Raw genomic sequence first — 72,089 nt, 5'->3', positions numbered from 1 at the left:
GGTGGCAACCGATGTGATGAAAGGGCTTGATGGGAACATTGACAGTATCGTCGGTTGTCCTTGAAGTTCCATGCAACTGGGGGGGTGGGACATGCTGAGGAAGTGGCCCTGCTGAATAGGGTGGAAGAGGTTCCAGAGGGTAGAGTCGTAATTAATCCCGATATTTTTAATGAATGGAGTAACAGTTTTTTGAATTAAAAAATAGTAACGGCAAGGGATACTGATTTCGCTCCCAGGGAGGGATGGGATGATCTTGCAGAAGCTACGTCAGAATGGACTCAATCCTGGGATTATGATAGAGATCGGGTGGTTGCTGTGGGAGAGATCACAAGTAACGTTCGGTTGGACTATGATAGCTCCATGGCCCAAGTTGTATTTTCTAAGACACATGAAGAGAGGTTGGGCCCAAACACCCGAGGCCCACGTACTGTGCCTCCATCTGGATTGGTGAAGGGTCTCCTTCTTGGACCTGGTATGGATCGGGTTGGAGGTAACGCAGAGGGGGGATATCTGTCGGGTAGGCCTAGGGATCGTGCTGCTCATGCACTGTGCGGCGTCGGTGGAGTAGGGGACCATGGCGGCGCGAACTTGCTCATTGCGGAGAGAAGATGGGTGGCTGGTGGAGTCTTTGACTTGGAGAACGCGACGCAACCATTTGTCGCGGGTGGTTACCCCTCGACGCCCCCTACGGCATTGGGTAGTGATGGAGCGATGGCGGCTACTGGCGACGGAAGCCCGGCTCGATCGGCGAACCATGCTGGGGGCAGTGGTGCGAGCCTGGGGGCGCATGGGTTATCACCTTGTGCATCGGGTAGGACGCATGCGAGGATGGTGAAGGGACGAGATCTAACGGGGACAGAGGAGCGGGAAACCGGGTCTGGGGGGTTTGTTACGGGGATGACACTGTCGGAGGATGGTGGGTTGGCAGCGCACATCTCTGGTGGGGGTCCAGGTTCTACAGAGGCTTGTGATGGAAGCGTTTAGGACAGCTAGAAAGGAATGTCATGCTATCAGTTAGAAGGGGATGGATTACGATCGGGAGCCCTATATGTGAAGCTGACGCGGAGGGGGGGGTGGGTCAGGAGAGCAGTGCAACGATCCGGATTGTGAGGGTTTTGTAGAAGGCAGGGCCATAAATGGCTCTCAGGGGATTGTAGATATCGCAGCAGAGCTAGGGACCGGTGGTACGAGGGGAGCTTCAGAGGGTTTGCAAGCTGCCCCTTCTGATGTAGGAAGTGAAGCTGAGACAGAAATGTCTGAAACCAGATGGGCAGCTGAAATGCAAGAAAACCGGGAAGCATGGAAGCTCGCAGTGAAATCTGGAGCTATACAGTATAACGAGGAGGATGACATTATAGCGATACTACAGGCACAGAATGAGGCAATTGCGCAGAAGAAAAAAAAGGCTAAGCAGAAGGAGAAAGCACGGCGAAGTCGCTCAAAAAATCAGAAAAAGGTGTGTATAAGTGCTTTACAATGATCTTTAGTTCCCGGAATATTAGGGGGTTGGCGGGAGTTGGTAAAATGAGTATGGTAAGAAGTTTCGGAGAAAGTTTAAAGTGCATATGCTAGGCTTGATAGAGACAAAGAAAGAGGTCGTGACTAATCTTGATATAGTACAACTGTGGGGTAATGGTGCAGTTAAATGGGAGTTTGTTGGATTGGTTGGTGCTGTAGGTGGTCTGTTATTAATGTGGGATGAAACAGTGATTCGGATGAACAACTGCTATAAAGGAGCTCGTTGGTTGTGCGTGGAGGGTGTCCTACTAAAAACTAATTTTTCCTGTGCTTTCTGCCTAGTTTATGGGCCGCATAATCGAGCGGAAAAGCTTGTTATGTGGGAAGAGCTGAGCTTCTTATCTGGGTTATGTCAAGTCCCATTCTGTTACATGGGAATTTTAACGAGATAACGCATGTGGAAGAGAGGAAGGGAGCTACCTCTTTGACGGTGACTGCAGTAGCGTTTAAATCATGGATCCAGGATATGGAGTTAGTAGACTTAGTAATCACTGATTGTTTGTTCACCTGGTTCAGAGGGTAATCATGTAGCTGCATTGATAGGGGTCTGGTTAGTTTGGAGTGGTTAGAAGAGTTTCCTGACACAAGGCTGCAAGGGGGACCTAGAGGGTTATCAGACCATTGTCCAATGATTATGGAGGTCACATGGATTAGAGGGGGGGGGGGCGAGACCTTTTCGGATTTCTTGAAGATGGTGATGGATGAGTGGAGGAGCTTGGGGGAGGAATAGTTCATGGACAAGTTAAAGGCTCTGACGACTCCGCTGAGCAGATGGAATAGAAAGAACTTTGGGGACATGGACCGAGATTACACAGTTTGAGAATGAAATAAAGAAAGTAGATGACATGGTAAGTACTGGAGCGGCTGATGGGACTGTTGAAGCGAGGAGGAGGGCATTGGTAAGCTTCTGTAGGAAATGGTATATCAGGAAGGAGCTACATTAGAAGCAGATGTCCAGATCTCGGCATGCAAAGGAGATGGATATAAACACCCGCTACTTTCACAATTTAGCCTCGGCGCGACAAAGGTCTAATCGGATTGATGCCTGAATGGTTAATGGGAGGTTGGTAAGGAACCAAGCAAGGATCAAGATTGCTATCCGGGACTTCTATAAGGGGCTGTACTACCAGGAGACTTTGCCAGTTATTGGCTTCAAGGATGGGCTTGTAAAGCAGATCAATAAGAAAGAGGCAACAGAGCTAGAGTTGATGCCAACTACTGAAGAAATAAAGGAGGCTGTTTGGGATTGGGAGCCAACAAAGGCACCAGGCAGTGATGGGTATAACATGAATTTCATAAAGAAGTGCTCGGAAGAATTAGAAAAGGAGTTCACTAGTGCGGTGTTAGGATTTTTCCAGTCAGCTAAACTACCAAGCGATTCGAATGTCACTTGGGTGGCGCTGGTGCCGAAGTTTACTGGAGCCAGAGAAATGAAGGATCTCCGGCCGATTAGTATGGTGGGTTGTGTCTGTAAGGTCATTTCTAAGGTGTTAGTTCCGAGGATGCAAAAGGTAATGCCGGGTTTGGTAGGAAAGACTCAGAGCGTTTTCATAAAGGGCAGGAAAATACATGATGGGGCTTTGATCGCCTGTGAAACGGTGCACTGGCTGAAATCACGGAAAAAGAGCTTCGCGATAATAAAGCTGGATTTCCAAAAGGCTTATGATAGAGTCAAATGGGGCTTTGTGGATATTTTATTGCAAAAGATGGGATTTGGCCAGAGATGGAGAGGGTGGATTAAGGAGTGTGTCTGCTCTGCATCTATGTTGGTGCTTGTCAACGGATCACCTTCGAAGCCTTTCAAAATGGAAAGGGGTCTGCGGCAAGGAGACCCACTGTCTCCATTTCTGTTTGTTTTAGTTGTGGATGTTCTTCATAGGATAATTGGAGAGGCGGTCCGGAACGGCCGTATATCTCCGCTACTGCTTGGTAGGGATAACATTGAGTTGTCTCACTTGCAGTTTGCATATGATACTATTCTTTTTTGCCCGCCTGAAGAGGAGACCATCAGGAATTATTAGCGACTACTCCGATGCTTTGAACTGATGTCTATATTGAGCATTAATTTTCAGAAGTCCAATTTTATTCCGGTCAATTGTAATAGGATGTGGGTTCGGAGGATGTTTCTGTTATTGGGTTGTAAGGAGGCATCATTACTAGTCAGATATCTGGGCATTTCCCTGGGAGCGAATCCGAGGCTGGTTAAGACATGGAAATCGGTGATTGACAAGGTGGAAGAAAAGCTGAGTTTGTGGAAAGCAAATACTCTTAACAAAGCGAGCAAGCTGGTCCTCATTAAGTCGGTTCTTAGTAGCTTGCCTATTTACTACCTCATCTTATATAAGATACCAAACACAGTGGCAGAGAAGTTGATTTCCCTTCAAAGACGGTTCTTGTGGAGTATTGAGGATGGGAGACACGGGTTACCGCTTGCGAAGTGGAAAGTAGTCATGGCTCCAAAGAAGGCAGGTGGGTTGGGAGTTGGTGGTGTAGTGATTCGAAATACAACATTGCTATTTAAGTGGTGGTGGAGGTTCTCAAAACAAGACTGTCCCTTATGGAAGAAAGTGGTCTGCTCTTGTAACAACCTGAATCCTGTTATGATGCTGCGAGGCCAGCCTATTCCCACAAGAGGGGGTCCTTGGCAGGATATCTGCCAGCTACAAATTAGCGAGCCACAGATGAGAGAAAAGATGATCAGCGGGTTGTCTATGAAACTCGGGAATGGCAGAACAATCCGGTTCTGGGAGGATAGCTGGCTGCCGACTAGGGTGTTGAAAGATATGTTTCCTAGGCTCTTCTCGGTTTCAAACATTTACAAATCTGTTATAGGAAATTGTGGGTTTTGGGATGGGTTAGAATGGATTCCGAGTTTCCAGTGGAGGAGGGAGTTGTTCCAATGGGAGCTGGATTTAGTGAACCAGCTTCATGAGATATTACAGTCAGTCACGCTCACAACTGAGAGAGAGGATATAGTGGTGTGAAAATTTGATAAAATAGGTGTTTATTCAACAAAGTCCTTTGTGCAGGTGTTGCAGGCGGAAGTCTTACCGGAGGAAATCACAGGCTATAGCTTCGCTAGTGCTGTCTGGAAAGGGTACATCCCTCCTAGGATTGAGCTTTTTTCTTGGTTTGTGTTGGTCGGAAGGGTGAATACAAATGATCGACTATGTAGATTACGGGTTATTGACCAGCATGACAATAGGTGTGTCCTATGTTGTAAGGCTGTGGAAACTGCGTTTCATTTGTTTCTTGGTTGCGAGATCACATGGCAGGTGTGGTGTGCTTGGCTGTTGGCCTTTGGACAGAGGTGGAGCTTTCCAGGTACACTCAAAGAACACTTTGAAAGCTGGACGAACTTGTCAGTAAGGAAGGTTGACAGAAAGAGGTGGTTCATTGGGTTCTTTGCTGTTATCTGGACAATCTGGCTAGAAAGGAATGGCAGGCTCTTCCGAAATCATACCTCAAGGGTGGTGGACATTATAAACAGGTCGGTTACGTACTCTGAGGAATGGAGTGGTGGTGAGCCCTTTGGTTGTTGATGGCCATGCCGAAGATGACTAGGGATTGTATGTTATCTTGAATATTGTTAATGTTTGTAGCTCTTTTCATTGCTCCACTCTGTTGTGTTGAGCTCCCTTTGATTAAAAAAAAAACCTATAAACACAGTGCATAAAAGAAAAAAAAATATAATTCATATGAACAAGAAATAATAAGAATACCATAAAAAATTAATAACATACCTGAGAGATTAGAACACTGAAAAAAAACAATATAAAAAAATCAATGATAAAAATAAGTAAAAAATAAAAAAGAACAAAGTCAAATAAAAATTAAAATGACACTTTACATATTAAACATAAAGAACAGTAAATAATAAAAAAAATTCATATGAACTAAAAAACAATAAGAAATAAAAATATAAAAGAGAGTACTATACATTTTATAATATTACACAAAAAGAAAATATTTTATAATTTATTTTAGTGCCATTAGTACTCTTTAATTTAGTATCATTTTGGACTATACATTTTTATTATTTATGACTCTTTTGTTACTTATAATTAGTATATAATAAAAACAAAAATAAAGTACAATAAGAAGTACAATAAAAATAAAAAACAAAAACAAAAAAATTCATACAAATACAGTATATAATAATTACAATCAACAACATATATCATATGAACAAAAAAATTATAATAAAAAGTAAATAAAATTCATATGAATAAAATCAAATAAAAAAAATTTATACACAACATAAATATAGTACAATAAAGAATAGAAAAAAATAATTTATATAAACAAAAAAATATCATAAAAATTAATAAAAATAAAAATTTATATCAACAATAGTTGTCATATAAATAAAAAAATACAATAAAAATATAACAATAGAAAATTAAAAAAATAACATCAGAACACTAAAAAATAATATGAAAAATATTTATCATATAAATATAAAATACAATAAAAAACATAAAAATCAAAATATGAAAGAAAGAACTAAAAATAATAAAAAAATTAAAATCTTTACCTTGGCAATGATGAAAACAAATCTGAAAAAAAAAATCTGTAACGAAAAACATACAGAGAACTACGGTGAAATTATGTGGTTATGTGCATCCTTTTCATAGAAGAAATGAAGGGTACAGTTGGTAGATATGGAATAAATTTCTTACCTAATTCCTCCAACGGTAATTATCCTTCCCAACGTGAACGCAAAAGTTAGAATTTTTAACTTCACGTGAACGTACGTTCGGAGGTGAAAGCACTTATGGGTTAGGGGTTCCAAAAAGTTGTCAAACGTAACAATGGGATGTTCAAGACGCTCAAACGGGCTTTTCTATTGCCTAACGTGAACCCCAAACACCCTCTTACTAGTTATTGTTTCCTCTTGAAAAAGACTCTAGTTTCCTGGAAACTAAGAAACAAACAACTATTATTCGATCATCTACTAAAATAGAATATCGTGTTCCTGCTAATACGACATGTGAACTTCAATGGATGTTGAATATGTTGATTTTTCTTCAAATTTCATCTAATCGCCTTGCAATTTTATATTTGATGATCAAAGCGCCTTACACAATATGGAAAATCATGTTTTTCATGAGCACACCAAAGGTCGATTGTCATGTAGAAAATTCACCATGTTATTGTGCTTTTTTGGGCGCCATTAAGTTGATAGAAAAGATCTTTTTTTCAATGAAAAAAATATTTTTTTTTATTTTTTAACGTGTTTGGTAAATTTCTAGTAGTAAAAGTAAAAACACTTGAAAGATAAAAAATATCTTTATTGAGAAGCTACAATTTACATCATTTTTTAAAAGATCTTTTTTCTTTAAAAAAAGATGTTATTTACGTAATAAATAAACAAAAAGTATTTTTATATATTTATACCAAACATAATTGATAAATAAAAAAAATTTGCAAGAGTTATTCAAACATAAAATTACTTTTCTACAAGATCTTTTGAAAAAAGATAACTTGTGTTCGGCAAGCCGAGTACCAAACGGGTCGAGTAAACGAAATGGGTAAGAGAGATGAGGGGAGTCTGGACCTGGTTGTTGGCGTACGGGCGGATCTCCCAGGTTGTGGTATAGGAGAGTGGAAGACTGGGATCCCGCGACCTCCCGAGCAGTAGTGGTGTAAAGGGGGGAGCCACCTGCAAAAAGGACTCCGATACTCAAGTTAGAAATCCATACAGATGGCAGTAAAAGTGAGGAGATAGTAACGTACCTCGGAGAGGGTTAAGGCCCTTCCCTTATATACCCTGTATCTAGGGTGGGTCCCACAAGGGCAAACCCACCTTTCAGGAAGTTTCCTTTTCCCCCAGCTGTCAGATGCTGTGCTGGAGGGGTGGAAGTGTCGGGTCAGTTTCCCGGTTCGGGTTTGACGACCTTGTTTGGCCGGCCACCCGGGTCGGGGCATTATGCCAACTGGGCCGGTCCGGAACAGTGCCCCCAACGTATCAGCTATGGCCGTGAGCGCCGTTGTTGGCGCGTTCTAATCAGTTGTCTCGTAGTCAGGTCGACCACTCGTGATTAGAGCGTGCCCCCTACGTGCGAGCCAGCTTCGCCGTTTTAGGGAAGCGCTGTTTGTCGCCTCGTTCTTTGCGCCTGCAATTAAGTGCATTTATGGCTGATTTGAAGGTAGGGAGAAAAGTCCATTTTACCCCTGACCTTCGTGCTTCTCTGTGGCAGTTAATCTTTGCTTTGGTTTCCTTTTTCTTCCCTTGCGCTTCCATTCCTTATTTCCTTATTTCCTTACAAACTTCTCATTTTTCCTTCTACATTCTCTGAAGCTCTCCGTTTGAAATCGATTCAGCAGGGTATCTTCAAAATTTTGCAACCCCTTTCGATCATCATCATTTTCCTGGTAAGTGGTTCCTTCCTTTCATGTTTCTTAGCTTTACTGCATGTTTATACTGCCTGCGTGCCTTTCACTGTTCATGCCTATTTGGATTAGGTGTTGGATTTGCATGTTTAACAACACTAGATAGATATTAGGGAGGTTGCCATTTAGGTTCCTGATTTGTGATCTTCACTTCGTTGTAAATTTAGCCTTGGCTTCACTGTAGATAGGTTCACTGTAGCGTTTAGTATTAGCTCTAGTTTTTCTGACTTCCCGACCTTGTAGCCTGACTTTGTGGTACCCCCACTATAGGTATGGTGCAACTTTCTCTCCCGGGGTCCCGTGTTGACAGATACGCCCGGGTCACCTCAGATATCAAGAATACACCTTCACAAATGACCTTAGAGGAGCTCATGGAGTTTCGTGTCCGCAACCAACTTTGTGGGGGAGGTGACGAGGAGGGGCGCTATGAGGTGTTTGTTCCCGCCGCCCATGAGCGCATATGTCAACTTAATCTTAACACTCCCCGGGTTGTTGACTGGATCTGGATGTATAAGGCTATGTTTATTGTCTTGGGGGTTCACATTCCCTTCTCCCCCTTTCAAATGGCTCTCCTCAATCGGTGCGACGTGGCCCCGTCGCAACTGCACCCAAACAGTTGGGCCGCGATCCGGTGTTTTGAAATGGTTTGTGAGTACTTAGACTTGCTTGCCTCTGTGGAGGTTTTTCTTTGGTTATTCGTCTTGACAAATTCTTTTAAGGAGGGGAGGCATAAGACGGGGTTCATGTCCTTTCGGTCTGCTCAGGACAGGCAAATTTTTGGGGGTATTCGAGGATTCATTTCATGGTTTCAAGGACAAGTATTTTAAGGTCCGACCTGCCGAGGGAGTACATCCTTTCTGGTTAACCTTGGAGGGTGAGCGGTGGATCCCGACCTACTGGAGCTTCGGGGCCGGGTCCAACGCTTTTACTAAAGTAACTTACAAGGGCTTGACTCAGCGGGTCAAGAACATCGCTGATGTGTTGCTGGCCATTTTTAATAAAAATAATATCAACCTTCATCTTCTAATGGGTGCTCAGGAGATGGGTAGGGATTATATAGGTGAGTGGTTGGATGGTTGTGTTGTCCTTTCTCCCCTATCCCCCCCCTTTTTTATATATGTGCCTGTCTAACGACTTGTTATGTGCTGCAGTGAGTATGGCTGCCGAACATACTAGACTTGAAGATTTGATGTCTCAGTTCCTTCCTGGTCATAGTGAGGACAGTTCTGCCACCCCATCTGCCCAGCAACCATCTTCTCCCACTGTCGAGGCGCAGTCAGCTCCCCCCACCAATGAAATCTGTTGGCCCAACCATTACAACTGGTCCAAGCAGCAGTGGAGTGGTGCCTCCTGAGGTCAAGTCGGCTAACGAGGGTCCCAATGTCGCGATAGTTGACAACCCTCGTAAGCGGAAGCCGACCTCTAGTCTTGAGGGGTCCCTCACCATGATGGAGAAGAATTTTGACGTTGGGAGTTTCATTGATTCACAGCTCATGCCTGGCACTGATGAATTCTTTCATGATGGGGACTTGGGCGCTTAGGCCAGGTGGATCTACCGATGCATGTTAAGGGCTGCAACTATTGCTAGGAGGGTAGAGCCTATCTTGACTCAGGCCGGGGCCTTGGATGGGAAGTATCGTCAGTCGCTCCGAGAAGTTGAGAAGCTGAAGTCGGAGGTCGGCATGTTAAAGGAGAAGTTAGCTGACTCGGAGGGGAAGCTGAAAACTTCCAACGAAGCGGTCTCCCGGTTTACTGAAAGAGAAATAACGTTGGAGTCTGAGCTCAACTCTGCTCGTGGCGAGACCTCTGCAGCCCAGGCCAAGATTACTACTTTGGAGGCCAAGCTTGAGGAGGCCGCAAAGTCGGTTAAGAGTGCCAAGGATGAGGTAGTTGGGCTGAAAGGAGAGGTCGTCGGCCTGAAGAAGAAAAACAAGGACACAGTGAAGAAGGCTAGGGAGGTGATTAATGGAACCGAGGAGGCGATTAAAGCCCAGGTCAAACTGCTTTCTCCCGACTTTGACACTTCTGCGATTGGAGCCTTCAAGACCATCCGGGATGGTCAAATTATCGATATCCCGAAGAAATGATGTACTTTTGCTTTGTGTTATTCTGTAATAGTTTGCGTAGACCTTTGAACTCAGGTAGTTTTAATGAACTTGTTTACCACTTTGTCGGTAGTAAATGAATTGTTTTGTTACCGTTTTGCTAGTAATTGGTGACTTCCTTGCACTTGTTTACCATTTTGCTGGTTATTAAGAAAATGAATTGTTTTTCTTACCGTTTGGCTGGTAATTAGCGGCTTGCTTGCACTCGTTTACCATTTTTTTGGTAATTAACGAAGCTGAGTCATGGCTTTTTTGTTTAAGCGGCTGCAATTTGGCCTTATTTAATAGTTGTCTGTTGTAGCGTTCATGACTTCAGTGGATCCCGGGGTGATCAATCCCGAGATGCCGTGCTGTTATCGAATTGGGTATTTTACCAAGCAAAGTAATTTGAACAATTTGAACAGTGTATTAAGATATGAAACGAGAAAGAAAAAATTGGTGTATTCTAAACAGTTATATGATGACAAATTGCAATTCACGTAAACAACTAATGGGAGATAATGTGAACAAAAATAAAACGGGCCTTACTAAACCGGGACATCGCCTGATGCCTGCCCGTCGGGTGTGCTTCAGTTTCTAGGAGTAGAACCTTCTTATGTTCCTTGCATTCCACGTTCTCGGGACCTCTCTGCCGTCCAGTCGTTCTAGCTTATAGGCTCCATTGCCGACTACTTTCTTTATCCTGTATGGACCTTCCCAATTTGCTGCCAACTTTCCTTCCCCTGGTGTCGGGGGCCCCACGTCGTTGCGTCGTAAGACTAGATCGTCTGGCTCGAAATCTCTCTTTAGCACTTTGGCGTTGTAACGCAGAGCCATTCTTTGTTTCAACGCCGTTTCTGACAAGTGGGCCATCTCTCTAGTCTCATTTACCAAGTCCTTCTCTATGGCTTCCTCGACTCCTCCCAAAAGTAGTCTTGGGCTCGGTTCCCCGATCTCCACGGGTATTATCGCTTCAACCCCATAGGTAAGTCGGAAGGGCGTCTCCCCAGTGGAGGATTGCTATGTTGTGCGATAGGACCACAGGACTGATGCTAGCTCGTCTGCCCAGGCTCCCTTCTTCTAGTCAAGTCGCTTTTAAGACCTTGTAGGATGACCTTGTTCGCTACTTCAACTTGGCCGTTAGTTTGGGGGTGCTCGACAGACGAGAACTTCTGCTTTATCCCTAACCCAGCGAGGAATTCCCCGAAATTTTTATCAACGAACTGTGTTCCATTGTCCGAGATGACGACCTCTGGGATTCCGAATCTGGCTATTACTTGCCTCCACATGAACTTTCGGCAGTTTACCAAAGATATGCTGGCCAACGGCTCGGCCTCCACCCACTTGGTGTAATAATCGATGGCAACTATTAAATACTTGACTTGCCCAGGCCCAACCGGGAAAGTTCCTAACAGGTTGACGCCCCATTGGGAGAATGGTCGGGAGGCCACTAGCAGGCTTAGTTCAGCCGCCGACGCTTTGTGAAAGTTGGCATTTTCCTGGCATCTCCTGCATTTCCTCACGAACTCTTGGGAATCCGACATCATTGAGGGCCAATAGTAGCCGGCCCTGACGAGCTTGCGAGATAAGGCCTTTCCTCCGATGTGGTGACCGCAACACCCCTCGTGGACTTCGCTTAACACATAGTCCATTTGGTCGGGGCGTAGGCACTTCAATAGAGGTTGGTTCAGCCCTTTCTTAAATAGTTGGCCTTGTATTATTGTATATTTGGCCGCTTCTCTCCTTAGTGCTCTTGTTGTCTTGTCGTCATCAGGGAGCTTACCGTTTTCCAAGAAATCAGTTATTGGGTCCATCTATGAGGGGAAGTCGGCCGCCCGAGTTATATGCAAGGTCACTGTTGATTCCTTCACTAAACCCTGAATCAGAGATCGGTTCCCTGTTCCTGGCTTCGTGCTCGCTAGCTTTGATAGGATATTGGCTCGGGTGTTCCTTTCCCTCGGAACGTGCTGCACCATGACCTCGTCGAACTCCTCACTCAGCTTTTTGACCTTCTCCAAGTACTTTTGCAGCAGTGAGTCCCTCGCTTGATACGTTCCATTAATATGCAATGTGATGACTTGAGAGTCGCTGCATACTTCCACTCTAGTGGCCTCGACTTCCCTTGCCAAGAGTAGGCCGCCAAGAAAAGCCTCATATTCTGCTTGGTTATTGGACACTGGAAACTCAAATTTGACTGATTGCTCATACACAACTCTGATTGGACTCTCTAGGATGATCCCCGCTCCCCCGAACATTTGGTTGGAGGCTCCGTCTACATGGAGCTTCCACCGTGTGCTCGGTGTCTCGGGAGGGTTAGTACTGTAGGTCATACTGAGATAGTTCGATTGCCCAGGTCATCATCCTACCCGCCAAGTCGGATTTTTGTAGCACTTAGCGGATCGCTTGGTCCGTCTTGACGATTATCTAGTGTCCTTGGAAGTATTGTCGCAACCTACGGGAGGAGGTCAGGAGCGCATAAGCCAGCTTTTCCAGCTTACTGTACCTCAACTATTCCCCTTGCAACGCCTTGCTCACAAAGTAGACCGGTTGCTGAACCTTTTCTTTTTCCCGTACCAGGACGGTCGCCAAAGCTTCGTCGGTTACGGCCAGGTACAGATACAGCATTTCAGAGTCTTTGGATTTTCCGAGGACTAGGGATGCCGACAATATTCTTTTGAAATGGTGGAATGCTTCCTCGCATGCTGGGGTCCATTCGAACGTGATCCCTTTTTTCTTCAAGTTGAAGAATGGGAGTACTTTTGCTGCCGATGCACCGAGAAAACATGATAGGGCAGTAAGCCTTCCGGCTAACCGTTGCACGTCCTTGACGCATCCCGGGCTCTTCTTTTGTAGGATTGCTTCAAACTTTTCGGGATTGGCCTCGACTCCTCTCTGAGTTATCATGAACCCCAAAAACTTCTCAGCCTCCACGGCAAAGGCACACTTAAGAGGGTTCAGTCTCATGTTGTGTCTCTGGAGGGACACAAACACAGTCTCCAGATCACTGATGAGGTCTTCTGGTTGGGCGGTCTTCACCAGAATATCGTCTACGTATACTTCCACTATCCTGCGGATAAGGTTTCTGAAAACCTTGTTCATTAGTCTCTGATAAGTAGCTCCTACGTTTTTTAGTCCAAACGACATCACCTTATAGTAGTATGTACCCCCTGGCATTATGAATGCTGTTTTTTCCTCATCTGGCCGGTGCATCGAAATTTGATTATAGCCAGAGTATGCGTCTATGAAACTCAAAAACTGATACCCTGCAGCCGCATCCACTAGAGCATCGATGTTGGGGTGGGGGAAGGAATCCTTGGGGCATGCCTTGTTGAGATCGGAATAGTCTACACACATCCTCCCCTTTCTATTGGCTTTCTTGACCAGGATTACGTTCGACAGCCAGGTCGAGTATTCCAGCTCTCAGATGAACCCCGCTTCTAGCAAGCTGGCCGTTTGCCTGGCCACCTCGTCAGCTCTCTCCTGGGACATTTTCCTTCTTCTTTGTGCCACCAGTTTAGCCTTTGTCTTCACAGCCAAGTGGTGTGACATGAACAGGGGATCAATCCCTAGCATGCTAGCTGGGGTCCAGGCCAACAGATCGTTGTTTGCTCGGATCATCTCCACCAGCGGCTCCTTCACACTGGTTCACAAAGGTGAACTTGTCATCCGAATCGCTGACCCTGAACTTCTCGAGGTCTCCTTCAGGTTCTGGTCTTGGCTTGTCCTCGACCCTGGCCTCTAGATCAGCTAGGAAGACCCCGAAGGCCTCTTTTGACTTCTTTCTTAGGGAGAGGTTGGCATTGTTGCAAGTGACCGCCAATTCCAGATCTCCCCTGATGGATCCAAATGACCCATCATCAGCCACAAATTTCATCATCAGTAGCTTGGTACATATTAATGCTCCAAGCTCATTGATTGTTTTCCTTCCCAGGATGAGGTTGTAGACCGTGGAGTCTCTTAGAACAACGAACTCTGCCATTACCGACCTCTTCCCTCGACCTCCTCCTATGGAAATTGGTAGAGAGACTATTCCATCAGGTTTGATAAAGTTATCTTCTAAGCCGACCATACTGTGTTGGTGGGTTTTCAGGTCGGTGTCTCGGAGACCCAGAGCATCGAACACGTTTCGGAACATGATATTCGAATCGGCTCTGGTGTCCACGAGGATTCGCCTGACCAAACCAGTTCCCACTCTCGCTGTGATGACCATTAGAGGGTTCTCCGGCAAGTCGTCGAACCACTGATCCTCTGGTCCGAATGATATTGACGGGACTCTCCTGGAGGAAGGCACAGGGCTTGACGATGACACAGCCAAGCTTTTGGCATCTTTGCTGCATGCTGACTTCGACCTAGGGGCAATGTCTCTCCTGACTACAACGTTTACAATGGTGAGGCCGCATCATTATCTTCCTTGGGCTCTTGCCATGGTATCACGACGTGGCTCCTGTCGTCACCAGATCGCTCACGATCTCGCCGCCTGGGTTCTCTTATGAGGTGAGAGAACTCTGCCTGCTTACCTTCCTGGATCGCCTGCTCCAGAGCATCCTTCAGGTCGAAACAATCTTGGGGCTTATGGCCGAAGCCATTGTGGTAGTCGCAGTAGAGGTTTTTGTTCCTCCAGTTCTATCCTTGAGTTGTCGGGGCTTCGACAGGATGCCTTTGTCGGCTATCTGCTGGTACACTTCGACGATCGGGGCTGTTAGGGGAGTGTAGTTAGTAAACTTCCCCACCCGGGGGAACGACTTGAAGGCTTTAGCTGGCACTCCATCCTTGGAGTGCTCCTTAGGCCTTTCCCCGTTTTCGGGCTGACGAGCAGAGTGATAGGTGGGCTGCCGCTTGTTGGCTACCACAACTTGGCTAACCTCCTCGTCGTTGATATACTACCTAGCTACATTTTGGATTTCTTGCATCGTCCACACGGACTTGGTGATAAGGTGCTTTCTGAAATCCTCGTTTAACAACCCGTTTGTCAGGCACAAACAGGCCACCGAGTCAGTCAGGCCGTCAATTTCCAGGCATTCATCATTGAATCTATCCAGGTACTTACTGGTCGGTTCCCCACTTTTCTGCGTCACCCCTAGAAAGTTGATCGGGTGCTTCGCTTTCACAATACGCGTGGCAAACTGACCTAGAAAGGCGCGGGTTATGTCCGCAAAGGTTGTCACAGAGCCTTGGGCGAGAGCGTTGAACCAGCAGATTGCCAGTCCTGCTAAGGTCACGGAAAAGGCGCGACACCTCACTTCATCACCCATACCTTCCAGATTCATCTTGGCCTCGAAGGCCGTTAGATGTTCCTGAGGGTCCTGGGTCCCTTCATATCTCATGTCCGTTGGCTTATCGAAGTGCTTCGGAAGCTGGACCTCGAGAATGGAGTGGTGAAAAGGAGTTGCCCGCATGATCACAGGGTGTTGCCATCTTCTTGGTCTTTCTCTGCTATTTTCTCGGTTTTCTTCCTCGGTATGTCTCGCTGAAGGTCGGGTGTAGATTATAGGGTCTTGTCGTCTCCTCGGCACTTCTCGACTTTCCCGTTGGCTTTCTTGCTCTGACTGGGGGTCGGTGTGCTTCTCGAGCGGTCTCTTCGGAGGCTTCTCCCTCTGGTTTCCCCCTCCTTTGAAGAGAACGGGAACGATATTGCCTCGGGGCTGGTTGGTAGCGCTCTCTGCTTGCTAGCTCCCACTCTAGGTTCTGTACCCTGTGGTGCAGCTCCTACATTATTCTGGCGTTGTCGCTCCCCATCCCTCTGAAGGGACGTCTTTCCTGAGAACGGGAGGGGAAGTCATCTCGCCGAGGAGAGGATCTTGTGCATTTGCGGGAGGAAGCCAAGGAAGCTACCCTACTGGTTTGATGAACCACTTCCTCCCCACGCGGCTTGCCTCTATCGTCTCCTTACACAGGACCCAATAAAAAATCCATTCAGGCCAGTCCCCACAGACAGCGCCAATGTTCGGCAAGCCGGGTACCAAACAGGTCGAGTAAACGAAATGGGTAAGAGAGACAAGGGAAGTCTGGACCTAGTTGTTGGCGTACGGGCAGATCTCCCGGGTTGTGGTATAAAAGAGTGGAAGGCTGGGATCCCGCGACTTCTCGAGCAGTAGTGGTGTAAGGGGGAGCCACCTGCAAAAAGGACTCCGACGCTCAAGTCAGAAATTCGTACAGACAGTAGTAAAAGTGAGGATATAGTGACGTACCTTAGGGAGGGGTAGGGCCCTCCCCCTATATACCCTGTATCTAGGGTAGGTCCCACAAGGGCAGACCCACCTTCCAAGAAATTCCTTTTCCCCCAGCTGTCAGATGCTGTGTTGGAGGGGTGGAAGTGCCGGGTCGGTTTCCCGGTTCGGGTTCGACGACCTTGTTTGGCCGGCCGCCCGGGTCGGGGCATTATGCCAACTGGGCCGGGCCGGAACAACTTAAAAAAAATTTTAAAGCTCACCCAAATAAATCTATTGTCTCCTCATCCTTTTCATCTTAATCTTTTTAAATATAATATTTTTGACATTTTTCATCTTTTAATTTGTGGAAACATATTAAATTAGCTTAGTCCATCATAGCAACAAATAACTTTTCATACAGCCCACACGAATTGGAAAAAACATAAAAAGACAATTAGCAGCTATATCACATTTTCTTTCTTTTTGACACATTTATTCCTTTCTCTTCTAGAATTAGTTAATTATGGTGATTCATTATTCACACTCACCGTCATGCCAGCATGAAGAATTTTCTCAGATTTTATATAAATTTTATAGATTTTGTGATCTATACAAAAATACATCTATATATATATTTGTAAATATTATCTTTTGGAACATACACAAAATAGGATAAATTACATAAATAAGTAATATACCTCTAATATTACTCATTGTTTTTAAATGAAATTTAATTATATTTTTGTTCCTTTTTAATTTATGTAAATCGTATTAAGTAACAAAGATTTACAAAAAAAAAAGTCTTCAGAAATAAATCGTGCTAGGCAGCAACGGTTTACAAGAAGCAATAATAAAGACATAAATCATCAAGATAGTTTATAAATTATTGGAGATAGCCATGATTAGGAGTGTTCATGGGTACAGGTATTTTATTATCCGATCAAAATTTCTGATCCAGTTATATTAGTTCTGTATTCGATGAAAAATCGTCAGCAATCGGGTCAAACTCGATTAAACCCAACTTTAATTGGTTCGGGTATTGATTTTAGGGTCGGAGAACTTAAACCAACTCCATCACCCACTTAAGTTTATATTAATTTGAAAAAAAATATATAATAGTATATATACAACTTATCTTTTTCTAATTCAAATTATGATATTTATTTAAATATAATTTGATAATGTATTACTTTTTACTTTTTTTTCTACTATAACGGTTGAGCTAAGTTTGATTTTGGGCCAATATATGATGACAAATATTATTTGGGTTAAAAGTCCAATTATGGTTTAATGTGTGTTTTAATGATGCAGGCTCATTACTCATCTCACAGCCAAACAATGTAGCTTGTTTATTCTTTTAATGTTTCAAGTGAATGCACAAGCCCAATACACTTCAACATAGCACCGTTCAGCAAATAGAAGACTATGTACTCGGAGGATAGCTAAAACAAAAAGGAAGCAACAACACAACAAGGACATGTGTGGCTCTAGCAAAGCAATAAGGACACAAGGACATCTCCACTAACCCAAGGACATCAGTAAAGCAAATTTCAGAATATGGGAGAGCGAAACACAAACTTGCAAAGGAGCAGAGGTAGTGGTGCAGCTCCTCAGATAGGAGGAGTAATGGAGCAAAGGGAAAAAGAAATGCATGCCAAGGAGAAAAGCATATCCAAGGACAGCAGAGGTGGTAGACGAGTTCCTCAACCAGCAGAGTTATTGGTGCAAGGTGAAGAAATACTACATCTCCAACGGGCAGCTGGGACAAGAAAATAGAAGAGGCAAACTGAAAAGTAAGTTGAAGATATATAGAGGCCTCACTTCTACATTTGAAGACAAGAAAAAGAGAGCAAATTCAGAGCATCATCTATTCACACTTAAGCTTAATTCTTTTTCTTCTACTAGTGCTTAATTTCTGATTTTCTTTGTTATGGATATCTTGAGTCATTTTTGTATTGAGAAAAAGGCTGAAAATGTGAGTGAAAAAGCCATGAGAGAAAAGGCTAAAAGATGCATGAAAGAGCCATTGATTTTCTATGTTTTGAGTTGTTGAACTAGGACTAGTTTCCCTTGCCAAGTTGGGTTAGCACTTGGTGAGTTTGAATTTGTTTAGATTCCCCTTCCAAGTTGAGATAGCACTGTGGGTTGCTGAGCTTTGGTGAAGCAAGCTTAGTGGTAGATGCTAGTTGAATTAGGTTGTAATTCGATAGTATTGGTGATTGTAATCGGTGGATTATAGTGAAAATTTCACCATGGTTTGTGGTAGAGACTGGACGTAGGATTCGTTGCACTTAGAATCCGAATCAGGATACATGCTGGCCTGTTTCTCTTATTCCCTTCTCAGTTTCTGTTTTGCACATGAGACAAAATAAAAAAATCTCCTGCATTTTCTGCTTCTGCAAAAACAGAGCTTGAAAAGTTAATTTTGAGCAAACTTGATTCAACCCCCTTCTCAAGTTCAATCAGCACCATCAATTGGTATCAGAGCAAGGTCTCAAGGAGTCAAGCTTCACAGCTTGTAGTAAAGATCCATGGCCAATAATATGGGTCCTAACATCATGGCATTCACACTCACTGAAGGGCAGTCGAATAATAGACCTCTTTACTTCAATGGCAGCAACTATTCCTACTGGAAAGAGAGAATGAGAATCTTCGTGCAGTCAATAGACTACAAATATTTAGAAGAATATTCTCAATGGACCACACGTTTCAACTAAGCAAAATGCTTATGGGGAAGTTGTGGAAAAAGAGGACAATGAGTGGACAGAGGAAGAAAAGAAGAAGGTTGAACTCAATACAAAGGCAATCAACCTGATGCACTGCGCAATAAGTTTTGAAGAATACAGAAAAGTATCAAGGTGCAAGATGGCTAAAGAAATATGGGACAAGCTCAAACTCACCCATGAAGGCACTAAACAAGTGAAGGAGACCAGAATTGATATGCTGATGAAGGAGTATGAAATGTTCAACATGAAAAAGGAAGAGAGCATCGATCAAATGTTCGAAAGGTTCTCAATAATCATCAATAATCTGGATGCCATGGGGAAGAGCTATTCCGAAGAAACCTTGGTAAGGATGATCTTGAGGAGTCATACTAACAAGTGGGAAGTAAAAACTACATCCATCTCTGAAAGGAATGATTTGATCAAAATCACCTATGATGAGCTAAGAGGCAAGCTGCTGACCTATAAAACTATTCACAAGTTTCAATACAAAGATGACAAAAAAAATTTTAGCACTAAAATCAAGAATGACAGCCAAAAAAGAGGAATCTGATGATAGTTTCTCAAATGAAGAAACGGTGCTCTTTGCAAGAAAAATGAGGAGATTACTGAGATTCAAAAATAAAGACGAGATTCAAAAACAAAGACAAAGGAAGTTCTTCATCCAAAGATTTCAAGAAAGATCAGGCCAAGTTCACATGTCACCACTACAAAGAACCATGTCACTTCAAGTCAGATTGCCCTAAACTAAAGAAAAGTGAGAAATCAAAGAAAGACAAAAAAAGTGATGATGGCAACATGGGAAGACTTGGAGAATGACACCTGCTCTGAAGATTCAAATCAAAAGGCTCAACTATGCTTGATGGCTGATCACGATGATGAAAATGAGGTAGATCTCTCTGATCTAACTATTGATGAATTGCACTACATTATCAAAGACATTACTGTGAACTCTAAGAAACTCTTAGATAAATATGTTAAATGCAAGAAAGATAATGAAGCATTGAGAGCTGAAAATGATTTTTTATTGGAAAAAGTTAAGGCAACCGAAACTTGGGATGAAAATTCTTTAAAAGAAGAAAATAGTGTTTTAAGAGCTGAATTAAACAAATTCAAACTCAAGTATACAGTCACTGTCTTCACTGATTTGATTGCTGAAAATAAAAAGCTGAATGAACAAATTAAAAACCTGAATGAAGACTTAGCAAAATTTGTTCAAGGTTCCCAAAATCTTGATAAATTACTTGCTTATCAAAGATTTAGTGGTGAAAAATCTGGACTTGGATTTAAAGTGGAAAGTAAGACTGTTTTCAAACAAAATGTAAAAAAATCTGAAGCTTTATCTTCCAAGATTTTCAAACCAAAAACTTTCAACAAACCTCAAAAATCAGTGAGCAAGAACCATTGCTACAAGTGTAATAGAAAAGGTCATGATCCTCAACAATGCTTCATCTTTCTAAGGTCTTTTGGTAATGATAGTAAATTATATAAATTTGTTTATGATTTTAATGCTCTTGGGTAACCAAGAAGATTTCACATCAAAGGATCCAAATGGATTTGGATACTTAAGTTTAGTTGAAAAATATTCAGGTTTGCCTTACATCCAAGAAGAAATCGGACATGTGGTATCTTGATAGTGGATGTTCAAGGCATATGACCGGAAAGGATACCTTCTTCATTAAACTCAACAAGTATGATCGAGGATTTGTCACTTTCGAAGATAATGGTAAAGGTAAAATAATTGCCATTGGTAAGGTTGGCAAAGATTTTTCTATTTGCATTGATAGTGTCTTCTTGGTAGATGGGTTAAAGCATAATCTTTTGAGCATAAGTCAATTGTGTGACCTTGGATATGCTGTAACCTTTAGGAAATTAGATTGTAGGGTCATTAATGAGAAAACAAGGGCTATTTTATTTGTTGCAAAAAGAAGTGACAATATTTATGGTCTCACACTAGATGATCTTAAAGTTCAAAATGTGACTTGTTTCTCTTCAATGGAATCTAAAAAATGGATGTGGCATAAGAGATTAGAACATGCTAGCATGTTCCAAATCTCTAAGCTTGTTAAAAAGGCCTTAGTAAGAGGTCTTCCTAATATTAAATTTGATAAAGACATCACTTGTGATGCTTGTCAAATGGGTAAACAAACAAAAATATCTTTTAAACCCAAAGAAGATGTCTCAACTAAGAAACCATTGGAGTTGTTGCATCTTGATCTGTTTGGACCAACTAGGACTCAAAGTCTTAGAGAAAAAAGTTATGGCAGGATCATTGTGGATGACTACACTAGGTTTGGTTTGGTGTTCTTTCTAGCTAATAAACCTGAAGCATTTTCTATTTTTGAAAAATTCAGCAAGAAGATTCAAAATGAAAAGAGTTTAAAAATTATTTCAATTAGAAGTGATCATGGCAAAGAATTTGAAAATCAATACTTTGAATCCTTTTTTGATGAACTAGGTATATCACACAACTTTTCTTGCCCTAGAATACCAAAACAAAATGGTGTTGTGGAAAGAAGAAATAGAAGTTTACAAGAAATGGCTAGAGCTATGTTGTGTGAATATGAAGTTCCCAAATTCTTATGGGCTAAAGCTGTGAATACAGCTTGTTATATTTTAAATCGAACCCTCATAAGAAAGTTTTTGAAGAAAACTCCATATGAACTTTGGAAAGGACATCCACCTAATCTTAATTACTTTTGTGTGTTTGGTTGCAAGTGTTTTATACTGAATATCAAAAAAAATTTGGGAAAATTTGATCCTAAAACACATGAAGGCATCTTTCTTGGTTATTCCTCTAATAGCAAGGCTTATAGAGTATATAACAAGAGCTCCAAAACTGTTGAGGAGACCATGCATGTCACATTTTGTGAGTCTAATTCTGCTCCTAGTGTTTGTATTGATGATAGTCCAGGTTTTGAAGCTGAATTTTCCAAGATCACTGAGTCAGTTCCTCAAAATACAAGTTCTCAAAAAACTGCACCTGCTAACAACAAAAATACCAATTCCGCAAGAGACAATTTGGAATTATCTCCTGTTGCTACATAAAATTCTGATGCAAAAAACATTGTGGATCAAGAGGAACCTAAATCCTCAACCCAGGCCAGAAGGCCTAGGGAATGGAAATTTCTGAGAAATTATCCTGAGGAATTCATTATAGGTGATCCCTCCAACGGAATATCTACAAGATTATCTTTGAAAAGAGTCGAATCCAACAACTTAGCTCTTATATCAAAGATTGAACTTCAAAATATCCAAGAAGCTCTTGCTGATCCATCTTAGGTATTAGTTATGGAGGAGGACTTGCAGCAATTTGAGAAGAACCAAGTCTGGACCCTCGTACCTCACTCAAATGGAAAGAAAGTCACAGGCACAAAGTGGTTTTTAGAAATAAGTTGGGTGAAGATGGAACTATTGTCCAAAACAAAACAAGATTGGTTGCTTAAGGCTATGATCAAGAAGAAGGGATTAATTTCGATGAATCATTTTCACCTGTAGCTCAAATGGAAGCCATCATATTGCTCCTAGCTTATGCAACTCATTCCAGCTTCAAACTATACCAAATGGACGTAAAGTGTGCATTTATCAATGGTATAATAGATAGAGAGGTTTATGTGGCTGATGAGCGGATAATTTATACACTTTTTGGCATTGTTTTTAGTATGTTTTTAGTAGGTTTTAATTAGTTTTTGTTATATTTTTAGTAGTTTTTATTTAAAATTCACTTTTTTGGACTTCACTATGAGTTTGTGTGTTTTTCTGTGATTTCAGGTAATTTTTGGCTGAAATTGAGGGACCTGAGCAAAAATCTGATTCAGAGGCTGAAAAAGGACTGCAGATGCTGTTGGATTCTGACCTCCCTGCACTCGAAGTAGATTTTCTGGAGCTACAAATACTCAATTGGCGCGCTCTCAATTGAGTTGGAAAGTAGACATCCAGGGCTTTTCAGCAATATATAATAGTCCATACTTTGCTCAAGATTTGATGGCCCAAACCGGCATTCAAAGTCAGCATCAGAATTCCCGGTGTTAAACGCCGGAACTGGCACAAAAGTGGGAGTTAAACGCCCAAACTGGCACAAAAGCTGGCGTTTAACACCAAGAGAAGTCTCTACACGAAAATGCTTCAATGCTCAGCCCAAGCACACATCAAGTGGGCCCGAAAGTGGATATTTACGTCATTTACTCATTTCTGTAAACCCTAGGCTACTAGTTCTCTATAAATAAGACCTTTTTGCTATTGTATCTGGACCTCATGACACATTACACGTTTCATTTTGTATCTTCTACGGCATGAGTCTCTAAACCCCATGGTTGGGGGTGAGGAGCTCTGCTGTGTCTTGATGGATTAATGCAATTACTACTGTTTTTCCCATTCAATCATGCTTGTTCTATTCCAAGATACCACTTGTTCTTCAACCTGATGAATGTGATGATCCATGACACTCATCACCATTCTCACCTATGAACATGTGCCTGACAACCACCTCTGTTCTACCTTCGATTGAGTGTGTATCTCTTGGATTCCTTAATCAGAATCCTCGTGGTATAAGCTAGAATCCATTGGCGGCCATTCTTGAGAATCCGGAAGGTCTAAACCTTGTCTGTGGTATTCTGAGTAGGATTCAAGGATTGAATGACTGTGACGAGCTTCAAACTCGTGATTGTGGGGCGTTAGTGACAGACGCAAAAGAATCACTGGATTCTATTCCGACATGATCGAGAACCAACAGATGATTAGCCGTGCTGTGACAGAGCTCGTTGAACATTTTCACTGAGAGGACGGGAGGTAGCCATTGACAACGGTGAAACCCAACATACAGCTTGCCATGGAAGGAGCCTTGCGTGCTTGAAGAAGAAGACAGTAGGAAAGCAGAGATTCAGAAGATGGAGCATCTCCAAAACCTCAACCTGTTCTCCATTACTGCAAAACAAGTATTTATTTCATGTTCTTTTACTTTTTACAATTAAATCTCAGAGTTATTGATATCCTGACTAAGAGTTACGAGATAACCATAGCTTGCTTCAAGCCGACAATCTCCGTGGGATCGACCCTTACTCACGTAAGGTATTACTTGGACGACCCAGTGCACTTGCTGGTTAGTTGTGCGGAATTACAAAAAGTGTGATTGTGATTTCGTGCACCATGTTTTTGGCGCCGTTGCTGGGGATTGTTCAAGTTTGGACAACTGACGGCTTATCTTGTTGCTTAGATTAGGAATATTTTATTTTTGTTGGTTTAGAGTCTTTTATTTGAGTCTAGTTTCATATTTTAAGTTTGGTGTCAATTGCATGCTTTTACTTTCTCTTAGTTTTTCGAATTTGCATAATCTTAGTTGTTTCTTTATCTTCTTTGTGTTTTCCTTTAATTTTTCAAAAATTTGTGTTTGATTTTCTAAAAATTTCAAGTTTGGTGTCTTTTGTGCTTTTATTTACTTAAAAATTTTTTGAAAATTTGTTCTTGGAGTTCATCTTGACATTCAAAGTTTTCTTGTTTGTTTTCTCTATATTGATTCAAAATTTCTAAGTTTGGTGTCATTTTGTTGTTTTTCTCTTTCCTCATTAAAATTCAAAAATTAAAAAAATATCCTTTCCTTTTTTACTCATAATTTTTGAAATTTTGCATTAATTTAGTCAAAGATTTTCAAAATCATATTTTTTAGTCAAGTCAAAATTCTAATTTCAAAAAAATTGATTTTTTTTCAAATCTTTTTCAAAAAAATCAAATCTTTTTAATTTCTTCAATCATATCTTTTCAATCAAATCTTTTTCAAAATAATTTTCAAACATATCTTTTTATTGCTCTTTTCAAAATCTTTTTAATCAATTAATTAATTTAGTTTTCAATTTGCTTTGATTTTATTTTCTTTTAGTTTTCAAAATTTTATTTTATTTTCCATTTATTTTATTTTATTAATTTCGGTTACTTTTAATTAAAATAAAATAAAAACAAAAAAATAATATCAACATCATCTCCCTTTCTCCATCATGGACCTAAGTGGGAATGAGCAGTCCAGAAGTACTCTGGGGTCATATGCCAACCCCATTACAGCTGCATATGGGAGTAGCATCTGTATACCCCCCATTAAAGCAAGCAGCTTTGAGCTAAATCCTCAACTCATTATCATGGTGCAGCAAAATTGCCAGTATTCCGGTCTTCCACAGGAAGAACCTATTGAGTTTCTGGCACAGTTCTTACAAATTGCTGACACAGTACGTGATAAAGAAATGGATCAGGATGTCTACAGATTATTACTATTTCCATTTGCTGTAAAAGATCAAGCTAAGAGGTGGTTGAATAACCAACCCACAGCAAGCATAAAAACATGGAGACAGTTATCAGACAAATTCCTGAATCAATTTTACCATCCAAAAAGGATGACACAGCTAAGGCTGGACATCCAAGGCTTTAAACAAGAGGATCATGAATCCCTTTATAATGCCTGGGAGAGGTATAGAGGTATGCTAAGGAAATGCCCCTCTGAAATGTTTTCAGAGTGGGTACAGTTAGACATCTTCTACTATGGGCTTACAGAAAAAGCTCGGATGTCTCTAGACCACTCAGCAGGTGGATCTATACACATGAGGAAAATGATTGAAGAGGCTCAAGAGCTCATAGATACGGTTGCTAGAAATCAACATCTATACTCAAGCAGTGAGTCCTCTATAAAAGAAGAAGCCATGGCAGTAACTACTGATCCTAATCCTCAAGAACAGATTGTTGAACTTAATCAACAATTACTCCTGATGACAAAACAGTTAGCCAAATTCAAAGAGATGCTCCAAGAAACTAAAATGGCTAAAAAAAATATAGAATCACAGTTGAATCAGACAAAACTGCAGCTATCTAAACAGATAACAGAAAAGTGCCAAGCAGTTCAACTAAGGAGTGGGAAGACATTGAACAATTTAGCTCAAAATGGCAAAAAGCCAATAAAGGAACAACTGACAGAGGATGACCAAACCACTGCCCAAAATCCCTCTGAGGACAGTAAGAGCCCAGAGAGGAATACTTCTGGCGTTCAAACACCAGAAAAGGGGGAAAAGCTGGCGTTAAACCCCCATTCTGTACCCAATCCTGGCGTTCAAACGCCAATGAGGAATCAAACACCTGAGAGTGCTGATATTAACCCCTCTAAGAAGGCTTCTCCAACCACCTCTGTAGGGAATAAACCTGCAGCAACTAAGGTTGAAGAATATAAAGCCAAGATGCCTTATCCTCAGAAACTCCGCCAAGCGAAACAGGATAAACAATTTGCTCGCTTTGCAGACTATCTCAGGACTCTTGAAATAAAGATTCCGTTTGCAGAGGCACTTGAGCAAATACCTTCTTATGCTAAGTTCATGAAAGAGATCTTAAGTCATAAGAAGGATTGGAGAGAAACTGAAAAGGTGTTTCTCACTGAAGAATGCAGTGCAGTCATTCTGAAAAGCTTACCAGAGAAGCTTCAAGATCCAGGAAGCTTTATGATACCATGCACATTAGTGGGCGCTTGTACCAAGACAGCCCTATGTGACCTTGGAGCAAGTATCAACCTAATACCTGCATCCACTATCAGAAAGCTTGGGTTGACTAAAGAAGTCAAACCAACCCGGATATGTCTCCAACTTGCTGATGGCTCCATTAAATATCCATCAGGCATGATTGAGGACATAATCGTCAAGGTTGGGCCATTTGCCTTTCCCACTGACTTTGTAGTGCTGGAGATGGAGGAGCACAAGAGTGCAACTCTCATCCTAGAAAGACCTTTCCTAGCAACTGGACGAACTCTTATTGATGTACAAAAAGGGGGAAGTAACCCTGAGAGTCAATAAGGATGAGTTCAAGTTGAATGCTGTCAAAGCTATGCAGCATCCAGACACATCAAATGACTGCATGAGCACTGATATTATTGACTCTTTGGTGGAAGAGATCAACATGACTGAGAGTCTCGAATCAGAGCTAGAGGATATCTTTAAAGATGTTCAGCCTGACCTGGAGGGACCAGAGGAAATAAAAGAACCTCTGAAAATTCCTCAGGAAGAGGATAAGCCTCCTAAACCCGAGCTCAAGCCACTACCACCATCCCTGAAGTATGCATTTCTGGGAGAAGGTGACACTTTTCCAGTGATCATAAGCTCTGCTTTAAATTCACAATAAGAGGAAGCACTGATTCAAGTGCTGAGGACACACAAGACAGCTCTTGGGTGGTCCATAAGTGATCTTAAGGGCATTAGCCCAGCAAGATGCATGCACAAAATCCTATTGGAAGATAATGCCAAGCCAGTGGTTCAACCACAGAGGCGGCTAAATCCAGCCAGGAAGGAGGTGGTGCAGAAAGAGGTCACTAAGTTACTAGAGGCTGGGATTATTTATCCCATTTCTGATAGCCCCTAAGTGAGCCCTGTCCAAGTTGTCCCCAAGAAGGGAGGCATGACAGTGGTTCATAATGAAAAGAATGAACTGGTTCCTACAAGAACAGTTACAGGATGGCATATGTGTATTGACTACAGAAGGCTCAATACAGCCACCAGGAAGGATCATTTTCCTCTACCATTCATAGACCAAATGCTAGAAAGACTAGTGGGTCATGATTATTACTGCTTTTTAGATGGCTATTCAGGCTATAATCAAATTACAGTGGACCCTAAAGATCAAGAGAAAACAGCATTCACCTGTCCTTCTGGCGTATTTGCCTACAGAAGAATGCCTTTTGGTCTATGCAATGCACCTGCAACTTTTCAGAGGTGCATGCTCTCCATCTTCTCTGATATGGTAGAGAAGTTCCTGAAAGTCTTCATGGATGACTTTTCAGTATTTGGAGATTCATTCAGCTCCTGTCTTGATCATCTAGCACTTGTCCTGAAAAGGTGCCAAGAGACTAACCTAGTCTTAAACTGGGAGAAATGTCACTTTATGGTGACTGAAGGAATCGTCCTTGGGCACAAAATTTCAAGCAAGGGAATAGAGGTGGATCAAGCAAAGGTAGGGGTAATTGAAAAATTACCACCACCTGCCAATGTTAAGGCAATCAGAAGCTTCCTGGGGCATGCAGGATTCTACAGAAGGTTTATAAAGGATTTTTCAAAAATTGCAAAACCTCTGAGTAACCTGCTAGCTGCTAACACACCATTTGTGTTTGACACAGAGTGTCTGCAGGCGTTTGAGGCCCTGAAAGCCAAACTGGTCACAGCACCAGTCATCTCTGCACCAGACTGGACATTACCATTCGAACTAATGTGTGATGCCAGTGACCATGCCATTGGTGCAGTGTTGGGACAGAGGCACAACAAGCTTCTGCACGTCATTTATTATGCTAGCCGTGTTCTAAATGACGCACAGAAGAATTACACTACCACAGAAAAAGAGTTACTTGCAGTGGTTTATGCCATTGACAAGTTTAGATCCTATTTAGTAGGATCAAAAGTGATTGTGTACACTGATCATGCTGCTCTTAAATACTTACTCACAAAGCAGGATTCAAAACCCAGGCTCATAAGATGGGTGTTACTTCTGCAAGAGTTTGATATAGAAATAAGAGACAGAAAAGGGACAGAGAACCAGGTAGCTGATCACTTATCCCGGATAGAACCAGTAGCTGGGGCGTCCCTCCCCTCTACTGAGATCTCTGAGACCTTTCCAGATGAGCAACTCTTTGCCATTCAGGAAACACCATGATTTGCAGACATTGCAAACTATAAAACTGTGAGGTTCATACCCCAGGACTACAGTAGGGTGCAAAGAAAAAAATTAAATTCAGATGCCAAGTACTACCTATGGGATGAGCCATATCTCTTTAAGAGATGTGCAGACGGAATGATTTGAAGATGTGTACCTAGAGAGGAAGCACAAAAGATCCTATGGCATTGCCATGGATCACAGTATGGGGGACATTTCGGAAGTGAGCGAACAGCCACTAAGGTCCTCCAATGTGGTTTCTACTGGCCTACTCTCTATAGGGATGCCCGAGAGTTTGTGCGTAACTGTGACAGTTGCCAAAGAGCTGGTAACTTGCCTCATAGTTACGCCATGCCTCAACAAGGGATCTTAGAGATTGAGTTGTTTGATGTATGGGGTATTGACTTCATGGGTCCTTTCCCACCATCATACTCAAACACTTATATTCTGGTAGCAGTAGACTATGCATCTAAATGGGTAGAAGCAATTGCCACACCCAATAATGATACTAAGACCGTGCTGAAATTCCTCCAGAAACACATTTTCAGCAGGTTCGGTGTTCCCAGAGTACTAATCAGTGATGGGGGCACTCATTTCTGCAATAAACAGTTGTCTTCTGCTATGGTCCGATATGGGATTAACCACAAGGTGGCAACTCCGTATCATCCACAGACAAATGAGCAAGTTGAAGTCTCTAATAGAGAGCTAAAACGAATCCTGGAACAGACTGTAATTACCCGCAGAAAGGATCGGGCAAGGAGCTTGGATGATGCTCTATGGGCATATAGAACAGCATTCAAGACCCCTATAGGAACCTCTCCATACCAACTTGTGTATGGCAAGACCTGTCATCTGCCCGTGGAACTGGAGCATAAAGCCTACTGGACAACCAGATTCCTAAACCTGGATGCTAAGTTAGCTGGTGAAAAAAGATTACTCCAGCTAAATGAGCTAGAGGAATTCAGACTCAGTGCCTTTGAAAATGCCAAAATCTATAAGGAAAAGGCAAAGCAGTGGCATGACAAGAAGTTGTCATCCAGAGTCTTTGAGCCAGGACAAAAAGTTCTGCTCTTCAACTCTAGGCTCAGACTATTCCCAGGAAAACTGAAATCCCGATGGAGGGGTCCGTATGTGATTACAGGAGTGTCACCATATGGATATATTGAGCTTCAAGATATTGATTCTGACAAAAAGTTCATTATTAATGGACAGAGGATCAAACATTATCTTGAAAGCAATTTTGAGCAGGAATGCTCAAAGCTGAGGCTTGAATGAGTCTCAGCAGAAGTCCAGCTAAAGACAATAAAGAAGCGCTTGCTGGGAGGCAACCCAGTCATTGGAAGGTTATTTGATTTACTTAATAGAAGTTTAATATATATTCTTTAAGGTTGATCATCAAAATTGAAGGAATTCACAAGTTACAGAAGGATTCAGTGAAAAAAGCAGAGAAAAGAAGCTTGCTGGCAAGAAAACGCCAGTAAGGGGCACTCTGGGCGTTTAACGCCAGTAAAGGCACCATTTTGGGTGTTAAACGCCAGAATGGGCACCATTCTGGGCGTTTAACGCCAGAATTGCAGCATCCTGGGCGTTCAGCAAAACGCCCAGTGATAAAGGGGTTTCTGGCATTTAACGCCAGCCAGGGCACCTGGCTGGGCGTTAAACGCCCATAATGGCCACCAAATGGGCGTTAAACGCCAGAATGGATACCATTCTGGGCGTTTAACGCCAGAAAGGCAGGGGAAGGAGATTTTGCTTTCCACTTCAAATTTTTTTCACACTTTCATGTTTTGACCCATAATTTCCTACATAAACATGTTACAAATTTTCATCATTCACCCTCACATTTCAAAAATTCAACAATTTCCTCAATTATTTTTCAAATCTCTTTCAAATCCTTTCCAAATCTTCTTCAAAAACTCAAGTATTTTCTCAAATTCTTTCCATATCTTCTCAAATCTCTTCCAAAACTTGTGAAATCTCTCCCCCTCCCTTATAAATACACATTCGGCCATCCCCCTCTCTTCACCATTCGAATTTGCTTCTCCTCCTCTCTCTCCCCTTTCCTTTCTTTTGCTTGAGGGCAAGCAAACCTCTAAGTTTGGTGTGCTTTTCCGTGATCACTAAGCTAAGGCTCATCAAGATCATGGCTCCTAAGGGAAAACAATCCAATTCAAGAGGCAAGAAAGAGAATACTCCAAAGAATTTTTAGAGTCAAGAGAGGTTCTTAACCAAAGAACATGCGGACCATTACCTCAAAATAATGGTTCTAAGGTCAGTGATCCCGAAAGTTAAATTCGATCTGAAACAAGACGAATATCCGGAGATCCAAGAGCAAATTCGAAACAGAGGATGGGAAATTCTAGCCAATCCTGAGACAAGGGTTGGAAGAAACATGGTTCAGGAATTCTACTCAAATCTGTGGCTGACAGATAAGCAGAGAATGACTGGAACTGCTTTCCATACCTACAGGACCATGGTCAGAGGGAGAACTATTTACTTCCATCTGGACAAAATAAGAGAGGTCTTCAAACTACCTTAACTACAAGATGATCCTGACTCCTTTAACAGGAGAATGGTGAGAGCAGATAAGGGGTTGGACCAAGTTCTAGAGGACATATGCCTCCCTGGAACTAAGTGGATAACCAATTCAAAAGGTGTCCCAAACCAACTCAAGAGGGAAGATCTCAAACCAGTTGCAAGAGGTTGGCTAGACTTCATTGGGCGTTCTATATTGTCCACTAGCAACCGTTCTGAGGTCACTGTCAAGAGGGCAGTGATGATTCACTGCATTATGCTGGAAAAAGAAGTGGAGGTTCATCATCTGATTTCTTGTGAGATTTACATAATTGCAAACAAGAACTCTACTGAAGCCAAACTGGCTTACCCAGGCTTAATCTCTCTTCTATGTAAAGATGCTGGAGTGAGGATGGGAGTAGATGAATTCATCCTAATTGATCATCCAATCACCAAGAAGTCAATGGAAGGACAAATGCAAGACAACTCTATCAAGAGGAGGGCGCAGGAATTCCTCCCTGAACTTCCTGAAATTGACTACTGGGCCCACCTAGAAGCATCTGTTGCCAAGCTGCAAGAAGCCATGGAACAAATCAAGGAAGAACAGGATAATCAAAACTGCATGCTCTGCAAATTGCTGAAGGAACAAGAGAAGCAGGGGCGTGAGCTACAGGAGCTAAAGCGCCAGAAGCTCTCCTTTGAAGGGTCAAACACCCCACAAATTGAGGGAGCATCTACTTCTCAAAATCAAGGTTGTTGAGTCCTAACTCTATGATAACCTTTATTAGTAGGAACCTATTTTAGAGTCATTTAAATTTCTATTTTTATTTTTCTGTCTTCTATTATTATTGGTCTTTTCTTATATTTATTTTTGAGTCTTGTCTTTATTCCATGATTAATAAAATTTAAAGTTTATGTCTTAAAGCTATGAATGTCCTATGAATCCATCACCTCTCTTAAATGAAAAATGCTTTAATCACAAAAGAACAAGAAGTACAGGGTTTCGAATTCATCTTTGAAACTAGTTGAATTAGTTTGATGTGGTGACAATACTTTTTGCTTTCTGAATGAATGCTTGAATAGTGCATATGTCTTTTGAATTTGTTGTTTAAAGAATGTTAAATTTGTTGGCTCTTGAAAGAATGATGGAAAAGGAGAAATGTTATTGAGGATCTGAAAAATCATCAATTTGATTCTTGAAGCAAGAAAAAGCAGTGAATACAAAAAAAAAAAGAGAGAGAAAAAAAGAAGAAGAAAAAGCAAGCAGAAAAAGCCAATAGCCCTTTAAACCAAAAGGCAAGGGTAAAAATAAAAAGGATCCAAGGCTTTGAGCATCAGTGGATAGGAGGGCCTACAGGAATAATATCCTGGCCTAAGCGGCTAAACCAAGCTGTCCCTAACCATGTGCTTGTGGCGTGAGGGTGTCAAGTGAAAACTTGAGACTGAGCGGTTAAAGTCATGATCCAAAGCAAAAAGAGTGTGCTTAAGAACCCTGGACACCTCTAATTGGGGACTCTAGCAAAGCTGAGTCACAATCTGAAAAGGTTCACCCAGTTATGTGTCTGTGGCATGGATGTATCCGGTGGTAATACTGGAAAACAGAGTGCTTTGGGCCACGGCCAAGACTCATAAAGTAGCTGTGTTTAAGAATCAACATACTTAAACTAGGAGAATCAATAACACTATCTGAATTCTGAGTTCCTATAGATGCCAATCATTCTGAACCTCAAAGGATAAAGTGAGATGCCAAAACTATTCAGAGGCAAAAAGCTACTAGTCCCGCTCATCTAATTGGAGCTAAGTTTCATTGATATTTTGGAGTCTATAGTATATTCTCTTCTTTTTATCCTATTTGATTTTCAGTTGCTTGGGGACAAGCAACAATTTAAGTTTGGTGTTGTGATGAGCGGATAATTTATACGCTTTTTGGCATTGTTTTCAGTATGTTTTTAGTAAGTTTTAATTAGTTTTTGTTATATTTTTAGTAGTTTTTATTTAAAATTTACTTTTCTGGACTTCACTATAAGTTTGTGTATTTTTCTGTGATTTCAGATAATTTCTGGCTGAAATTGAGGGACCTGAGCAAAAATCTGATTCAGAGGCTGAAAAAGGACTGCAGATGCTGTTGGATTCTGACCTCTTTGCACTCGAAGTGGATTTTCTGGAGCTACAGAAGCCCAATTGGCGCGTTCTCAATTGCGTTAGAAAGTAGACATCTAGGGCTTTCCAGCAATATATAATAGTCCATACTTTGCCCAAGATTTAATGGCCCAAACTGGCATTCAAAGTCAGCATCAGAATTCCCAGCGTTAAACGCCGGAACTGGCACAAAAGTGGGAGTTAAATGCCCAAACTGGCACAAAAGCTGGCGTTTAACTCCAAGAGAAGTCTCTACACGAAAATGCTTCAATGCTCAGCCCAAGCACACATCAAGTGGGACCGGAAGTGGATATTTACGTCATTTACTCATTTCTGTAAACCCTAGGCTACTAGTTCTCTATAAATAAGACCTTTTTGCTATTGTATCTGGACCTCATGACACATTACACGTTTCATTTTGTATCTTCTACGGCATGAGTCTATAAACCCCATGGTTGGGGGTGAGGAGCTCTACTGTGTCTTGATGGATTAATGCAATTACTACTATTTTTCCCATTCAATCATGCTTGTTCTATTCCAAGATACTACTTGTTCTTCAACCTGATGAATGTGATGATCCGTGACACTCATCACCATTCTCACCTATGAACGTGTGCCTGACAACCACCTCCGTTCTACCTTCGATTGAGTGTGTATCTCTTGAATTTCTTAATCAGAATCCTCGTGGTATAAGCTAGAATCCATTGGCGGCCATTCTTGAGAATCCGGAAGGTCTAAACCTTGTCTGTGGTATTCTGAGTAGGATTCAAGGATTGAATGACTGTGACGAGCTTCAAACTCGTGATTGTGGGGCGTTAGTGACAGACGCAAAAGAATCACTGGATTCTATTCCGACATGATCGAGAACCAACAGATGATTAGCCGTGCTGTGACAGAGCTCGTTGAACATTTTCACTGAGAGGACGGGAGGTAGCCATTGACAACGGTGAAACCCAACATACAGCTTGCCATGGAAGGAGCCTTGCGTGCTTGAAGAAGAAGACAGTAGGAAAGCAGAGATTCAGAAGATGGAGCATCTCCAAAATCTCAACCTGTTCTCCATTACTGCAAAACAAATATTTATTTCATGTTCTTTTAATTTTTACAATTAAATCTCAGAGTTATTGATATCCTAACTAAGAGTTATGAGATAACCATAGCTTGCTTCAAGCCGACAATCTCCGTGGGATCGACCCTTACTCACGTAAGGTATTACTTGGACGACCCAGTGCACTTGCTGGTTAGTTGTGCGGAATTACAAAAAGTGTGATTGTGATTTCGTGCACCAGTGGCTCAACCTCCTGGGTTTGAAAACAAAACTTTTTCCTCACCATGTTTTCAAACTAGCTAAAGCCTTATATGGTTTAAGGCAAGCTCCTAGAGCTTGGTATGAGAGGCTTAGCTCCTTTTTATTGAAAAGCAATTTTCAAAGAGGAGCCACGGACACCACTCTATTTATTAAGAATTACAATGACAATTTTATTCTTGTGCAAGTCTTTGTTGATGATATCATTTTTTGTTTAGCTAATGAGGCTTTGTGTACAGATTTTGCTAAGCTAATGACAAGTGAATTTGATATGAGCATGATGGGAGAATTAACCTTCTTCCTAGGCTTACAAATCAAGCAAACTGCAGAAGGCAATTTTGTGCATCAAGAAAAATATGCAAAATAACTTGTCAAGAAATTTGGGCTGGAATGTGCCAAGCCAATGGGAACCCCATGCATCCAAATATCAAGCTTGACAAAGATGAATATGCTAGAGATGTTGATGAGATACGTTATAGAGGGATGATTGGCTCTTTGATGTATCTAACCTCCTCAAGGCCTGATATCATCCAAAGTGTTGGAGTGTGCTCAAGGTTCCAATCAAAGCCTAAGGAATCTCATATCTCAGCTGTCAAGAGGATCATCCAATATATACTTGGTACCACTAATTATGGTTTATGGTATCCCAAAATTGATTCATTTCAATTAGTGGGTTATTGTGATGCAGATTTTGCTGGGGACAGAATTGATAGAAGAAGCACAAGTGGCATGTGTTGCTTTCTTGGTAAATCACTTAATGCATGGTCAAGCAAGAAGCAAGCAACAGTGGCACTACCCACTGTCGAAGCTGAGTATATTATAGCCTCTTCTTGTTGCTCTCAATTACTATGGTTAAAAACTCAGTTAGATGATTATAAGCTGAAAGTATCTAATATTCCATTATTCTGTGATAACATGAGTGCTATAAATATTTTAAAAAACCTGTTTGCACTCAAGAACAAAACACATTGAAGTTAGATTTCATTCTATAAGAGAACATGTGCAAAATGGAAATTTAGATATTCAATTTGTTAAATTTGAAGATCAACTAGCTGATATTTTCACTAAACCATTGATAGAAGAGAGATTCTGCAGATTACGAACTGCTTTGGACATTCTTGATTCATCTAATTTTTCTGATGTTCTGGATTAAGCATTTTGTCTCATCAATCGAGATGAGATTTTTCTAGGCAGATGATGAGTAGGCTTCATTAACTCCTTATGATGCTTCCTGCACTCGTTGAACGCTGGTGTGATTTACCGGACCTGAAGTGCTGGCTTGCGGACTTTCATATGGGCTTCCTTTATTGAAACAATTGGGCCCATTCCACTCTTGCCGTCTCTAAAATTTCTTGGTCCCATTATCTAACATTTGCATTTCATTTTTTTTAAATTGGGCCTGATTTAAAATTACATTTCATTTTAATTAAATTTTCAAAATTGAAGTTATGAAGATTACAGTTTTAACATTCGAAGGTTTTCAAAGTTTTTATTTTTATCCTTTTTCAAGATGAAAAATTTCCACTACCCAAGGCCTATATTTACTCTCCACTACTCGCACCCATTCACACTCAACTCTTCCACTCCTTCACTTCTCTCTTCATATTCTGCAGCAAACCTGTGTCCTATAAGTATGGCTCGCAAGAAAAGAGCAGTCCGCCGAGGCTCTCATAGTGGTGCTCACTCTTCCCGTACTCAACCCTCATCTCCTATATCACTACATTCTCATTCATCACCTTCTCCTTCTCCCATTAACTCTCCTCCTTCATCTCCTCACAACACTGTTCCTGAAATGGCTCGCACCAAGACCACGGCTCGCTGATCTAGCGTTACTCCTCGCCCTACTCCCACTCCTCCTAATGTCTCTCAGTCCAGCTCATCTCAACCTAGTTCTTCCCGGGGTAAGAGACTCCTTCATGAAGAAAATAAAGAGCTTCCCTCCTCCCAAGCTCGCCATACCCGCCGTACAATCATCAACTTTCATCTTCATTCTATTTCTGAACCAAAACTTTCCAATCCTATTGCCTACAAATCTTTCTGTGCTGACTTCCCCAAAGAGTCATTTGATCGCCGTTTTAATTCCCTCATGAACTATCTGTTCTTCTACAAAGACGTTTACAAGCGTACTCTCTGTCCCTCTAAGCTTGTCAATTTAGATAAACTTCATAGGAAAGGTCTCAACTTAACTCCTCTATTTGCATATCAAGGATGGATTTCCATCCTGACCATTCGTGAGAAAATTTATCTTGACCTGGTCAAACAGTTCTACAGCAACTTGTCCTACAAAGAAGGGAGAATCGCCTTTTTTGTTAAAGGTAAAGTGATCATTCTTGACAAGTATCACATAAGCAAAGCCCTGGATTATCAGGACAGGGGATTTGATGTTTACATGTCGGGTAAGTGGGACGAAACTCTCAATGTGTCTTATTTTGAAGCCCTAAGTACTGTGTGCGTCAATATTCTTCTCCTAGAAGGTACCACTCCTACTCATAAGTCTCTTGGTCCAATCCGTGCCCAGTTGCACAGGATTGTAAACCATATAATTCTACCTCAGAGTGGCTCTTTTCAGCGAGTATCTTTTTGTGACACACTGGTTTTGTTTGCTCTTCTCTCTAAAATCCCAATTTCTTTTGCTTACTTGTTAGTGCGGCACATGCATGCTTGTATCAGTACTAAAAATGCTTTACCTTATGCAATGCTTCTCACAAAAATTTTTCAATACTATAATGTTGATTTTGGGGCTAAGATTTCTAAGGATTGTAACTCATACATCAAAGGGGGTGGTACAGTAAAGAAAACAGCACCCAGGTGCCGCAACACTGATGAAGGCACTGATGTTCCATCCCATGAGGATGATCCACTGATTCCCCCATCAAACTCCACCAAGATCAGAGTTCTGACCGGCATAATGAAAAATGTGCTCCAAAAGTTCATCAATCTCACATACCTTCTCATCACCCATGGAGCCGAGCGCAAGAGGAATTAAGTCATGGAAGAAAATCCACTCAAGAAAACTAAAGGGAGGATTCGGATTCTGAGGGATTTTGTCGAGGACATAGAAGCTGGCCTTACTGACAATGAGGAGGATGATGTTGATGAAGCCTCCGATGATTCCAACTCTGATGGCTAGCACATTTCATCTTGTCTATGCTTTTGACAGTTTTTCTTTGAACTCTTTCTGTTTTATTTGGATGACTGTAACTCATAACTACCTTACTGCTTGATAACTTTTAGGTTAGCCACTAACAAATTTTTTGCAGGGTCTTTTGCCTCCTTGATGACAAATGGGGGAAAAAAGAAAAGAAAAGTTATATGTTAGCATTGGCTTAGGATACAGACAAGATTATGAACAATGATGCTTAATATCTATTACTGTACTTAACTACTCTGAGTTTTGTGTTAGTGTTACATTGCTCTGTATTATTGCTACTGTGATATATTGTATATTGTTTGGAAATTTGTTCTTGGCTGTTTTAAGCTTTATTCACTTGAAGATGTAAACAATGATTAAGGAGGAGAAATGCTAACATTGAAGGGAGCAACAAACACTCCGAATGTCATCAAAGAGAAGTGCTCTTAACTCATTTAAATTAACATGTTTGTCATCAAGAGGGAGATTGTTGAGCTAAGTTTGATTTTGGGCCAATATATGATGACAAACATTATTTGGGTTAAAATCCCAATTATGGTTTAATGTGTGTTTTAATGATGCAAGCCCATTACTCATCTCATAGCCAAACAATGCAGCTTGTTTATTCCTTTAATGTTTCAAGTAAATGCACAAGCCCAATAAAATTTAACATAGCACTGTTCAGCAAATAGAAGGCTATGTACTCGAAGGACAGCTGGAACAAAAAGGAAGCAACAACAAAGCAAGGACAGGTGTGGTTCTAGTAAAACAATAAGGACACAAGGACATCTCCACTAATCCAAGGACATCAGTAAAGCAAATTTCAGAATATGGGAGAGCAAAACACAAACTTGCAAAGGACCAGAGGTAGTGGTGCAGCTTCTCAGACAGCATGGGTAATGGAGCAGAGGAAAAAAGAAATGCACGCCAAGGAGAAAAGCATATCCAAGGACAGCAGAGGTGGTGGACGAGTTCCTCAACCAGCAGAGACGGGCAGCTGGGACAAGGAAATGGAAGAGGCTAATTGGAAAGAAAGCTGAAGATATATAAGAGGCCTCACTTCTACATTTGAAGACAAAAAAAGAGAGCAAATTCAGAGCATCATCTATTCACACTTGAGTTGAATTCTTTTTCTTCTACTAGTGCTTAATTTCTGATTTTCTTTGTTATGGCTATCTTGAGTCATCTTTTGTATTGAGAAAAAGGCTGAAAATGTGAGTGAAAAAGCCATGAGAGAAAAGGCTAAAAGATGCATGAAAGAGCCATTGATTTTCTGTGTTTTGAGTTGTTGAACTAAGACTAGTTTTCCTTGCCAAGTTGGGTTAGCACTTGGTGAGTTTGAATCTGTTTAGATTCTCCTTCCAAGTTGGGATAGCACTGTGGGTTGCTGAGCTTTGGTGAAGAAAGCTTAGTGGTTGATGCTAGTTGAATTAGGTTGTAATTCAATAGTATTGGTGATTGTAATCAGTGGATTATAGTGAAAATTTCACCATGGTTTGTGGTGGAGACTGGACGTAGGATTCATTGCACTTAGAATCCGAACCAGGATACATGCTGGCCTCTTTCTCTTCTTCCCTTCTCAGTTTCTGTTCTGACAAAATGAAAAAATCTCCTACATTTTCTGCTTCTGCAAAAATAGAGCTTGAAAAGTTAATTTTGAGCAAACTTGATTCAACTTCTCTTCTCAAGTTCAATCTGCACCATTAATAACATATTATTTACATAAAGTTTTCTCTTTTTTTTTTTAATTTTTCTAAATCTCATTTTCAATCGGATATTTGATTGTTCGAACCGATCCAATTTATATTTAATTGATTTGAATTGATTTGTGTCTATTAAAAAAAATCCTTATATCCGAACAAATCTAGATCCGTTAAAATTTAATTGGTTCAATTCTCATTTTTTTTTTCTCAAATTCAAGCTAACTCAGATCCATGAAACACCTATAGTCACAATTTAGGGTTAATAGTCAAATTCATCCCTAAAAGCACCCATTCTTCAAATTAGTTCTCAAATGATTTTTTTAGTTATATTAGTCATTGAAAGATAAAACGTAAGTCAAATTGGTCCTTCCATTAGTTAGATGATGACATGTCACGTTAAGTGTCACGTGGCATGATGATGTATCACGTTAAATGCCACATGTCACCAGATGATTAGTTGACGTATCAGGTCAATGACACCTAGCACGCTACGTGTCACTTAATATGTAAAAAAGTTATTTATAACCAAAATAGTCCTTGAAAGTTCAGACGTAAGTCATTTTCATCCCTAAAATTTTAAAAATTAATCAAATTATTCTTTATATAATTTTTTTTATTTTTTCTTCATAATATTTTGTCATTTGTATTTTAAAATTTTATCTTTTCAAATTATAATTTTTTTTATAGTAAAATTTTTTTATTTAAACGAATTTATCAAATTATTGTTGATTATATATTTAAAAATTTAATATTTTAAATCTCACTAAATAATATAGTAGTTATTTTAAAATTTAAATCTTCTAAATTTTTAAAATTATAATTTTTATTATTGTTTAATTTATATGGTAGAACTCAATAATTAAAAAACTGATTTGTCAAATCACTTGTTGAATCTTAATATTTTAATATAAAATATTTATATGATAGAACTCAAATTATTGTTGAATCTTAACAACTAGTATATAACTAGTATACACTAAAAGTTTTAATATTTTGGATTTTACTAAATAAATATAGTAGTTGTTTTAAATATTTTAATCTTTTATTCAACAAGTGATCCCATAAATCGATTTTTAAATTATTGAGTTCTATCATATAAATTAAACAATAATATAAATTATAATTTTAAAAAATTTAAAAGATTTAAATTTTAAAATAACTACTATATTATTTAGTGAGATTTGAAATATTAAATTTTTAAATATATAATCAACAATAATTTGATAAAGTCATTAAAATAAAAGAATTCACTATAAAAAAAGCTTACAATTTAAAATGTAAAACTCTAAAATGTAAATAACAAAATAATTTTATAATAATTTAATTATTTTTATTATTTTATGTAAAGAGAATTTTGTTTATTAAGGTCTAAAAATAATATTAAAATTAGTACTATCAAAAAATATTTTAAATTTAATATTATGAAAAAAATAAATAAATAAATATATATGGACTAATTTGATTAATTTTAAAATTTTAGGAATGAAAATGACTTACGTTTGGATTTTCAGGGAATATATATTTTGATTATAAATAACTTTTTTACAGACATGTGGTATTCTAGGTGTCATTGACCTGACACGTCAACCAATTTCATCTGATGACACGTAGCACTTAACGTGATACGTCATCATCTAACTAACAGAAGGATCAATTTGACTTACGTTTTATCTTCCAAGGACTAATATGACTAAAAGAATCATTTGAAAACTGATTTAAAAAATGAGTGATCTTTCAAAGACGAATTTGACTATTAACTCCTACAATTCAGTTTGAACACTAAAATTTGGTTGATGGTCCAATAATTTAGCAAGAAATAAGTTACATTTATGAAAGGCATATAAATCGTTACATTTTAAAACCAACAGAACTAAAATAAGTAAATAACGAAAATAAGTAAATAACGAGCGCAATAGTCACCAAAAAAAATATATAACTAGTACAATTAAAATAATAAGTACCATAAAAAATTTTAATTTTATAAAAATACTTACTACAAAATAGTACTAAAATAATCGTTGCGAGATGTAATGTGTTCAATAACAATTTTCAAACTTTATACAAGGTTTATAATAGTTTTAAAAAAATGCTTATGATGAAAAATTTTAAATTTTATAAAAATGATTTCATGTGGTATTGACAACTAAATAGGTATATACATATACCGTTTACATAAAAAAATAATTTATAAAATGACAATATTTATTAATTAAGTTAACTTAATTAAAATATTTAGATTATACTATATGTATATTAAAATTAGTCATTAAAATTAACTACTAATATAAAATATATATTAGAATATAAATACACATTAAAAGTAAATTAAACCATACATATTTTATACACAAATACATTAGTGATTGATTTTAGTGTATGAATAACATTTTTTATTTTAAATTTATATAATTCGTTGTACCATAAACCAAACTCAATTTCACTTGTAAAACAATTTAATAAGAAACTGAGTCAAAAGATAACAGTGAAGAGTAGGGGTGTTCAAATCTAAACCGATCCAAAAAAATTACAAAATTACACCGATCTAAACCAAAAATCGAAACAAACCACTCAATTTTGGATATTTTTTGGATTTTAGATCGATTTTATTGTGATTTGATTCAGTTTGCGATTCTACTCTACACAATCGAACCAATAATAATAATAATAATAATAATAATAATAATAATAATAATAATAATAATAATCTTACTCAGTTACTCTACTCCCTTACCTTTCCCTACAGTGCTGCACACACTTCATTCTCTTTCCCCCCAAACATACACAAACCCTAATCTAAAGAACCCTTCTCTTCGTCTTCACTCTCACTCATTCTCACCGTATTGTTATTTCATGAGTGTTTTGTAGTCAAAACTTCATATTCCGGACAGGATATCAGTTGTTAGGGATTGTTGGAACTTGTTCAGAAATGAAAAACATAAGTTGATGAGTGTCTTTATAAACTCAAATCAAAATTTGTGTTTGACCACTGATTGTTGAACTTCTATACACAATCTAAATTATCTTTGTCTCACTATACTTTTTATTGATCAAGATTGAAAGTGCAAAAGAGAATTCTTAACTTTTGTCTTATCAAGAATCATAAAGATGAAATAATTGGTAGGAAGATAAAAAAAAATATCTTTTAAATTAGAAAATAAGTAGAGTCTTTAGCATCACAGTTGATAATGCTAGTTCAAATAATGTTGTCATTTGTTACTTAAAAGATAGAATGGAAGATTGGAATTCACATCCTTTAAAAAGTGAACATTTACATGTTAGGTACTGTGCTCATATCTTAAACTTGGTGGTGAATGATGGTTTGAAGGATATGCATTCTTCAATTAGTAAAATTAGGAATGTTGTTAGATATGTCCGTGCTTCTCCTAGTCGCATGGATAGGTTTAAAAGTTGTATTAAAGAGACTAGAATCTAAGACTCCTCTTTTGTGCAACTATATGTCCCACTAGGTAGAATTCCACTTACATAATGCTTGATAGTGCTTTAAAATTTCAAAAGGCCTTTAAGAGATAAAGTGAGAGGGATGTTGACTTTATAATGATGCAAAGGGACATTCCAAAGAATGAAGATTGGGATAATGCAAGATGCTTTTGTGAGGTTTTTAAAGATTTTTTTTATGTAACAAAAAAAAGTCTCGAATTTTATATTTGTGACCTCTTCTTCATATATACATCACTTTTGTTCAATTCTTAGTTCTTTGAAGATTTGGATTGATAGTGATGACATATTACTTAAGGGTATGGCTACAAAAATAAAGGTTAAGCATGATAAATATTGGGATAATTTGAGGAATATAAATATGATCATTTTTGTTGCTGTAGTACTTGGCCCTAGATACAAGATTAAGTTTGTTGAGTGGCGTTTTCAAAAGTTGTTTGAGAAGGAAGATGCTGATTTCTTATGTGGTAAGTTGAAGGAAATATTCAAGACTTGTTTAACAGTTATAGGGTTGCTCTCAATAGTGATCAAGCACATCAATTTACACAACACAGCCAAGATGTGGATATGGATGATAGTGCCTTTGATGATATTTGCTTTGCAGTAGCATTTGAAAATGAGGGCAAATCACAGTAATAAACCAAGGAAAGCAAAATTTTACACAAATCCGCCAAACCAAAATCTGTTTCATTAATCCACCAATGCACATTTATATGTAGTTCGAACCAGCCTGATTCGAACTCCATTTCTACATAATTCGAACCAGCTTGGTTCGAATTATACACAAACACACGCACACACTAATTCGAACCAGCTTGGTTTGAATTATACACTTATTAAAAAAATTAATAATTTAAAAATTAAAAAATATATATATTTTATTTTATACATTAAAAAAAACTAACAAAATATTTAATTACGAGACTTCTTTGAAATATTAATGAGCTATCAATTCGAATTCCATATAATACTCTTTTTAAGCCAATTTTATAGTACTCCTAACATTTTTAAGCCATTTTTTTAAAATTGTTTTGCATAGGATCAAATATTTTTTGTAGTATAATTTAAATAAATTTATTAAAAAATTTTATTAAAAAATATTCATGAGCTATTAAAAATGGACAAAAGAGTATTGTATGGAATTCGAATTGATAGCTCATTAATATTTCAAAGAAGTCTCGTAATTAAATATTTTGTTAGTTTTTTTTAATGTATAAAATAAAATATATATTTTTTTAATTTTTAAATTATTAATTTTTTTAACAAATATATAATTCGAACCAAGCTGGTTCGAATTAGTGTGTGCGTGTGTTTGTGTATAATTCGAACCAAGCTGGTTCGAATTATATAGAAATGGAGTTCGAATCAAGCTGGTTCGAACTACATATAAATGTGCATTGGTGGATTCATGAAGCAGATTTTGGTTTGACGAATTTGTGTAAAATTTTGCTCCCTTTGGCTTATTTGAGTTTTTTACCCTGAAAATGATGTCCAAATAAGTGAGAGTGCCAACACAAATGAAGTGGATTTATATCTCATGAAGTCCTTGAAGAAACCCATTGATCCAAGTAGTTTTGATATTTTAACTTGGTGTAAAGTGAACTCTAACAATTACAAATATCCTATTCTAAGTCAAATTGCAAGAAATATTCTAGCTATGCCTGTGTTAACAGTCGCTTTTGAATCTGCCTTTAGTATTAGAGGTTGAGTGCTTAATCAATATAGGAGCTCTCTAAATCCCAAAAACCGTTGAAACTTTGATTTTTGTGCACAAAATTAGTTTCGATCCAATTCATTGCCAATTGACCTTAAAGAGTCTTTTGAAGAATTTAAAAAACTTGAGAAAGGTAATATTCTTTATTATTATGTTTTATTTTATCTGAATATATTGATTAACTTTACTAGTTGACTACTATATATTTATTTTATTATATTTTATTATAGAACTTGAGTCAATTCCTCAACTAATAGATGAAAAAGATTCTGGTGATGAATATGATTAGTGATCGGTGCTTCACCTCTCAACTTGAAATTTTTTATTTTATGTTTTTATTAAGACTTTGTTATGTTATTTAATTTTGTGTTGTTGAAACTTGTTTAGTTGTTTTTATACTGAAAATTTATTATTTTATTAAGATTTGTTGAATATGTTGGATTGTGAACATATTATTTTATAATGTTTTATGGAATTTACCTTTTATTATTATGTTGAATTGTTGGACAGGTTATTAATTTTATAAATTAAATTATTATTTTTTATTTAAAAAATCACAAATTTAAATTACTTGTAATTGGATCGGATCAAATTTTAAAAAAAAAAAAGGTTAATCCAATTCAAACTATACCGTAAGTATTCGAATTGGATGACTTTTTCTCTTAAAATCGAACCAAATCGCACTGTTTGAATTGGATGATTTTTTCTCTTAAAATCGAACCAAATCGCACCGCAAATATTCCTAATAAAGAGAGGACCCAAAAACGGAGTTCATTATTGTAGCATAAAACAATTTAGCTGGAGAGAGGATTGCTTTTTTTTACCTACGTAATTTGTTGCATGAAGAAACGATTTAGCTATATAAGGTTATATGTTATGATCGTAATCCTGACATTGTTGCAATTAGTATTTAAAAGAGTGCATAAAAATATTTTGGGCATACATACATGTATACAATTTTCAACCAGAATAATTGAAATTACCCCAAAAAATACACATCAAATAAAGTTTATTCATCACCTCTGCATTCTTTTACCTTTAAGCTTTATTACTTGTAGTCTTAAAAATACATACACAAACACAATTATAAACACAATTTCAAAAAACTTTAGAAGACTATATATACCAATATAACAAAGAGTTCAAAGTTACAATATGCCGCGAATTGAACCAAAGCTACTGCTGCGAAAACTTTAGTTACAATGCAACTTGTGAATACAGAATTATCCAAAGGGTTTTAGAACCTCTGCTTAAAGAGAAAGCTGTCCCAGATGCTCTTGCATTTAAATAACGAAAACGAAGTTACACATGTATCCTCATATATAAATCATAATTATTTAATATTTAGTAGTGGTTATCTTTACTGTTATACTGTAAGTTTGTGATAACAAATCATAACTAATGAGAATGAGAATATAAGTACATGAAATGAAATATAACTTCTCCAAAGTGGGGATGCACTTTAGAGATATTTATCATCAATTAAACAATCAGGAAGAAAAATAAATAAATAAAATTTTTCATGTATGGTTTATCAATGCTTAGCTAGTATTTGATAAAAACATATTGAAAATATTAGAGATATAACTATTTATGTTGCTTTTCTCTATTAGTTTAAATTTGTGAGATGAGTAATTTTATGACATGATATTAGAATTTTATATCCAAATAGTCAAAAATTTAATCCTTAGTAATTTTCAAAATTAAAAACAAATAAAAAATCTATCCAAAAATTAAATAAACCCAAAAAAAAACTCTTACTTGTTAAAAGAGATTGAAAAAGCATACAACGTTTGGTGGAATTTGTTAGATTTTGTTGCTTATAAATAGCCCCATGAGTCCAACGTTATCTGTCAGAATATCTGTTCCAATTTTTAATATTTTATAAGTTCACACTTCACACGACCTTTAGCTTCCAAGTACTTAACTCACGAAAGGCATGTCAAAGGATGTGGTCTTAAAGGTCCTTCATTCTGCTCTCTTTAACTTGAAAGCTTTTTATTTCATCATTTTCCTTTCTTGCTTTTAATTATCCTTTGCATACCTTAATTAGCTTAAACCGTTGATGTAACCATCGATATTCAACAATACAGTCAATCATATTTAGTGAGACAAGACTTAACTATTGTTGTTGTTGGGTCAGAACGATTAAACTGAAATCAATTTGCATTGAATTCGTTCCAGAAGATCGAATTGAAGGTGTCTACCAACTGCTGCGAAGGATGTAAGAAGAAGATTAATAAGGTTTTAGGAAGCATGGAAGGTAATGATAATAATAATAATACAAGAATTTAATCTATATATTGTCATTAAGGAAAAACTAACAACAATAAAGTTAAATCATATATCAATAACTGTAAGGTTAGGGAGACAATAGTAGGTAGTCAGTTCACTCGTCCGCTTAAACAAATGTAGTTGTTCGAATCCTGCCTTATGTGCTCATATCGGCAGCAGATTAATCATTGCTTGTTGGGTTATGAAATACCCTAAAAAAAATTGCATCAAAATTAAATCTATAATCCAAGATCTTTTTCTGCTACTAAAGGGTATATAGATCACTATGGTATGGCAGGTGTTGTGAAAACAGATATAGACCCATTTCATCCCAAAGTAACAGTTTTAGGAAACTTGAATCCAAAAGATTTGATCAAAAAGCTTCAAAAAGCTGGAAAACATGCAGCACTCAGTAGCTATGAGGAACTTAAAGAAGAAAAGAAGGACACAACAACAGCAATAGCAACAAGAGAGAAAGAAAAAGAAAGCGCTAACAATGATTGTGACATTAGAATTGAGAAAACAAACAAAGATACCATAGAAGTAGTTGAGGATGGAAAAGGTGACAAGGATCCTAACATGTCTACCATAACCGCTTCTAATAATCAAGATTTGCATCATGTTAAGGTTTATCCAAACATGAATTTATATAGGCATGTGAAAACTCATCCTCGGAAATTTTGTTACATAGCGCAGCCATATTATTATGTAGCTGCTTCATACCCTGATGATGATGAAGAAGAATCTTGCCACTTTCAAGAGCCAAGATTTCAGCCACCATTGGAGAGACCAAGGGTGAGAGCAGAGGATTACTTTAGCGATGACAATACCATGGGTTGCCATGTAATGTGAAACAGTGCGGAAAAAAAAAAAAAAAAGTGGTGGTTTAATAGAACAAAAAGTGGTAGGCTCAAGTGGTACATATTTAAATGCACCAGACCAGTCACATACTTAAGTTTTTAATAAATTTTAATTCCCAAACAATCTCTAGTATTCTACTTTCGCTAGACAAATTAGTCATTCCATTAGATTCTTTTGTCTAATAACGCTACTCTACATAAAGTAATTGATTTAAAAATGTTAACAGTTTTTAAGAATTTGGATAATTTTTTAAATAACAATAAAGTAATAATTTGATTAAATTATTAATCTTTAACAACAGAATATGATGAAGACTACCAAGGAAATTAATAAAATATGGATCACTTTGATTCCATAGTGGAAATGAAAGATCACCGACTTTAGTATGATTGGGTGTTTATATAAGATCATTCCAAAAGTTCACAAATTCTTGATAGGGTGGTGCATTGGATAAAGGAAACAATGAAGACAACAGTATATAAGTCAGATGAAACTTTCTATTCCTTCGGGTAGCAGAAGTTGTTAGCAAGATCAAAAAGATCTCCCTGCTGAAAATTGGTTAGAATGAAGTAGAGATCAGCTACTTGCAGTATAGATAAAATCAATGAAGCAGATGTCATGTTGAATTGGTTTGCCGGTCAAATAAGTGCCATTTTCAGGAGATAAAATACTTAATTCCTAAGCAACTTGCGCAATTGGTAGGTATCACTCATCTATACTGCGTGGACAAGAAAAGATCCACCAATGTATCCTTTGGATAAGGCATTCGGCATTTAAAAATTGCTAACCAGTCTTAGTTTGTGGAGAACATTAAGAGATGATCTCCAATAATTACAATGGTCAAAGAATATTGGAATTTTCTGGAGTTCCTAGTCATCAATTATTATCAATTTCAATGATACATTTCCTGATCCTGCTGTATCTCTCAGAGAATAATAGAATAAAGGGAGAATATTACTAGAATCTTTTTTGGAATAATAAGGCCATCTTTAGAAGATCAAAAGGGTTATTTTATTTTTAAATTAGATTTTTGAAACCAAAATGATAATGTATTTTACCTGTTTCTGATTAGGGTTTTGTTGAATGGTATATTGGTCCGAACTCCTTGATCATACCAGTTTATATCAGAGTCTCAATAAAACGTTTGATGCATACCATCAAAGGATTCCAGATTACATCTTTCCAATTGCTTCATAGCTTTAGGACTGAACAACTTGATATCACATTAGTTAAGTGTACCGTTTAGTGCATTTGGTTATATTGTCTTGGTAACGATCCCAGTATAGAACACCTGGTTGGTTCAAGCCTTGAGGAAATTATTTAATGAATAAAATAGGATAGAGAATAATATTTGTACCAATTTTTATACACACTTCGTATACATTTTTAATATAAAAGACTAATATTTTATCTTTCATCTCTTATCAATAACTAATTAACTATCAATACCGTCACCAAAAACTATGGCGTCACCAAAAAAAAATAATAATTATCAATACCAAGAATAAAAGATGTTCAAGAAACAAAAATCATGCATAAAACATTCTGAGTTGAGTCTATTACTTTTCAATCCCTTCCCTTTCCTCTCCTTTTCTCCATGAATCCCACAACATAAACACATACATATATCATTCTAGGAGAAAAGGGAAAGTCTATATATGTTTCTCCCAGACACCACAAAGCCCCCACTCTCAACTTCATTACGCCATCATACAACAACAATAACAAAGCCTTATCTCATTAGGCGGAGTCAGCTACATAGATCAAACGATGCTATTAAACCTATCATGTATTATGTTTCCAGTGAGACCATTAAACCACTTGCATCATCTTACACTTAAACTGAAGCACACATCCAGCAAGACAAACCAAAACCAAGCAGCTTAAGCATAAACAGAGTCATCGAATTCCAACACCGATCATCAAAGACAAACCTTACCATTGAGTTACATAGAATTAAAGATGAATCATTTACATAACAATGGGGTTTTTGGTTTTCCAGAACCAGAAAAACAGGGTCCATGTCTCCAAGGATAAGAATTTGACAATTAAAACTAAAATACCGAAAACAGACTAATACTTTGCACTAAATTTCAACTATCTTAGCTCTAAAGCCTGCACCTTTGGAGCTACTCATTTGGGTTAATGTTTTAAAAACAATAGACCACCTTGTGGACTCTAGGAGCACGTTTTTAACTCTAAATATCCCCAATTTTGTTTTCACATCTACAGAACAAAAACAAAATAAAAGTCTCTTTGAAACGAATACTGGACAGGGTTCACAGAAGTACCAAATAACTAGAGACAAAAATACCCTCAGTTTGACAAGAATATGTACCCATCTAACAACATTCTGAAATCTCCACCTTCGGTGAACTGTGAGTGAGAAAACAAAACAATCAAACCCTCAGAATCTGAAGCTTGGTGGAGAAAGCAATGGCAACCCAATCTGGCTGAGAAGATGACCACTGAAGCTGCTCAATCTCTGCACCAGCCGTGTACGCAAGAATCGGGTCCAAACCACCCTCCACAGGCTGACCCATCGAAGAAAGGTCCCAAATCAAAGCCTGTGAGTCATCCCCAGCTGTACAGATATGGCAAGAACTATGTGGCGCCCAAGCAATGGCATTCACACTTGCCTGGTGCCTCTGCAACTCGACAACTGGAAGCGTCGGAAAACGAATATCAAGCACCACAACCTTGGCACTATCCATTATGATGGTAGCCATGTACCTAGCAGATGTTTGAGTTCAATGAGTTTTAAGGGGCATAAGAAGACGGTCCTATTTTTAGTTAGAGTAATGTTAGGAAGTCAACTTTTTTTTAAAATGATTTTGTTTATCTTTAATTCTAGATCATAAATCATAAACATTAACCCTGAACTCTAAATTATAAACCGTAAACATAAAAACACGGTCCTATTTTCAGTTATGCTATCACTTGAACAACAATTTGTTGAACAACACACATGATATTATATCCACCATTCAAAACAAAACTAAAAGCCAGAAAATAGGTGGAAACTCCCGGTCAATTGTTTTCGTGTGCAATTGATAGTTAAATATTATCAGATAGTAATTTAGTTAAACATGTCAAAAATCATGAAACGGTTCTCAATTTTCAATTTCACACTACAGCTGAGTCTCCATGTGCATATCATAAATTCCAATCACGAAGTTAATCCCCCCACCCCCTTTTCCTCTTCTTCCCACAACAAAACAAAATGTGTATCTCAACTGAATCAATTAGGGCATATGCTTAAATAACAATTGGTGAACAGCACATAATAAAAAGTGTTGGCCCCTAATATTTCTCTCAGCTTAAACAACAATTTGGTGAACAGCACACACAATATTATATCCACCATTCAAAACAAAACTAAAAGCCACAAAATATGTGCATATTATAAATTCCAATCAAAATGCACGTAGCTCAAGTGAATGAACAATTAGGGATATGCAACCCATATCAGTCTTTATCATATTGAATGTTGAAATTGAGAGTACTGATATCAAGAATTAGGTTAAAATGTTAAGAAAGAGACGAACCTAGGATCCTGCTTGTTCCAGCCGAGGCGAACCAAAGGAGTATCAGGCTCAGAGCTCTCGTAAATAATGGTGGAATGCTCCTTATCGCGAAGATCAAAAACCCTAACAGAACCATCAGCAGAAACGGAAGCGAAAACCCCAACACCACCCCAGGCAATATCATACACCTCCTTATCATGCGCAATAAGCTGCGTATCCACAGCCTCCTTCTCAATATCCCAAATCGTGCACGTCGTGTCAATGCTCGACGTCCCGATCCGCCGTGGCTCCGCCTCGTTCCAATCGAATGACGTCAGCGGCCCGCAGAACTCGCTGTTCTTGTTCCCGTTCAGGAGACTCTTAAGCTCAACCCCACCGCCACCGCCGCGGGAGCCGTTGCCGTTGTTGTTGGCGGTGGTGGTGGCGGCGTCGTCGGAGTTGGTGGAGTCAGGGAGGCGCCAGACGCGGAGGAAGTCGGAGGAGGTGGCGAGGAGGTCGGGGCGGGAGCAGTCCTTGTCGGGGATGAAGATGGCTTTGGTGGGAGGGTAGGGGTGCTCGAAGGAGAGGGCGGGATCGGAACGGATCTCGCCGGTGGAGTCGTCGAGCTGGACGATCTCGACCTTGTTAGGGTACTGTTCCAGTAAAGAAGCGATGGCGAGGCGGTACTTCTTGTCGCGGCGGACGCTCCAGTTCATGGCGTAGATGTGCCATGGAGCTTCGTAGGTGTAGATCTCCGAACGCTTTTGCTGCTCGTCGGAACCGTCTTGGGTCGGGTCACTGCTCGCGCCCATCGCTTATGCGGGTCGGACCCTCTGAGTGAGTGTGGTACTCTTGTTTGCTTCTTCTTTCTTAATTAATGAAAATGCTGATTTGAGGAGGCGGCGGATGGCTCAGGGGATTGTGGGTGTGAGGAGCCTCTCATCCTACTTAGCCAAATGGGGAAGACTTTCGGTGGGGTCTACTTAAACTTTATTTCCATTAACGGATTATTATATTTCTTTTATAGTTACTATTTTATTTAGCCTTTGAAATGGAAATGGTCAATAACACAACACAGAATTTTAATGCACATTTTTTTCTTTTCACCAGAGGAAACAAAATGAGAAAGAAAGAAAATGAAGAGAAAGAAAATGTTAGTTTAGTTCTATATTATTTTAGATTGTGTTTTGATAATTAATAAACATAAATATAATTATATAACTAAAAAATTCATCAAAGAACTGTATTGGCTGATTCATAAGAGTTTTTTATTTAAATAAATATATAAAAATTATTATTTATTAAAATACGCAAAAAAAAAAAATTAAAATTTGCATAGTCATTTCAAATGTATTGTCTGCAAATTAGAATTATCTTTCAATTCAGGCTTAGCGTATATAAAATGGGAGTTTTGTGTCAGAATCATCTTACATGCGACAGCCACGAAATGAAACTCCGTTTTACCTTCATCGCATGCGAATTGGGTATGCTGCAGTTCTGCCACCACTTTGCAGCTGGCTCCCGCGAAATGGCCACATCAAGTGGGACACCTGCGAAATAGACACCCAACTTATATAATTGTATGTATGATTCAACTATCGTATTCGACTCCCCCTATACTACACGTAAAATTAACTGAAACATCTATGGTTATATATTGGTTTAGTTCTTTTGGATTTTTAGGAGTGAATTGAGAGATCATTTTTTGGATCAAAAACTGCAAAGCTATAAGAGAAGAGTGATGAAATGATAGCTTATTTGGATCTCCAATACTATTTATGTAGTTTTTGTTATAGATCATGTTAGTTCTCTTGTAACATCCTGTATTTTTAAAAATCTAAATATAAATAAATTATGGTATCAGAGCAGTCCTTCTTGTAGAGGCTTGGGAGTGGACTGACTGTATTCTACTGCATACTCTAAGTATCTGTCATGCTTTATAACTAGTTCTAACAAGAGTTTATGTTTTATATGCATGACTGTCTGGTGATTAACGCTATTAGTTTACCATTGCATACTTCATGATATTAAGTTTGGCCAACTTAATATTAATGATTTATGTATATGGGAACACTAATGGGTTATCATAGACGAAATAGAAGTAATAGGTAATGCGAATCACGAGGTTTTTGGAACGTTAGAAACTAAGTTCTAGAGATTAGTTCCGTTTCGACGTATAATCTTTATTCGTGCTCGGCATTATCTCTTTCTTTATCAATTGCATTGAAGTCTCTAGTTCTTAATCTCTTTCTTGGAATGTGGTTTGGATATTTTTTCATCATATCTTGTCATTCATATATATCCTTGCTTGATTATGTTCCTACCTGTTGCTTGAATTTTTAAGGAACATTCAACTTTGACACTATTCATAAATTTTGTATTTGTTGATTTGATCTTGAATTAGTTTTTGTCCAGCCAAAAGCGTGACATTTTGATAGTAAGGATGTTACATTAATTTATTCATATTTGGATTTTTAAAAATAGGAGATGTTACATCTCTAATAACCATTCCTTGATGAGAAGGTTGCCAATTGCATAAGATTCTCACCATTGTTGGGTTTTAGACACTGGTAGATGTATTAATAGCTTAGAAGTTAGGTGAAGATAATTACAACCTCACAAGATGTATAAAATAATAAGTCAATCTTATGTATTCCATACTCAATTGAAGTCTTCATCATTTATTTTACTATGCTCTTATGTTCTCATATAACTTCAGTTCAACAATTTTAATATATAAGAATATGAGATTGATTCTTCAAAATTGAAATATTAACAATAAAAAGGTCAATTGAACTTGAACTTAAACTTGAAGGAAATTTCTGTGGTGCTGAAGAGAGATTCATTAACACATGCTAAAGCCCATGTGTCATGGTGTGAAGGGAATAACGTGTCTCTCAGACATGATGGTTTGGCCTGAGCTATTACAGGTAGTGCTGTCAATGGGGCTTATTCTTTTCAGAGTTTGTGTCAGAATGAAAGATGTTAAGATGGTCATTAATAGACACTAATTAATTTGGTTTATAGAAATAATTTTTTTTGCAATGTAATATGTTATTTTTGGTGGAAATGGATTCATGGTCGGCTGGGCCTTGGAAGTTAAAATTTTGGAGGACTGTGTGTAGTGATGAAAACCCCATGGATATAATCATGGGTTTTGAATAATATATGGACGTTACAAATCAGAAACAAATATGATGGGTCTAAGTAGGAAAAAATAATGGGGTTGAAGCTGTTATGTGACTGTAATATATTTAAAGTAGGTATCTTCTTTATTAGTTATGAATGTTATTGTAAATATCATTAAATATGTATTAATATAAATGTTGAGATATTTTTGTTAAAAACAATGCAATTTTTTTTAAGATTATGTAATATGTATTGATATAATCTTTCAAAAAAGACGTGTGGTATATAATATTGTAATGAATATAAAAGAATGAGTTAGTTAGTAGAAAGATTGTTTAATTTAATATGTACATAAAATTTAAAATGTGTTTTTATGAAGAAATACTAGAATTTTATGTTCTTAGTATGTAATAACTACATCATTAATTGTTCAGTAAAATTTTTGAAAATTTGAGTATGTGTAAAATATTAGTGAAGAAGATTATCTAATCATGGCATGAGCTAAATTTTTGTTAATTGTATCGGGTTATTACTTTATTCAGGAATAAAAATCGCTAAACCTGAGAATAGACATCAAAGAAATACAATCGGAATAATACAATAACAGTAGAACGTTTCAAAGACATTTTATTTTCATGTAATAAGGTGGTCAACGTCATCAACAACACCCTAATTCAAATCCGTTTACAGCAACGTTAGAGCTGTATATGAACAAAGAACACTTACTTAGTAGACTCACAGCGAGAATTTAAAAAAAAAATTTAGCTTATGTCAAGAGTCCGACTCTGACAATGGTTAGTGTTGTTGGAAATTCGCAGGGCAGTGATTGATTGTGAATGTGTCGTAGGTTGCACAGTGTTTAGGGTCTCTTCTAATTTGAACTTACTGATAGACCGAATGTAGCTGATAAAAGGCTCTAGTCTCTAGGGTTAGAAGAAAGTTAAATAGCAGTCCGATGACGGACTCCATAACTATCTTCACTCGCACACAGTTACTTTCTGATAATTTTGTAGTTGATGGAGAGTGTGATACAACCCCCCTGGATCGTGAGAATTTTCGATTAAGGATCCAAGGTTGAAAATTTGGGTTGCAGAATTTAGAGTTTAGGGTTTATGAGAAAAGGTTTATGGTAGAGAATTCGAGAAACACGGCTAGATTTTGACGGTGTAAGATTTAGGTTTTATGTTTTAGGATGTATCGTTTTAGGGTAGTAGGTTGTATAATTTACATTTTAGAGTGTATAGTTTATAATGTAGGATGTTGAATGAAATAAAATATCAAATGATGCATGGTTAAAAGTTTTATTTTTTAAATCGCTATACGTGGGTGTCACAACACTCCTCTATTGTTTGGAGTTTTGAAACTCATTTATATTATTAATATTATAATATTATTGACACGGTATCTGAAAAGGTATTACATTAATGAAGCTTTGAATACATATTAATAAAATCAATAAATAATTAATGCATTATGATGATATAACTATAGACAAATATTTCTATTTAAACTATAAAATATTTAAAATGTAAATACTTAGCTATAAATTTATATTTAAATATTTATTATACTATAACAAATATTAAGGAGTATAATAAAATAATGACTGAATAATATTTTTTTATGGAGCTTGTTAATACTTTTATTATACTTTTAGTATAATCAATATTTTATTCTATTTTTCGTATACTATATTTTTATTATACTATGAAAATTATTAATAAGTACAATAAAATATATTAGTAAGTGTTTTAAAAAATATTATTGAGTAATTAGTTTATTATACTCATTAATAATTTTGGATAATAACATTTAAGTATGATATATAAAGGATGAGTAGAAATAAATGTGGTATAAAATGGAGGAATACATATTGTATAGTAATATTGTTTGTTTGGTTTGAAAAGTAAAATATTATTTTAATTCAGTTACATAATTTTTTTGTTATAGTACTCTTTTAAAATTAGAATTAAATTTTGAATTTCTAATGTTAGTAAATAAAATTGATTATAAAAATTACAAAATATAAATGCAGAAAATTATTTTTAGAAGAGACATCGTGAAATGAATATTAATTTTAGTAGACGGGTGTTTGACGATATTTTTCAAAATGAAAAAATTAAAAATTATTATTCTACGTTCTAAAGTAGAATTTATTTTTATTTTAAAATTATTAATACATTAATAGTTTAATATATCTAATTGTATAAGTCTCACACTTCTCAATATCTAAATACATAAGCTTCATATTTCTCAGAAATATTGTTACTAGAATGTTTATACGTATAGATATGTAGAAAATAATTGATACCAATTAAAAAATTATTGTTTAAATTTATCTCATAAAACTTGTCTTATATACTACTTTTTTTTCACGTATAATATCATAATTTTAAAAATTAATTATATTATAGCATACTATTTAATTAGGATATATATATTAGGAACAGAGTTAAACAGATATAGCAGTATTTAATAAAAAAATTATATAAATGACTTATGTTCATTACTTAGATAATAATTAATATACATAATAATAGCAATTCCAAATTAAACATTTTTTGGGGAGGGGGGAGGGTTTATAATAATAAACGAAGACAAAACAATTAATGCATAAATGTATAATAAAATGGGATAGAACTATTTGTAAACCGATGATTTGCCATGAGGTTTACAGTTGGTTTTACTAAGATGGTGTGATTGTTGTTAGTATGTGAATTGGTTTTATATTTGGAAAAGGATGAGGAACCAATGCTCTTATTATACAATGCATACAATGGGGGTTTAATTGAAATTAATGCTGAATTATAGTTACAATCATTAATTATGAAGATTTGCTAATTTGAATGGTTCAAAAAATTAGGATTCAGTTATACCAAAACACAAACCATGATCATTTCTCTATGAACGGCGCCGACACAACCAAGAACCCAACCCCTCTCGCCGACGTTACTATCTCATCTTCTTACTGGCTCGTGTGTTATCACCAGAAGTCACTCTCGGAGATGTCGAGGTCCGCACCGGTGAACGCCCAGAAGCGCATTCCCAGCGTGTGGCTCCTTCCGACGGCACCGCATCAAGTTCACTTGCCCAACCGACCTGTGGTCTATTCGGTTTATTCATCGTGCAAGATAAAGGAGTTAATAGTGTCTCTCCTTTGATACGTCCATCACCGTGTGGTAGTTCGTAAATGGCGTGTAAGATCGTGCAGTCTCTGTGTCATGTTCTATCATCCATTCCTGACCACAATCCATCAAAACTACCGGAAGAAGCTCCAGAACATTGTGTCACCGACGGTCAGCAGCCTAATAAGGTGAGAATGGTTCATTGAATTGTTCACCATGGATGCTTATTATTATAAGTTTTAGATATTTATCTTTGCATGCAGGTATAATATCTTCAGAGATTAGAGTAAAGTAGTTAACAAAATAGTGCAGAATCATATTAGTCTTAAATTGACCTGGAATGAATAAAATATGTAGGTGCATGTACTAGCATAAAGAAGCACTAGTTCTTCTGCATGAAACTAGAAAATTCCTATTAATAAAGAGTGAGTTAGGTATCTATGCAAAATAGTTTATTTTATGTAAAAAATATCATATTTTATAATGTAAAAACAAGGCCACAAATGGCCAAAGAAGCATATACGAATGGTTAAATAGCAGGTTCTCTTCCAACATATAATCATGATAATCAGATGAATTATGGGTTAATATATTGCTTTAATTAAAACAAATAACAGAAAATGAGTTCATTTAGAAAAATTTTGGACACAAAGATTAACACACCATGAATGCTTATTTATATAAGATTTAGATGTTCATCTTTGCATGGAGGATATGAGTGCGTTAATGAGTCATGGAATATTAATATACAAATTTAAACCAGCATGTATAAGCAATTTAATTGATACACTGGACAAGTGGCTAGTTTAGAAGTAATCACCCATGATGTGCTTGATGCCTAGAGAATAAAACGATGAGGAGATTATTATATTGTTAAATATAATAAGATAAAAATAACTGCATTATTATTGTTAAGACTTTTTCCGAAAATGTAAGCTAAATAGAATAATAAGAGTCATGCATGTTTAGATACATATTATATATATGAGTATACATGATAGATGGCATATGCATTAAAAATGCCACTTTAGTGACATTGGATTCTCAAACTCAGTAATGAAATAAGTGCATGTTGGTTGTATGTGCTGCTTTTTTATATCGGTGGTACACAGTATGATGTAGCACAGAGGATATTAGTAGTTAAAATGCTTATATAATAGGTTAAATATAATAGTTTCCATCAATAGGTGATACCGATGCATTTTTTTCCAAATTAATATGGGTAGGATGATGCGGTCCAGTTATATTTTTGTATCCTTATATATGAAGTTTGGAAAGGATTTTTGTGCATCTCATTTACTAGTGGATTATCTAAATAGTTTTCATGAATATGATTTTTGGTGTTTATTTCCGTGATTATAGGCCATGCCAAGATTGGATGTTACTGAGGTTGGAAGTGAAGAGATGGATATTTGTTACGAGGTTTGGATTCTAGTTTCATCCTGTATTATAATGCTTGGGACAATAACCATCGTGATTTTACATTTTGTTCATTTATTTTGCGAATATAGGACATGCCGCTTTTGGAACTTTCCCAGGTTGGAAGTGAAGAGATGGATCATGGTCACCAGGTTTGGTCTCAAGTTTTATTTTTGGTAGCCTTGAACCGCATGGTTGATTTGAACTTTAACGGTTTTGTTTTATTTTTTTTAAATAAATTTGATACTTAGGTACTGGATCACGATGGCCTTCGGGAAGATGAAATACCATGTGTTGGAATGCGGTTTGAGCAATTGCAAATGGCTCATGAATTCTATGTGACATACACAAAGAAAGTCGGGTTTTCTACTAAGATACGGACGACAACCTGTGATATGATCACAAATCAACCCATTAACCAAGCTATTCACTGTAAGAGGGATGGGTTCCATGTGTCTCGTGTCAAAGCGTCAACACGGAAGAACAGGATCTCAGCCGCTGGGTGCAAGGCAAGGATATACGTGAAGTTTGACAAGGAGACGCAAGACTAGTTTTTCTTCAAGGTGGAGTTGAGTCACTCGCACCCATGTTCAGCGAGAAAGGCGGTGCACTACCATGAGTATAGCAAGCTGACCATGCATGCGAAGTGCGTGATTGAAGACAATGATGAGGCTGGGATTCGACCAAACAAGACTTTCCTAGCTTTGGCAAATGAGTCTGGGGGCCCATCTAACCTGGGATACTCAGAAAAGAATTTACGAAACTATATTACAGCTAAGCTCCGAACCAGCAATGTCAACGTGGATGTCAGAGAGATGATGAACTATTTCATAATAATAAAGGACATCAATCCAAACTTCTTCTACGCGGTGAATTTGGACAATGAGTGTAAATTTCAGAGTGCAGTATGGGTGGATGCAAGGTGTAGGGCGTCGTACGAATATTATAGAGATGTTGTGTCACTTGATAGCACATACAGCACAAACAAGTATGGAGTTATTTTTATGGGGTTAGCTTTATTCTTTTTTTTCCTAGCTTGGTCGTGACTGATATTTGTTTTTTGTCGCTATTTTTGCATGTAGGCATTGATTACCATTTGCGTCGTTCGTCGGTCTCAACCACCATGGTAAGTCGACCATCCTTGGTTGTGCTCTTCTTGGAAATGAGAAAATCCCAAGTTATGAGTGAATTTTCCGCCAATGGGTCAAGTGCATGGGAATTACTCCACAGCGGATCATTACCGATCAATGCAAATCCATTTTTCGTGCAATAAAAAATGTGTTACCCGATACACGCCACCGGTGGTGCATCTGGCACATTACGAAAAAGTTACCGCACAAGCTTAGAGGTTATCGCCGGTACAGAGAGTTGTATGATGAGTTCAATGATATTGTGTGGAACTCTCGACCGAGAAGTCATTTGAGGATAACTGGTATGAATTCATAGACGAGCACAACTTACATAACAACACATGGCTGTCAGGTCTGTTAGTGTACAATTATTTTTTTCTCATTAGTTGAAATATTTTTGGTAGGTGTTTTTATATGATTTATTAAGAAGTTTATTTTTCTTTATGTAGACCTCTTTGATGATCGATGCATGTGGGTCCCAATATTCTTCAAGGGTGAATTTTGGGCTGCCATGAAAAGCACGCAAAGGAGTGAGAGCATGCACTCATTCTACGAAAATTTTTTACACAGTCGGACTAGCTTGGTCCAATTTGTTCACAAATATGACAATGTGCTTGGAATTAAGGAGCAAAGGAAACTGGAGGATGATGCAGCAGACTTGAGGGGGGTTATCCCTTGTGCAACGACCTCACCTATAGAGAGACAATTTCAGCAGGAGTACACTACCTGCATGTTTAGGGATGTTCAAATTGAGTTTGTTAAGAAGGCTAATTGTAGGGTCTCTGTTGTTGCTGAAGAGGGGCCAGTGGTATGCATGAAGGTTGAAGAGGAAAAACTAGTGAATGATAGTATTCTTTGTGTTCCGTACGACGTCCACTTTTATCGATCCACACAGGAGGTTCATTGTGAGTGTAATCTATTTGAGAGTTCAGGAGTGTTATGCTGTCATTGTCTTGAAGTCTTCCATTCTTACAAGGTTTATAAAGTACCTAATCGATATGTTCTCCCTTGTTGGAGCAAGAACACAAAGCGCAAACATACATATGTCAAGAGTAGTCACGACGTCAGTCGGTCGGATGAGATTCATGTTGCATTCAGGAGACTATGTGCACACTTTCTACAACATTGCTTAGGATTTTGTAAACGACGATGAAGAAACAGCCTTGCTCCATGCTGCTCTAGAAGAAACAAGAGTTAAGTTGACTGCTCACCGTGTCAACAAGAGGTCCGAGACTGTGGCGGACTCCCACAACAATAATGGCTCAACAAGTTCGAACGTTGCCGTTGTGATGGACATCCAAGCCCCATCGAAGGTCAACACAAAGGGCCGGCCAAAGAGTAAGAGGCTCGGCGCTACCCTGGAGAAGTCATTTAAAAAATCTGCTCGGAGAAAAAACAAGCATGACCCCTCGGTAAATGTGTGTATCAACCTCGACCCAGCATCTTTATTTGGTATAGTACTATGGAAAAGTTAACTGTTGACTTTTTGTTTTGTTAACCAGGTGGTTTGTCCGGAGTCAACTCAAGATGTAAGATTCGGTGGTGTTGTAGGCCAGGCTGATCCCGAACAAGTTGGTGGCTTCATGTCTTTATTAAGCTCCTTTAGCAAAAGTTAAGATTTGTTATACAATGCATTCATTTTTTTTTTCAAGATTAGTGGATGAGGCTGGTTTCATGGGGTAAACATATAGGGTTTAAGTTTCTATACAGTTGATCAGAGAATAAGATTGGATTGATTACATGAAACATGTTAATGTCACCCGAGTGAACCCTTTTGCGTTATTTTATTCCAATGAATTGAACGCATAATTAGTATATCCCATGGTTTTCCTTTTACTTCGGAGTATCGGTCTTCACCCTAAGCATGGATGGGTATCCGTGAGTATTTCTGTGTGCAGCGTTTGTTTGTTTTGATTAATTGTGACCAAGTTACACTGGATGTTCATTACAGTAAAGTATAGGATGTTTAGTTTAACTATATCTGTGGATGGTCATTGACCGCCTACTCCAATATGCGCACACATGCTTACTTTACTAAACAACTTTGATAACCATAGGAATCTAAGTTCCAAGAGAAATAAAACCATAGAGTCTTTTACGGTAACATAACCACTAAATTCTTCTCATGTGCAACAACAAAATTAATCCTGATGTCATTCAAAGGTGACTTTAATAAATCCCTAGGCATATCACCATGTCATTCTAATTAGGCATAACTAAATCGCTAAGCATATCAGCAGTAACTTTCATAACTATAGTATGGTAGCCATACGTGAAAGGTCATTATTCAATTAATAAAAGGTCATTATTTTTTTAAATGCATTTTTATTATGTTCTAAAAGTGCATTAGCATATATACTCCTTATTTTTTAATGATTTGCATAATATGCCTGTTATTAGTAAATTACAATATTTGCCTGTTTAATACATAGTATTCTTTAATTTTTAATAGTAACATGAAACATAATTATCTTAATTTAATAAAAACTTATATCTATGGTATTAACTTCAAATATATTTTTAACTAATATTCTATTGTTAATTTACATAATTTACCTCGTTATAAATTCACAAAAAAGGGAACATATATTATATTTATTATCAATTATGATGCTTATATTATTTTATAAACATTATTAAAATGTAAAACATTACATAAAAAATTCTTTATTATTTGTTTCTACACTTGGGGTGACTATAAATTTTTGAATTTTTATTAAGACTTCGAATCAAAGTTAAAAATAACAATTTCTTATTCTTGAGCGGATGTTAAATTTCACTATTAGCATGGATGTTTATTATAGTACATTATAAGATATTTAGTTTAACTATATATGTGGATGGTTATTGTTCCTATAGTCCAATATTAACAAATATGACTACTTTACTATCCAGCTTTGATAACTCCGGGAATCTAAGCTGCAAGAAAACAAAGACCCTTACACGGTAACATAACCAACGTATCATTTTAATGTCAAGCCAAAAAAATTTCATCCTAGAATCATGTAATTCTAATGTGACAAATAAATCCGTAACCATATCGTTAGCAAGTAAAATAATCACAATAAGGTAGTTCAATTCACTGGAGCTAAGCCTAAGTAAGCAACTTCTTTCTTCCTTTGCGCATTGCCCCCTTCGGTAATCCTTCCGCACGTTCAATCAATGACCTCGTGCTAGGTGCAGTGTATGGTGAACTAACGTCCTTCTTCTTGTTCTGTGGTGCATTGCGCCGAACAGGTTTAACCGTTTCCTCCAAAAATGAAATAAGCTGCTGAATCAATGCATTGTGTTGGCCACAAATAATGTCAAGCATCAACTCCATCCTGTATGAACTGAGTGAATCTTGGGAGAACATTTATCAGGCGATTTGGTATTAAGAACCGTTACAGTGATATTTATACAACATGAATGATGACATCCTGGCAAATGTTTACTTAACAAACTTGGTCCCATTCGTAAAGTTCACGATCTTCTGTCCACCTTTCCATTAATTTAATAACGCACATGTCACAGTCAAAGCTACATGAAAACAAAATACTATTGCAATTAGGATGTCAAAAACCTGTAACGTGCTATGCCACAGTAGTTAAAGAAAACTAAAAAATTTCTCAAATTTGGGTTATAATTTCATCTCACTTGTTCGGTTGCATTGGGACCTTGGCATAGGAACGAGCTGGGCCGTACGTACTGCGAATGAAGCCAGGAATAGCAATGCTTGCCATATCCTCACACAGTCTCCCCTGAAAATCATGGAACCAAAAAATCGCGTATAACATGCTATCGTAATAGATAATATAGCTGTATACTAAATAAAAGAAGTATATTATATTACCACATACGCATCGAGCTTATCTCGTTCATCATCTACTGGTGCAGAATGCAAACTGTCAAGTATAGCTATTCGCTTCGCATTCACCTCAAATGCATATACCCACCAATGACCCCCCGCCCCCCGACAGTAAGAAAATAACCACTGCAGCAAACAGTGCATATGAATAGCTCTATCTCGTTAGGAAAAAAATATGAAGATAAAAAAAATCATATTGATGTACCTCGAGCATTCAAGAACCACAACATACTCACATCATAGGATAACCCATTTCCAACAGCATAGTATAGTAAACTCAATCAACTTTAACCATGTATTTAATATTTGAATCCAAAGACCGCGTGAGGCTACATATACAAATCATGGTTAAATATTTCATAACTGAAAAAGCAACTTACCCATTTTCTCTTTGCTGCTACTACTTTGTCAAAGAACCTTGTATCCTCACCGAAGCTTGGACTAAGACCAACATAAATTGGCCTCACACCGTCAATAAATGAAGCCAGACTATCATTTCGTGTCACTGATTCCTGCAAACCCACACACATAGTCAGAATCCAAACAAAAACTAACCGGCTGTGTAAATAGAAGAATGAAATTACCAAGATGCCTGGAGACACGCAATAGAAATCTCGCTTGAACCTAGATGAGTCGGTGTCGTTGAAAGAGTAGCACATCCATTGAATTACCTAAACAATTTATCTAGCAATTGTCAACTATATCCCGATATAAAGACACGGAATTAAAACGCGTGATCAAGATCATATACTTACGCAGCTGTTGACCCAATTGTGGGGTTTCAAGGACCAGAAGTCCTTCCTTTGTAATACCATGTATTCCAGTCCCTCATACTTAGCTAAATCTTGATCTCCGTTCAAGGACGAGTCCATTATCCATGTTCTGATTTTTTTCTCCTTAGTCTCTCCCAACTTTATTTTTTTTAGGCTTGGATGAATTGATTGAATCGGGGAAGGGGTTGGAGTCTTCTCAAACTGAGTTAAACCGAGTGAAAAGCTAGGTCTCCCTGGACTCGGTGTATGGTAGCCTGATTTGTTTGGCAATACAGTTTGCAGGGGCTGCATAACTATGGCCTTTGATTCGCACCCCTTTTCAACATTATTCAGAACTTCCTCAAATTCAGGACACTGAACGATCGAGATGTTGAATTCGCTGCAAAGGAATGCGACATGAAGTTAGCTAAAACAACAATTTATGACTACCTAGACGGCTAATCACAAGGCAGGGTATGACAAATAAAGAAGAAAAACATACAGCATGGTTAGCCTGAAATTACTAACCAGTCAAAATCATAGTCACTGAGCTGGACATGTGCTGCTGGTGGCGTGTGTAGAGATGCATCCGTGTGTTGAGTGTTTTCTTGTTGCGGACTTTTATGATTGCCCTTGCACACGGGCTCTGCTTGTTCTGCATCATGTGACCAAGGCCGATGTTAGAATAATCGTATCCTTCTAGCAAGCGGCATGTGGACATCCTCATCAAAGTCCGGGACTATCAATGCCGCAACATTGCTTACTAGGTTTTTTTCTCTTGGAATTGCTTTTTTGGTGCCGATTCTAGATCGGCTTCTGCGGACAGGCAACTTTCTCCTCGTACCAGGCCTGTATTCCTGTGGTGTATATTCATACATATCGTCACTTGCACTAAGAATACTATAACTCTTCGTAATAGATATCGTCATTTGAATGAAAAACACGAGCATAAGCGAACATCAACAACATCACTAAAGTGAACATCCAAAAGCCCTACTAAAGCGAACATCAACAACACCACTAAAGTGAACATCTAAAAGGGCTACAAAAAACATGAACGTCCATCGTGGAGCATCAAATATCTCAATTGCTACCACACAAATCATCAATGAAACTATTTTCACACAATCCATCATCTTGGCAGCCGCATAAATCAATTACTTCATACACAAAAAGCGATGGAAATAAATAAATCATAATTTATATTTCTGGTTCAGATCAGAACCTAAGCTGAGCATGTTAGCTGCATCTATTTAATTACCAAACTCAACCCAAATAAAACTTAACAAAAGTAACACACAACAAATGTATTCAAACAAGCATTCAAAATAAAATCATGCCATACAACCACACCAATCAGCATTGCATACTACTTTCACACACTGAATCATCTTGGCAGCCGCATAAATCAATTATTTCATACACGAAAAGCCATGGAAATAAACAACTCATAAGTCATATATCTAGTTCAGATCAGAACCTGAGTCGAGCATGTTAGCTGCATCTGTTCAATTACCTAACTCAACCGAAATAAGAACTTAACAAATATAAACACAACAAATGTGTTCAAACAAGCATTCAAGATAAAACCATACCATACAACCACACCAATCATCAATGCAAACTATTTTCACACACTCCATCAACTTGGCAGCCGCATAAATAAATTATTTCAAACATAAAAAGCCATGAAAATAAATAAATCACAAGTTATATATCTAGTTCAAATGAGCGCACAACATATCATAAAGAAAGCGAATCACCTTATCCAACTCCTTATAGCTTGGCTGAGATTTAGTGCTGCCTTTGATAGACGGTGATTGGTCAGCATCATTGCGGGTCCTTTTACTCCTTCCTTTCTCGTTAACTGCTTCACTATTAGTCTATTTCTATTTTTTTTTCTGTTTTCTTGCATTGTTGACTACGCAACCCTGTGTGATCAACATGGGACAACAAATACATGAAAAAAATCAACGTGAACCTCCAATTATATCTGTATTCTACTGTACTGTTAAAAAGAGAGTAGTAGAGATTAAACCTGTGAGATCACATGGTCGGCCTTCTTATCAAGTTCATTAGTGGTCCATTCAACAATCCAAGTCTCGGGCACACGACATGCATGCAACGGACCATGTTTTAGGCGGTGATAGTACAAAACCTATACACAAGTAACTTGAATATTAGGACTTAAACATAAAGCCATATATCATTTTTAAATTTACGTAATTTATTTGCAATACCAGCAACACGAACATGCACCCGCCGCATGTTTCCCGGTTCTCGTCTTGGAATTTCCTTATCGCATCCCGCAGCCACTTTAATATCTGATACGGCCAATGAAATCTTCTTGGGTTAGAGACGTCCAATATCGGAGGGAGGTGCCATGGAGAAATAGTCTTCTGGCTTGTAGGGTTAAGAAACATCTTCAATACAATCAAGATAAAGTATCTTCTAAAGGTCATCCTCTGTTGCTCGGTCTCCATCAGACAGGCAAACAGAAAGTCCTGTAACTAGGTTGTAGTTTTCTTTTGAAATTCTCTCTTTATTGCCAAATGCGACTCATTTTTTTTTGCAATACCGGTATTGGGTCACCTACGCGAAACGAAACAGTTTTCCACAATCAGTACGTGTAAACATGGGAAAAAGCATAACCACGAACCGAGAGTTTTACATCTTACATAACTTACACTAACTTTGAGAAGGTATGCCGAATACATTGCCGATAAGTTCGGCGGTAATTCAAATATTCCCGGCGTCGACCCTTAGAGTGTTTGTCTCCACGTCATAGGCTCTAGCTAGTTGGAGCATGATGCTCTGTTTCACATGCCATTGTGGTACCCGACGCAGGAAGTCAAATCCAATGGCCTCAATCTCCGCTAACTTAGCTTGCCCATTATGTCGTTCTAAATGGATAAATAAATTGTTGACGTAGCAGGGTGAGCATCGCGTCTCAACTAGTTTCTGTTGAGCAAAACAAAAAAGGATCAGAATATTTTCATAAAAAATAACCAACTATGTTCATTTATTCATGTAATCAATAGGATACCTTTTTACCCATCTGAGTGTGTCGTCGGCCGGTTTAGGGATTGGTTTGGTCGAGCATCGTGATAATTTACACACGCAATATTCAGCCGGCAATCTGAGTCATAAAGTCTTACAAAAGAAGCTGGTAAACTGCAGGCAAATAACGTAAATAATAGCATTATATTACATTGCAATTGATGTAAACTTAATCATTGGGCGCTATATGGCACGACAATATCATACTTATGTATCCAGACAAATAAGAAAATATTGGACACAAAGATTATAGCATTTTTCATATAAAGAAAATCTTGGGTAACAGAAGTATAATAGAATACAAAACCCTGCTGACTTAGATGCTTGGGACAATCTTGTGTATAATTCAATCTTGTAAAATTCTACCAATCCAACAAAGAAATGGTAGTATTAGCTTTACTTTTTAAAAAAAACCTGTTTACTAATTAAGTTTGTTGAATAGTAATCACTTCAGTTCAGCCCAATTCAAGTTCATCACGCTTCTTTCATGTTCCCTACCATTTTAGTCTTAACATTCATATTAATGATGGGTTGCTTTATCATCATCCACATGCAGGTATAATATTTTCAGAGATTAGAGTAAAGTAGTTAACAAAATAGTGCAGAATCCTATTAGTCTTAAATTGTCTTGGAATGAATAAAATTTGTAGGTGCATGTACTAGCATAAAGAAGCACTAGTTCTTCTGCATGAAACTAGAAAATTCCTAGTAATAAAGAGTGAGTTAGGTATCTATGCAAAATAGTTTATTTTATGTAAAAAACATCATCTTCTATAATGTAAAAACAAGGCCACAAATGGCCAAAGAAGCATATACGAATGGTTAAATAACAGGTTCTCTTCCAACATATAATCATGATAATAAGTTGAATTATGGGTTAATATCTTGCTTTAATTAAAATAAATAACAAAAAATGAGTTCATTTAGGAAAATATTGGACACAAACATTTAATTGAAATGTTTTATACAAAGATCAAACCTCACAATTTCTCCCTTGTCACCATCTATAAATGAGATAAAAAGCTATAACAACAGCACACCATACAAGTTGCACCTCAAGTGCATCAAACCTTTCCTTAGATCCATACAGCATATAATACCTTGTTAGAGTGTCCTAAATGCAATTTTGTTGTCCGGGTTTAAAAATCTAACGATCCAAGCCTGTTATAAAAATTACTTTAACTTTATTACAAACCAATAACAACAGTTTCAGCTAATTCTTTGGTTGTAGTGGCAATAAGAAAAAAAATGAACGACATTAGAAAAAAATTTGATGAATAACCATCCAATATACTATTAAAGTTACCATCCAACATACTATTAAAGTAACCATCCAACAAATATCAACCAATTTTCAACAATGGTCAGCCTGTATACGTCACGTTGCATGCACACGGTCCACACGGAAAGGGACAAAAAAATTTAAATTTGACTACTATATAAACACGATCCAAAACATTTTCCAACCTTTCCTGCGCAAAAATTAAATCACCAAGCATATCAAGATCATAGACTAACTATATACTCCACAGTCTCTGCGATAATAAACAGCAACCACTGCTTTTTCACCATGGGTCATCAGTGATTTAATCAACAAAATATATTTACTTTCAAACATACAACAGCTATTACCAATCCAAAAATGAACAACAAAACTCACTTACATTGGATGGTTATGATTCTTCTAGATGTGATGTTCTTTGTGTTTCCGGTGAACAGTGTGTTGACGAGCAGGTGGGTATTTTTTCCCGGGTCGGCTGCTCCGTTGATAGGAGAGGAAAGCGCCCATGCGATGAGAACTTTATTGCTGCTCGGTTCGTGGGTGAGTGCTCCTTGATTGCGTTCCTGGTCGGCGGCGTCGCGCACAGCGGCTCCTTTGCAAAGACGGCGGGATGATCAGGACCAAGAGGGCGCCGTCCTTGATGCCAACGATGAGGATTAATGGGTTGATGGGTGCCCTTCCTCGGTTGCAAAAGGGTTTGGGTGTCTGCAAAGAATGGGAGGGTTTGGGTTCTGCGCTGTTAGTGGTGTGTTCAAAGATTGGGAAGGGTTTGGGTGGGGGGAGGGGGTTGGAAAAACACGCTGAAACAAGAGGGTTGAGTGATTTGGGAAAAAAAATGTAAATATGAGAAATTGGGTGGTATGTTAAACTAAACAGCCAAAATAGGATTAGGGTTATTAATTGGTTAATTCTTTCTATTAATATTAATTGGGCCAAATAAAGAGCCCATTGTATACATTGTATACATATCTCATTGTCTCCCTAGCGGTGCTCTTTATATTTAGTACACGTGGATAAAAGAGTCATGGAAGTCATATGGTTACATGGTGTAAGTAATTAAATACGGAATATTTTAGGAAGACCAACCGAGAGATATTGATTCAAATTGAAAACAAAAGTGAAAGTTCCAACTAAGGGGCTACGAGGGTTTATTTGAAAGGGGACGCTAAGGAGACTTCCATTACAATTTTGACGTAGCTTCATTCGGAAGGGAATTTTTACGAAGCCATTCCCACATAACAACTAGCATACATGGAACGTGGTCATTTCCGTTACTATGTGGTGAGGAGAGGAAGAGAGCCCGGGATATACACGTCATGGGAGGAATGCAATCAGCAAGTATTCGGCTTCAAGGGGAGCAAGCACAAGGGCTTCATGGTAAGGCGCGACGCCGAGGCCTGGTTTTGAACTGCAAAACAAAGACCCCGAAGGAGAGAAGAGGGTAATGGGGAGTAAAGAGTTGGAGGTAAGGTTTGGAGAACTCAAGGTTGGAGAGTCAGTAACTGTTGCGGGCGAGGGGAGCATCAGATCTGGCACAACCGCGAGGAACCTCCTCCTGCATGAGCAAGGTACCTATTTTTGTTAAGTTTGAGGGTTACATTGGGTTTTCATGTTTCATTTTACACTTGTTCTTATATTGGTTGTGATCTGTGTTTGCATCTGTGGCAACAGATATTGCACTAGATTTTGACAAGGCATCGTTCATCGTCGTGGAAGACATGGAGCAGCTGCTGTTTAGGATTTGTGCTCAACTTAACGTTGGTCCTCCAGTATTTTTCCTCCATGACGGCTTCAGGATGGGAGGAAAGGATTATCACGGGTTTGGGGTCTCTTTGCAAATCCACAGCAAGGGGATTAACTTTTTTGTGTCGGAGAGGGTGTCCACTGATGAGAGATTGGCAAGGTAGGATGCCGCCTTCATCACTTTGGAGAGGCTCTTGGAGGAGGCGGAAGTGAAGATATTTGACTTCAACTATCAAGTTGCTCTTCGGTACAAAGAACAGGCAGCTGAGGCACAATGCATGGTAACGATGTCGGTGCTGGAGCGAGTAATGATATTGGAGAAAGAGAATGCTGAGCTTAAGCATAGGTTGGAAGTCTACAACCACATGTTCAGGTAGGGTGCTGGATTGTAAACGGCTAGTGGGAAAGTGCACGGACGTACGGTTTGTTACTTATGTGTTTTGTGTTTTCATTACATTAGGGGTGTTGTATGCATGATTATGTTTGAACTTTGGTTAAATGGCAATGTTAATGTTTGAGATGTTCAGTCTGGTTTCCCAGGTAGACAAAGTGTGTCTGCAGTTTATATCTTGTTATTGACCCTCAACAATAACCTGCCGTGAATTAATCAGAGGTTCTTGTATGCATGATATTAATCGTATGCAGTAATTAATTATTGATATTCAATGATATGCTGGGGTTTCTTGTTATGGTTCCCTTGGTCAGGTAATTCTTTCGGATGATGATCACAAAGGTTGATTCAAAAGTCAGTGGTCCAGTTACCCGCAGGTTAAGTCCATAATTAGTTTCACATTACGGTGAACTCCTATTGGGGGGATAGCAAAGTTTGATTACTACTGGATAACTGTTGTTAACTACTTAAAATTGTGGTGAAAAAAATAAAGCTCAGCTTATTGTTTAATTGAGAGAACTGGCATTAACCAAGCTGCATCTAAGTAAACGGTAAGGGTTCAGGTAATGGGTTTAGGAAATGGTTTCTTGGAGAAAACAAGTACGATGCTTGAATAATACTGCTTGAAAAGGTGGTTAGGATCTAACTTCGCTTTTCCCTCAAGATACACTATTGCAGAGTGTGCGTCACCGTCAGATATTTTAATACGCTGCTGTTTGTCAGCGTAGTTGTAGACATCCTTCTTCAGAAACCCCAACAACGAGTACCCACCGGCCATACCAGCCATGTACCCTACAATCTTAGCCGTTGCAATACCATACGCTTGCATCCTATCTATCTGACTCTTTGCCGTTTCCGTTAACCCACGATGATTGGCAATCAAGTGCACCATTCCTGCCGGTGTCAACTCGTGGTTGTGTTCGGTGACTAGTTTCCTCACCTTCCAGCATTTATCATTCTTGTCTAAAAAAATCGATAACATTGCCTTGTAGTTAGTTCTTGTCTCCGGTTTGTGTTCCCTCCTTCTGTCAACCCTTTCATCGTGTTTACGTTCCCTGAAGCCTTTCTTATTACAAAAAAA

At 38.0% G+C, this 72,089-nt stretch overlaps 4 protein-coding genes and 1 long non-coding RNA gene across 9 annotated transcripts; 2 read left to right on the top strand and 3 right to left on the bottom strand.

Moving 5' to 3' along the window:
* Positions 1-11,812: 11,812 nt before the first annotated feature.
* LOC140180224 (uncharacterized) lies at positions 11,813-12,328 on the bottom strand. Its single transcript, XM_072220671.1, has one exon. The coding sequence runs from the start codon at positions 12,326-12,328 to the stop codon at positions 11,813-11,815; it is 516 nt and encodes a 171-aa protein (XP_072076772.1).
* A 33,953-nt stretch (positions 12,329-46,281) lies between these two features.
* On the bottom strand, positions 46,282-47,629 carry LOC140180377 (uncharacterized). Of its 2 annotated transcripts, none has more exons than XR_011874544.1 (2): positions 47,487-47,629; positions 46,282-46,702 (listed from the first exon to the last, which is right to left on the bottom strand). It is a non-coding gene; the product is annotated as an uncharacterized lncRNA (long non-coding RNA). The 2 variants fall into 2 exon arrangements; XR_011874545.1 differs by lacking the exon at positions 46,282-46,702 and adding an exon at positions 46,749-46,975 and having other exon boundaries at positions 47,487-47,617.
* On the top strand, positions 46,325-47,747 carry LOC112754933 (uncharacterized). Of its 4 annotated transcripts, none has more exons than XM_025802763.3 (3): positions 46,325-46,452; positions 46,674-46,752; positions 47,062-47,747. In XM_025802763.3, the coding sequence occupies exons 1-3, from the start codon at positions 46,429-46,431 to the stop codon at positions 47,613-47,615; spliced, it is 657 nt and encodes a 218-aa protein (XP_025658548.1). In that variant the 5' UTR covers positions 46,325-46,428; the 3' UTR covers positions 47,616-47,747. The 4 variants fall into 4 exon arrangements, with proteins under 4 accessions (XP_025658548.1, XP_025658547.1, XP_072077282.1 ...); XM_025802762.3 differs by having other exon boundaries at positions 47,044-47,747; XM_072221181.1 differs by having other exon boundaries at positions 46,360-46,452; positions 46,677-46,752.
* A 1,799-nt stretch (positions 47,748-49,546) lies between these two features.
* Positions 49,547-52,235, bottom strand: LOC112754932 (WD repeat-containing protein LWD1). Its single transcript, XM_025802761.3, has 2 exons — positions 51,173-52,235; positions 49,547-50,357 (listed from the first exon to the last, which is right to left on the bottom strand). Exons 1-2 carry the CDS (start codon positions 51,940-51,942, stop codon positions 50,024-50,026), a joined length of 1,104 nt encoding a protein of 367 aa, XP_025658546.1. The 5' UTR covers positions 51,943-52,235; the 3' UTR covers positions 49,547-50,023.
* Positions 52,236-59,438: 7,203 nt separating this feature from the next.
* On the top strand, positions 59,439-61,549 carry LOC112757510 (protein FAR1-RELATED SEQUENCE 5-like). Its single transcript, XM_025806082.1, has 6 exons — positions 59,439-59,691; positions 59,886-59,929; positions 60,013-60,235; positions 60,383-60,909; positions 61,067-61,345; positions 61,436-61,549. The coding sequence occupies exons 1-6, from the start codon at positions 59,439-59,441 to the stop codon at positions 61,547-61,549; spliced, it is 1,440 nt and encodes a 479-aa protein (XP_025661867.1).
* Positions 61,550-72,089: the final 10,540 nt, after the last annotated feature.

Source organism: Arachis hypogaea, chromosome 16 (assembly GCF_003086295.3).
Source record: "Arachis hypogaea cultivar Tifrunner chromosome 16, arahy.Tifrunner.gnm2.J5K5, whole genome shotgun sequence".
NCBI classification, from domain to species: domain Eukaryota; kingdom Viridiplantae; phylum Streptophyta; class Magnoliopsida; order Fabales; family Fabaceae; genus Arachis; species Arachis hypogaea.
Note: the sequence above shows the minus strand (reverse complement) of the source record. Positions and strands in the feature narration are given on the sequence as shown.

What these genes read in the sequence shown, in the direction of transcription:
- LOC140180224 (XM_072220671.1), bottom strand. Translation starts at nt 12,328, where the DNA reads ATGACCTACAGTACTAACCCTCCCGAGACACCGAGCACACGGTGGAAG.
- LOC112754933 (XM_025802762.3), top strand. Translation starts at nt 46,429, where the DNA reads ATGTCAAAGGATGTGGTCTTAAAG. An exon ending in CAAAGGATGTGGTCTTAAAG is followed by an intron (nt 46,453 to 46,673) that starts GTCCTTCATTCT and finishes AATTCGTTCCAG; the next exon opens with AAGATCGAATTGAAGGTGTC. An exon ending in GGTTTTAGGAAGCATGGAAG is followed by an intron (nt 46,753 to 47,043) that starts GTAATGATAATA and finishes AAGGGTATATAG; the next exon opens with ATCACTATGGTATGGCAGGT.
- LOC112754932 (XM_025802761.3), bottom strand. Translation starts at nt 51,942, where the DNA reads ATGGGCGCGAGCAGTGACCCGACCCAAGACGGTTCCGACGAGCAGCAA. An exon ending in TGGAACAAGCAGGATCCTAG is followed by an intron (nt 50,358 to 51,172) that starts GTTCGTCTCTTT and finishes AACATCTGCTAG; the next exon opens with GTACATGGCTACCATCATAA.
- LOC112757510 (XM_025806082.1), top strand. Translation starts at nt 59,439, where the DNA reads ATGCATGCGAAGTGCGTGATTGAAGACAATGATGAGGCTGGGATTCGA. An exon ending in CGTCGGTCTCAACCACCATG is followed by an intron (nt 59,930 to 60,012) that starts GTAAGTCGACCA and finishes CAATGGGTCAAG; the next exon opens with TGCATGGGAATTACTCCACA. An exon ending in AAGTCATTTGAGGATAACTG is followed by an intron (nt 60,236 to 60,382) that starts GTATGAATTCAT and finishes TTCTTTATGTAG; the next exon opens with ACCTCTTTGATGATCGATGC.